We start from the raw sequence: 68,700 nt of genomic DNA on the forward strand, positions 1-68,700 counted from the left end.
CAAGGCCCTTCTCCAGTCTGGAGACCCAAAGCTGACATCTTCCTTCTACAACACAAGCCAAGCTGGGAAAAGTCAAAACCAAGGGCTATCACTTCCCAAAGGCTTTCATCCTGCAAGTTTTCTTGCTACTAATTATCAAAAGACAAAGGGAACAGAAAAGATTGGTCTAATATAGCAATGTTTATAACCTTTGGTTATTTCATGATCTGGTTCCCTAACAGACATAGATTACCTTTATGTCTTTCATAAGGGACACCTTTGACCAATAGCACAGGTCGTCTGCATCCACATTGGTTTTACATTTGATCAGTGTCCCACCCATCACAGACTGGCAGCATTTAACAGTGCTAATGAAATATTCAGTAGGCCTAAATAAGAGATTTATAGATCATTCTGCCTACATTTGAACTCTATATATTGTTGTTCAGTCCTTTCAATCATACTCTGCCCTTTGTGGCAGGTAGATTACAGTTTCTCTCTTCAATAAATCCATTTTGTTAGACAATCAAAAGTTAAGAGATAATGCCCAAAGTCATACAGCTAGGAAGAATCTAAGGCTGCATTTGAACATAGTACTTTATTATGAGCTATCAACTGCTGCTATACTCTGTATATAGTTCCAATTTGTGGATGGGATGCTTTTTAATTTTTTTAATAATAGCTTTTTTATTTTCAAAATACATGAAAAGATAGTTTTCAACATTCATCTTTGCAAAACCTTGTGTTTCAAATTTTTCTCTCTCCCTTCCTTCCACTCCATCTCTGAATAGCAAGTAATCCAATATATGTTAAACATATATAATTCTTCTATATAATTTCCACAATTATCATGCTGCACAAGAAAAAATCAGATCAAAAAGAAAAAAAATGAGAAAGAAAACAAAAAGCAAATAAACAACAACAAAAAAGGTGAAAATTCTATGTTGTGATCCACATTCAGTGCCCACAGTCCTTTCTCTGGGTGCAGATGGCTCTTTCCATCACAAGACCATTGGAACTGGCCTGAATCACCTCATTGTTGAAAAGAGCCACATCCATCACAGTTGATCATCATATAATCTTGAAGTTGTGTACAACATTCTCTTAGTTCTACTCACTTCGCTTAGCATCAGTTCATGTAAGTCTCTCCAGGCCTTTTTGAAATCATCCTGCTGATCATTTCTTATAATAATATTCCATGACATTCATATACCATAATTTATTCAGCCATTCTCCCACTGATAGGCATCCACTCAGTTTCCACTTTCTTGCTAATACAAAAAGGGCTGCTACAAACATTTTTGCACATGTGGGTCTTTTTCCCTTTTTTCTGATCTCTTTGGGTTACAGACTTAATAGAGACACTGATGAATCAAAGGGTATGGATAATTTAATAGTCCTTTGGACATAGTTCCAAATTGTTCTCAGTTCACAACTCCATCAATAATGTATTAGTGTCCCAATTTTCCCACATGGGACTCTCTTATGATTAATGATTCCTCTACCATCAAATAATCACTTTCTTAAAAATTGTTACTAATCACTCTAGGCAAGCATCAATGTAGCAGGAAGGGCTTGCTTAGATCTGCAAACACTAGGACATTTATAAAGAATGAGACAAAGTCCTGTTTTCATTTCTTAATCCAACAATTGACAAAGGGTACTAGAAAGGTTTGGAAAAAATTGTCTATTTTTGCCTTTGTGCTTTTGGTGCTTTTCAGCCCTATGCCCATGAAGCTTTAAAAGTCTTTGCAGTAAAGGCTTACCTCTCTACCAATCTTCAGTAAGAGTCATCAAATCTTACAAAATTCTTTAATTCTTGAAAATTCTTTAGATGTGGCCAGGTAATAAGGCCCACTATTTTCTCTCAAATCCACTATAAGGACTGGCCTATTGTTATGTCCTAACTGACAGAAGTGATTCCATGTTTGACCACTGATTGACCTACCTCTATAGGCAAATTTCTACATATCCTATAACAGGCTTAGTTAGCTTACTTTAGGCAACAAATGCATTGCTACCCTGATTATAATCAGTTGATCAGACTTCACCCAATTTTTAAATATGTAATTTTTAAGTAATTCCTAATTGCAATGCCTTTGACATCAATGAAAAGGCAGCTAGATGGCACAATGAATCAAGTAGAGAGCTTAGAGTCAGGAAGACTCATCTTCCTGAATTCAAATCTAGTCTCACTTACTTAACTCTGTTTGCCTGAATTCCTCATCTGCAAAATTACCTGGAGAAAGAAATGGCAAACTATTTTGCCAAGAAAATCCCAAATGGGATCAAGAAGAGCTGAACACAACTGAAATGACTGAACAATAACAACAATGTTATCAGTAAAGGGAGTCTCAGTGTAAAACTCCATGAATAACTGTCCCTAAGGCATCCCCTCCTCCTTCGTCCCTATGAATCTGTCTAGCAACAACAAGCAGATATGAAGACTCAAATTCAGAATGCCATGCTCTCTAGGCCTTTAGTGGAGGTACATATGCCAACATATGCCTATTCAACCAAACATAGTTGCCTAGAGGACTTATGGTCTGAGGAGCCACATGCTCACATGTAATAAACAGCCTGATTTGTGATACTTGGCAGTGTAGAAGAGAGCTCTGTATACACACTCCCTGAGATGACCCATAAAGATTAGTTCAGTCTCTACTACAGAAAGAAAAATTCATCAATGAATCACTTAAGACATACACAGAAGAAAGCAGAAGGTACTTTAGAAAAGTATTCAGAGAAAAAGGGCAGTGATAGAACTATTTTGTTAAATTTGAAATATACTTTAAAAATTCAAACTATGATTCCTCAATAGTCACAGTTTTATAAGCAGTCCTCTTTTTCTGTTCTTTGTATGGAAAAATGGAAAAAATTTAAACCTCTAGCCTAGAGTATTATAATAACTTTTTATCAGTATCCTTTATTCCTGTCTCTGCCTTCTCTTTCTCTCTCTCTATAACCTTCCTAAGTAATCTTTCTAATGCACAAATCTGATCTAACGAATTTCCTGTTCAGTATCTTCAATAGCTCCATCTTGCTGGCTAAGTAAAATATAAATTCTTCCAATGCAAAATAACTTTAAAATACAACATGTCTGGGAGATAACTAAATACAAGTAAGATTTATATGTAAAAGAACGTCTAAAAACTGTGAAACTTTGACTGGTATATCTGCATATGAAAAGCTTAGGAATGTGGAGTTTTTTTAATTTATTTATTTTTTAATACCCATTGCTTTATGAATCATGTTGAGAGAGAAAAATCAGAACAAAAGGGGAAAATCAGGAAGGAAAAAAAAAAAGAAAGAAAGAAGTGAACATAGCATATGTTGATTTACATTCAATTTCCATGGTTCTTTTTCTGAGTACAGATGTCATATTCTATCCAAAGTCTATTGGGCTTGCTTTGGATCACTGAACCACTGAGCAGAACTAAACCTTTTACAGCTGATCTTCACACACTCTTGTTGTTATTGTGTACAATGTATTCCTGAACGTTTGTTTCACTCAGCATCAGATCATGTAAATCTTCCCACGGCTTCCTAAAATCAGCTTGTTCATCATTTTTCATAGAACAACAACATTCCATTACCTTCATGTACCACAACTTATTCAGCCATTCCCCAGGAATGTGGTTTTTAAAAAATAAGATAATGACTTTGCCCCCTTATATTCAACTTGCTTTTCCCCACTCCATCATCTACAGGGGAGAATAAAAGAGTCTTAGGATTCAAAAACTGGGGAACCTAAAATCCCAGAGCTGTTTAGTATTTATGAGACAAATAGCCAATTGCTGATTTAAAATCTAACTTTTGCCAATTATAATTGGTAGATATATGTGAAGTGGGGGAAATGAAGGAATGCTTTAATCTACTAAACTAGGGTGATCCCATAGAACAAACTAAATGTTCTGGCTCCACTGAAATGCATACTAGATCCTTACTGACGTGTACTTCTCTGCTGAAGAGACACAATGATTACTGACTGGTCTTTATGTGTTCCTATGACTGAAGCTTATATCAAAAGAGGATATTCAGCACCAGAGGTGATGAACTCTTATGGAAAAAGATTAGAAAGGATGGAAGACAGAATGGGAAAGAGGTTTTTCTTTTCTTCCATAGAGGCTGAGGGGATCACTTTGTGGGAAATTGTGTTAATGTGGGTTTTGAAGAGATTGTGAAACATGTGTAAAGTATTCTAAAACTGGTTTTAGATCTACATTTAGTTAGGAGAAATTTTTTTGAGGTAGCCGGAACTAGGAGCAACTTCAAAACAGCTGGATCAAGCCTAGGGATAGGCTTTTGGTTATTCTCACTTTCAGTTTATTCTGCTGTTATGCCAGCAGCACTCCAGTGCTACTAAGAGATGATGCTATATACAAGGAGAGGTCTTGGGGACTCCTTCCTTCTGAGGTCATATGGCCCTTTGTTTCAAGTTCAGCGTTCTGGCCCATAACAGCACTTAATTTACCCAGGCACCCCTAAAACCTCTGGAGAATTCACTCCCCCATCTCAGCAAGTTGAAAAGCCCAGCTCAGGTGGCAAAGACTCAGGAACAGCTCAGACCTACTCAGGAGAGCCGATTGTTGCACCCTAGAAATCAGGGCTGGACTGTTTCGTTGTCTCAACTTGAGAAAGCACGGAAAAGCACACGGACCATTATGCAGCATTTACCAGCACACTGTGGCAAAAAGGAGGCGTTGCCGCCTATCCAAGCCGCTGCTCAGAAGTCAGGGATGCCACAAAAGGCCAAGGCCAAGGCCTGGTGGGCCAGGGGCTAAGAAGCCTTTGCTGGAGAGCTTTGGGGGCTCAACGTGGCCCATGACAGGGACAGCAAGACTGGAAGGTTGGGACAGCACTGAGCCTCCGGAGTGCTAAGGCCAGGTCTTGGGGAGTGGGCCCCGCCTCGGCCCAGGGCGCAGGCCTAAGCCGTCCTGGGGTGGGGGGTGCGATTACTGGCTGCCAGAGCAGGGCCCAGCATAGGGAGGGATTCCTGACTGGCACTCATGGGCTCCCCACCCCCACGGTCCAGCCTCCCCACCCCCACGGTCCAGGCTTCACCAGCCCTCCAAGCCTGCAGGAGGCGCTAGAGGAACGCCCAGAGCTGAGGGAAGGAGAGGGGAGCAGAGGCCCCAGGGCCAGGCCGAGACCATGGGCTGGGCCCGCCTGGCCTTCCTGCTGTCCCTGCTGTCCCTGCTGCTGCAGACTGACTACACCTGTGAGCCCCCCCCCCCAGGCCCCAAGGCCCCCAGAGCTAAGGGCAGCACTAACCACCCCAAGTGTAGGGGGGGCACCATGACCACCTCCAAGTGGAGGGCAACAGGAACCGCCCCACATATAGGGGGGCAGAGCTGAGGCAGCAGGAACCCCCCAAGTGTAGGGTTCAGAGCTAAGCCTAGCAGTGACCCCCCCAAAAAATTTGAGGAGGGGAGAACCTAATTCCCAGTGTAAATCTCACACACCCACACCCTTTGGCAGGAGATGAGTCTGCAGCCCATAATGACTTTCTCTTCTCTCCCTTGCTCCCTTCTGCCAGTTGATCGAGACAGAGATTTGTATGAAGGTAAGACCTGGGCCCAGAAGTCCAAGATTTGGGAAAACAGAGAAAGCGGGCGGGGAAGGAGAGTGGGGGCGTGTGGCCTGGCTCAGAAGTAGGTCAGACACCTTGGGCTGGGGCCTCAGGAGAAACAGAGGCCCGATCCTTGGGCCCGGCGTGTCCTGCCCACTACAAACGGGCGCAGACTAGCAAGCTCCTCAGGCTGGCCGGGCGGGCCTGGAGGCCCGTCCTGAGGAGGCCTTTCCTTACCCCTCAGAGTGTGGGCGCTCCAAGCTCAGGCCCCGGGATTTCGGCATGGAACCCAGGCGGGGACGGTGGCCATGGCAAGCCAGCCTGAGGTATAAGGGCAAGCATCGGTGCGGTGCCACGCTCATCCAGTCCGAATGGATAATAACAGCTGCCAGCTGCTTCCAGTTGTGAGTGCTTCCTTGGGGAGGGCCCTGGGTCAGCAATGAAAACCTCCACTAACCTGGAGGCCATCCAATATCTGCTCTCTCTCCGACTAGGTCCAATAATACTTGGGACTACAGTGTGATGCTTGGTTCCGTCTATGCCTACCCAACCACTCGGTTCCTAGCCACGTTTCTGCAGCACCAGGAATACTTCCCCAGGGTGACTAAAATCGTGATTAGGTCTGAGTATATTCCTTACCAGTTTGGGGACATTGCCTTAGTAAAGCTGAGCCAAAAAATCCCATACCGGAGAAATATTTCACCCGTCTGCATCCCACTAGGACCCTGGGAATTGAAAATAATCAGACAGTGCTGGATAACAGGATGGGGAAAACTTGGAGGAACTCAAGGTAAGTCTTATCTGAAGGTGCCAGGACTGTTTTACTGAGAAAGTCGGCCGAATCTCCCTCACGGGAAGGCCTTGGATTTCTGCTCGGCCATCCCTTCTTTAGATGCTCCCAACATTGCACGGGTGAGAGATCCCACTCATTTATTACTCTTTAGTGTAATTCCCCATGATGCTGTTAGTGGCAATGCAGAGAGTTGATGGAGGCTCAGGTCCAGTGCAAGAAGAATTCATGAACCTGAAAAGTTTGAATGGCAAAAGGGAAGTTTATTGGCACTGAGAAGTCAGCTTTGCTAGGAAGGCAGACTTCTGAGTGACAAGGTCCTGTTAGGGAAATAGAGGTTAGCTCTGAGAAGAGTGTCTTCACAGCAGGCAAGAGTCCTGGTAGGTAGCTGTGCCAAGAGGAGAGAGAGGTCCCTTGGCAGAAGCATAATTCCTACTTCAGACTTCTGCAAAGATTTGGAGTTTAGAATTGTCTTTTATAGAAGTCTGAGGCTAAAGCTTCCAACTGAAAAGAGAGCCAATGCCCCCAGGCCTACATACTTATCTTGGCGGTTCAGCCTCTCAATATCAGGCCTAGATCTCCAAATGAATGAAACTCCTGAAGATCTGGCTACCCAAAAGATCAATAGGAGGGAAAAGGGGGGGTTCACATGCCCAAGATCTCCAGTTGAATGAAGCCGCTTATCTTAGAACAAGTTTGTCTGGAAAGTATGCATCTTTCTAGACTTTTTGAAGTCAGAGACCCCGAATCTCCCTTCTTTTACAATTTCAGAGTGATTATTTTACAGATTAAAGGAGACACAGTTTCATCCCCATCACCTAGACCATCACAGAAGTTGCAAGAACAGAGTTTTTTTATTATTTTTTTTTTGGGGGGGGTAAGGCAATTGCGGTTAAGTGACTTGCCCAGGGTCACACAGCAAGTGTTAAGTGTCTGAGACCAGATTTGAACTCTGGTGCTCCTGAATTCAGGGCTGGTGCTCTATCCACTGCGCCATCTAGCTGCCCCAAGAACAAGAGTTCTTAAGTAGAATTTCAAAGCATCATCACCATCTCAGAAAACCTATCAGGGACTTCTGAGAGGAAATCAGTTCAAACTGGTGTTTTAGTGGGAAGAGAAGAAGTACATCAAAAAGAGTACTTCCTCATGGAAGGAAAACTTGAGTTTGATTGCCAGCTCTAGTATTTAAGTCACCGTGGACAAGTCATTTTACTCTTCTGTAAAATGGGGATAATTATTCCTGGAGTACCTACTTCATAGGGATATAATATTACTAATAGTAACTGTATGACATTCTGATGTTCACATGTGATGATAAGAGTTCATGTTCATTATAATGTTTTAAGGTCTGTAAAGAATGTAATATAAATTATTTCATTTGATTTCACAACAATTCTATGAGATAGGTACTATTAGAATCCCCATTTTTCAGATGAGGTAACTGAGGCTCAAAGATTAAGTGGTTCGCCAGAATCACACAGCAATAAATGGTAACATGATACAGTGGATAAAGTACTAGACTTGAAGTCAGGAAGACTGAATTTGAATCCTTTCTCAACCACTTACTAGCCATGTATTCCTAAGCAAATCACTTAAATTCTAAGGGTCTCAGTTTCCTCAATTTTGAAATATGATGGTTTTTACTCAGTTACCTCTAAGTTCCCTCTCAGCTCTAAATCTAGAATCAGAAATGTCAAAGGCAGGTTCTGAAATCTTTTCTTCTGGATTCAGTCAAGTTTTATGGCATTACACCAGGACAGATCTCTATAATGTATAGAAAGTCCTCTGCAAATTTGAAAACGATATCCATAATTCTTACCCAGAAGGGATGCTACCTTCCCAGCACTGTGCAGGGTACTTAGTACACAGAGGCATAGGAAACAAACCTTGCCACCATTGAGTTTACATTTTACTAGGAGCTAGATATGAAACATTCAGTAGCAATATTAGGTAGAATTCCACATACAAAAAATGGCTTAGAATGTAAGTGATATCAGCAGTAAATTCCAATGAGAGGGGTCACTCTATCCAGACTTATGGCAGGAGTTGGACTGAAGCTGTAATTCCCAAGACAGAGAGATGAGAGATGGAGAGGTGGCAAAGTGGGAGCAGCATGAGCAAAGATGAGTCAAAAAGCTGTGGGCAGTGAGCAGATGTATGGGGAAAGGAAAACGTCCATATTGAAACACCAGGATGGAAGGGGGAGCTGATTGAGAAGGGACTTGAATGCCAGGTTGTGGTATTTAGACTTTTATTCTGTGATTTCACTGTTTCATCTACCCAGAACCTCAGATAAGCCCACACAAATGACAGAAGCACTGCAGAGCTACAAAGGAACACATCTGTGTTTTATTTTGTTTTCCTGGATGTGGGGAAATTTGAGAAAGACAATATGAAAGAAAGTGAGAATCCCAAGCATTAAAAGATGGCAAGGTGGCTAATAGAGTGCCACAAAAACAGATGTAGGGAGGTCAGAAGACAAGGCTATCTCGACTACTCTTTACTCCTTAATTATGAGTACCAATCAAGATGGAACCATTAAGCTACACAAGAATTGACAATATCCTGTTTTTTACTTCGGAATGTTCTTATTTTAATGCTGATGTCTTTTTGTCATGCTTCTTTAGCCCTAGAAGGTTCCTTGGAACTTCGGGAGGGAAGAGCAAAAATCACTGACTTAGACAGATGTGAAAACATCTATGGATACATGGATGACTCTATTGACTCTCAAACCTATCGGAATGATGTACTTTGTATACTTATGCCTTTATATCCAGGTGAAAGATGTGTGGTAAGAGATAGCTTGATAAAACTTAGCCATCCCTATTTGCCTAAGGACTCCAAAGATGTCCAAACATCTCCAATATCCTATGCTGGACCCAGGTCTTTTCATCCCTAAGAATTCACATTAGAACTAAACTTCCCTATTTCATAGACCTAGGCCCAACTTACAAGTCTCACCACAACTAATTTCTTCCTTACTGGCCTTTCTTCTTTTCCCCAGGGTGATCAAGGTGGCCCCCTAATATGTCGGATTCAAGATATCTATTACCAGTTTGGGATCATGAACTGGGACTATGGCTGTAAGCCAGGAATCAAGACCAAGACTTTCACCAGTGTTGCCCTCTACAGTGCCTGGATTGAGAAAACAATCAACAGCCTCACCACTACCTTGAGTCCATTCAGATTCCTTCTCCTTGCCTTGCTTCTACTCCAGGCTCTTCTAGGACCCTTCTGAGCAGGGGTTTTTTTCCTCCTTAAAGCTTGGCTAAATGTGGTCATATTAAGGGCTCTTACCTCCTTTACTCATCTGAAAAGATATATAAGGGTCTCTAGTTCCTGGGATAGGGACACACATACCAGGTCCAGAGAAATAAGTAGTGAAAGTGGGAGTGGGGAGGGGAGATTATTGGGACTATTTGTCTATTTGCCAGGAGGTCCTTTTGGAGAACTTGCAATGGCAATAAAATGTTATTTCAGCATTGGTTATACTGTTGATAATTTCCTGAGAGGGACAGAAGTTAGCAGAATTCCCAAATCAAAGGAGAAAGCCAGGTGTAAGTGCTCAGAGTCTTGGGAGGGGAGTCTAAGAAAAAGCTGTATGATGGCCAAGCAAGAGTATTGAAACTTGAGTTTTTACAAGATGACCTGGGATTCACTTAGGAAAAAAGTTTCATTCAAAAATGCTTTCAAATGGACCTTGTTTTAGAAGTTAGAAAAATGACCTGACTACAAAGCTAGAACCCCCATCTGAACTTTTGGCACTGGATTTTGAAGATATACATGGGCAAAAATATCACCATTGTAGCTACAGAGGGTGGGAAGCAATCAGGGAGAAAGTGAGAGAGTAGAAGAGAGAGTAGAGAGAATAAAGGAAATTTGGTCCCACTTCTCTTTCCACTATGACAGGACCAAAGTAAGGATGAAGCTTCTTTTTCCTCCTGTACCTACTTCATTCTCACACTGCTCCAAACATAGCATGCCAGCCATGACCTAATTCTCCATTTTGAAAGCAAAGGTGGGGAGCCGCAGATAGCAAGGAAGATGACTATGGACAGGACTATAGGCACATGGAAGAAATTGGACATAAGCAGGGACTCCTAGGAAAAAAGAGCTGGAAAGGGGACAAAGTTGGCAGAGATGAAAAGTTGGGGAGGCCAGGATGTATGGCAGGTGCCAAGGATAGTGAGAAGACAGACTTCTAAGGAGGGAAGTATGGGGAGTACTGGAAAAAATTCTCCTGGGCCAATCACCTCCAGGGACTGCACACGGTGCTTTCCAAACTCACCCAGAAAGCCAACATCCTCACCAACAGATAACAAGCAGGAGATCAGCTTCGGCAACTGGGGCCACTGAGGCCAGGGGAGCGGCGGCTGGGGGCGGGCGGCCCCCTAACGCGGGCTTCTCTCACCTCCCTCCCTCCCTCTTTTCCTCTTTTCTCTCCTAAATATTTCTTCCTGCGCGGTGGGGCGTGTATGAATGAAGGGAAAGGCTGCAGGGAAGGGGGGACGAGCGAGTCACTTGGGGTGGGAGGATGGGCGGGATGCAGTGGTCTACAGTTCGCAGGTTGCAATGGAGGATCGACTTCAAAGCAGATCAACTACAGAAAACCCTGCCTGCTGTACAGGAGCCAAGGGTCTCCAGAGAACTGGTTCAATTCAGTCTGTGCCAACCTAAACAAATGCTTTTTCCATATGATGGCTTCCTACTTTACTATAATCTGATCACGAGATTTCTAGGCCAGCCAGGCATCTTGGATTCAGAGATCTGTTGTATTCCAGTCCCTAATTACTTGCTATATCAATCTTGTCTATGGGGACCGTGGTTCCAGATAAATTTCATTCCCAATAAATTATGCATCTATTATATATAAAATTCCTGGATTTTAATCAGGTACTTTGATTTCAAAGTCAGAGAGAGCTCTGTCCACTGTGCCTTGCAGAATGGGAGTGTGGGAAGAAAATTTGAGCCTAAAGGCTTCTCTTACTCCCCTCATAATGGTTCTCTGGTAAAAGATAGTCTATATTGTTGGGGACAGTTCTATCTCATTCTCCCAAAAGGCTGAGCAACAGTGGCAGCAAAGACTACTATAGAATGAATGGAAGCAATTGGGGACATTTGAAGTAGCAGTTGCCATCCAGGGCTAGGATTAACTGGACTGAGATTAGCAAAATAAAGAAATTAAAATTTACTGACATTTAATATATGGACTGACACTATTTCCCTCATTGGATCTATATGTCAGATGTTTGTTCACATGTGACCTATGATAGGTTTGCAAAATAAGTATCCTAAAGGAAGGGCTGGAATTCCACCACTCAGATGCATTTACAATAGTGCTCTCATTCATTCCTTCACTTTAAGCATTGCAAGATTAGACAAGAATTTTCAATTGTAATGAAGCAATCATATTGCTCTTACTAAAAATAGAATCAGGTAGGGACAGCTAGGTGGCATAGTGGATCAGCTCTGAAGACCGGAGGACCTAAGTTCAAATCTGGTTTCAAACACTTCCTAGCTGTGTGATCCTGAACAAGTCACTTAATCGCAATTCCCTCAGCAAAATAAAAAAATAATAAAAATTAAAATAGGATCAGGTAGCTGAAGGGGAAGGGCATCCCTGTCTGCCCAGACTTTACACTGAACGTAGATGCTCCTTAATATCTGCCTCATACCTAAGAATCAACTCAGGAATCCTTGCTGTGAGCTCTGACCCCCTAGATCTTCCATTCTCCTTTGGCCAAGTTGACCAACTTAGTCAAGTTGACCTTCCTCTCCTTCGGAGAAGGGAGAGATCTCTGTGTATAACAAGTATAACTGGCTCCATGATAAGATTATGAGTTTGGATTATGAAATGATTCCCAGTCAAGTCTCTATCTGACACTATTGGATTAATTGATCTGTTCGAAGAATACAAAAATACATTAAAGACAATATTCAAGCTCCCTGCCATGGGCTCCTTTAGGATCTTCTTCTCCTCTTTCCTGCTACCTCATTCTCTCCTTGGACTCCCAATGGGTATGCAATGAGTATAGCCACAGTCTGGCTAAAGGGCCAAGGCTTCCTCTATAGCTGTCAACTTTAGCAAAGTTAATATAGTCTACCTTCATGGGCTAGTACTGGAAAGTCAAATGTTCCTCTGCTTAGATCTCTCTCAACGACTTCTCTGCTCAAACCTTGGAAGACTAAAAGCCACAAAGTTTTGCCTTTGCCCTCCTTAAAGGTACCCAAATCACCAACTATCATCAGGGTCCCATCTCTCTTTACCATAGATTTGATGCTAGGGCCACAATCCAGAACTTCTGGATCTTCTTGGGCTCCTAAAGATTCAGCAAACCAAATGGGAATAAGCACCTGCTACTGAGTGAATGGTGCACTGCTGCATTAAGTACAACATTTATTAGGTAATCTATTAAAATTCTTGTTGGATTGCTTTGTTAAACTTTATTTGAGAACAGATTGGATGAGATTGGGGATGGGGCAAAAAACTAGGAGACTGGATACTGTCAAGGGAGGATAGTTGAAAGATAAAAGTCAAAAATATTCTGGAGAGCAATATAGAACTCTGCCCAAAGAGCTATCAAACTGTGCATACCCCTTGATCCAGCAGTGTCTCTACTGGGCCTATATCACAAAGAGATCATAAAAAGGGGGAAAGTCCCACATCGGCAAAAATGTTTGTGGCAGCCCTTATTGTGGTGGCAAGAAAATGGAAACTGAGTGGATGCCCATCAGTTGGGGAATAGCTGAATAAGTTATAATATGTGAATGTTATGGAATATTATTGTTCTCTAAGAAACAATGATTTCAGAAAGGCCTGGAGAGACTTACATGAACTAATGCTAAAAGAGATGAGTAGAACCAAGAAAGCATGCACAATCACAGAAAGATTATGTGATAATCAATTCCAATGGACATGGCTCTTTTCAACAGAGAGGTGATTCAAGTCAGTTCTAATGGAGAAAGCCATCTGCATCCAGAGAGAGAACTGTGGGAACTGAGTGTGGATCACATAGTATTTTCACTTTTTTATTGTGGTTTGCTTGCTTTTTGTTCTCTCATTTTTTTTCCTTTTTGTCTGATTTTTCTTATACAGCATGATAATTGTAGAAATATGTACAGAAGAATTATTGCATATGTTTAACATATATTGAATTACTTCTTGTCTAGGGGAGAAAGGGATGAGAAGGGAGGCAAAAAATTTTGGAACACAAGGTTTTGCAAAGATGAATGTTGAAAATTATATATGCATATGTTTTAAAAATAAAAAAATTTAAATGAGATTTTCATCAGGGAATATAATCATTGAAAGTTTTAAAAAAAAAAAAAACAAGTTAGGAGACTTAAGTGCCTTCACAGAGAAGCAATAGGGGGCCAGGAGGAACAGAAACATAGAACATATTGTTTGTAATAGAGACTAACTAGAGGACTTTCTAATAAAGTCATAGGGTGAAGCAAGGATGCCCTTATCACAAATACTATTTGGGATGCTGCTAAAAATGATAGTTATAACAATAACATGAAAAAGAATCGAGGAAAGAATATCATTTTTTTCAGATGTGTGAAACACTGCACATATTGTCCAATTTTTATGATTTATTGATCTATTTTCATGATTTTTATCCTCTTTTTCTTTATTCTTTTTTTAAAAATATATTATTTGTTATAGAGGTTGACTATCTGTGAGTGGAAAAGAGATAAACGGGGAAAAGATATGGACAAAATTTTTAAAGAAACTTTAGCCAGGAAAAATGAGTTCCAATACCATTATTCTTGTTATGAAGAATTATTCTTTGGGAGAGGAAGAATGCAAAAAACAAGTCACCGAAAAGAATTTAAATAAAAAAATAAAAGCCATAATTTCTCTTGAGAGTTAGTCACTCTGATGCAATACCTCAATTCTTTCCTTTCTCCTAAACTCAGAATCATGTAGTCAATCAATTACCTCTTCCCCAGGATTTGAATCTTCCCTTTGCTACTCACTCTCAGTGTGACGTTAGCCAAATCATTTAAATGCTTTGGGTCTCAGTTTCCTTATCTACGAAATGAAAGGATTGCATTAATGACCTCTGAAGTCTCTTTCAGTTGTGTCTAATGCCCATTTTACAGGGAGTTAGATTTAAGTTGACTCCGTGGGGCATGCTTAGTGGTAGGAGGAAAGGGGATGAACCTGGCACCTTTTGGGGACGCTTGTGGCTCAACACCGAAGGGATTGCCAATTCAGAATGAGGTTCCCAAGGTTCCCAATCCTGAGTGGTCCCAAGTTCCTTTCTCCTAGCCTGATGTGCTTGCCCCATCAGAGCAGTGATGGGGCGGGATATGCTTCTTTAATACAAAGCTTCAAACCTCCTGCTCCTCCTCCTCTTTTGATTCTTCTGGACCACAGCAGCAGTTTGGGGATGGACATGTAGCAGCTAAAGTTGTGGTTGTTTGTGGTTCCCCTGTGATACTTCTCTTATTCCTGTCCACCTTCTTATTTTTTAATTTTTTTTTTTTTTTAATACACACTGCTTTATGTTGGGAGAGAAAAATCAAAGCAAAAGGAAAAAACCATATGCGAGACAAGAAAATTAAAAAAAAAAAAAAAAAAAAACAGAAAAAAGAAGTGAACATAGCATGGGTTGATTTACATTCAGCCTCCGTAGTTCTTTGCATGCAGAGGGCATTTCTGTCCCAAATCTATGGGATCTGCTCTGGATCGCTGAACCACTGAGAAGACCAAGGCTGTCCTAGTTGATCATCGCACAATCGCGCTGTTACTGCGGACAACGTATTCCTGGTTCTGCCTGTTTCCCTCAGCATCAGAGTGTGCAACTCTTCCAGGCCTTTCTAAAATCAGCTTGCTGGTCGTTCCTGCCCCCTTCATTACACTCATGGCTGTCTGTCCAGTTCAGGAGCTTATCTCCACCTGCCTGGGACAGTCTCCTAACGGTACTTGCAGCTTCCAGTCCCTCTTCACTCCAAACCATCCTGCGCTTAAGTTGCCAAAGTGGAGCTTCCAAAACAATAAAACTATATAAATCTGTATAGAAGAACTGCACATGCTTAACATAGGTTGGATTACTTGCTGTGTAGGGGAAGGGGAGGGAAGGAAAGGGGAAAAATGTGGAACACAAGGCTTTGCAAGGGTGAAGATTGAAAACTATTATATAAAATTGAAAACAAAAACAAAATAGACATTTTATGTTGTCACCTGCCTCAGATTAAGAAGCCTTAACATGTGCTTATGTATGTCCTTTCTGGGGACTTCTGCCACTTGTGCTCCCAGACCCTGTGGCCTCTGGTTCATGAAAACCCAGCCACCACACCGGACAGGCAAAGGCCATGGGGCGGGGGAGGGGAGGGCACTGCTTTCCCACAATCTCCCTCCCCAGCACCAGGGGGGCGCCAGTCTCCTCCACGCTGCTCCCTGGGCCCCATCCTGGGGAAAAGAGAAGAGCAGTGGGGAAAAGGAGCCCAGGCCCAGGCTTCCACAACAGCTTCTCAGCTTGGGCGGAGAGCCCCAAAGCTCCAGGAGCATGGGCTGGGTCAGCCTCCTGCTGCTGCTGCCGCCCCTCCTTCTGAGGACCCAGACTCATCGTGAGGCACAGCCAGAGTTCTGGAGCACGGATGGAGGGGGGGGGGTTAGAGCATGGAGGAAGACAGGGGTATGAATGTCACATAGGTGGGAGAGGGGTGGGGAAGGGGAGAAACAGAGGGGAAGGGGAGAAGCAATCCATAGAAGTGCTAAAATGCAGAGTCCCCCTACCCAAGAGCTCAATCCTCCCTATACTTTCCTTGCAGGTGCTGAATGGTTTGAACTGAATAAAGGTAAGAAATCCAGACTAGGGACTAAAAGTCCAAGTTCTCAAGGGCAAAAGAAAAGGTGATCCTAAGGGAGGAATGGAAGCATAAAAGACCAGGGCAGCTTGGTACTCAAAATGGGGGGGGAGGGGGAGTCAGGAACCTGAAAAGATGAAGAGATGGGGTTCCTTTGCACAATCTCTTTTCCTTTTATCCAAGTCTGTGGGCAAACTGTGAAAGAAGGACGAATCCTTGGCGGCCAGAAGACTACCTTCAAACAGTGGCCGTGGCAGGCAAGCCTGCAGTATAAGTCTCATCACTGGTGCGGGGCTACCCTCATCCATTCTAGTTGGGTGATGACAGCTGCTCATTGCTTCCAAAAGTGAGTGCCTCTTCTGAGCAAGGTCTGCAGAGTGTGAAAGGGTCCAAAGTGGAGATACCAGGGAATCCTGGACCCCTATTTCTTAAGGGTACAGTGGAGTAAGGAGGGAGGGTCAGCATAAGAGCCCCATCCGGAGCCATTTACCTCCTCCTCTCTGGACTTAACTTCTACCCCTGGCCTAGCCCCCATGTTCCCCAGTTTTTTTTCTCAGTCCTTAGAAAGAATCTAAGGGATTTTTTGGACATCTGCAAACACTTTCCAACTGAGTAATAAAAGGACTCTGTCACAGAAACAAGGCTATCTTCACAAATGGGGAAGGAGCTGCCTCAGGAATCTGAGCCCCTCTAATTTCCTTTCTGTACCCCTCTCACCTTCATGGACCCAGTCCATTTACAGGACTAGCTGTTCCCAACCTCTAGGAAGATTAAGTCATTCCCCCTAAGACACACACTTTTGTATTACCACTTAGAACTACTGAGTAGTAAAAAAAAAAAAAAAACAAACAAAAAAACTTTTAGATACAAAGGAATGAACCCTTAATGGTGGAAATTTTAGGCATCATGGCATACAAATAAGGGAACATTTTGGTATAAGAGCCTTCCAAGTACCTCAAATGGCAATGGGTCATTTCCTAAACATAAGATCCCACATTAAGAAAATCCCCAGGAGGTATAGTCTTTGGTTGTCCCCAACCTTGCTGACAAGAAGTAACTCTAAGACACCAGAAATATTCATCCCCACTACCCCAAAACTCAGCTGCCTCTGAGACAAGTACAATATCTGTTCCTCTTCTTCTCTCCAGCCAGGCACACGATCCCAGTGTTTGGAGGGTTCAACTGGGCTCACGCACAATTAGGCCACACAAATTAAGTGTTGGCCAGCTTTATTTCCGACGAGTGTCGAAAATCATTGTGCACCCCTTGTACTTTGGGTGGCCCCCCAAGGACATTGCCCTGGCCAAGATGGAGATACCAATCCGCTTCCAGAAGAACATCCTTCCTATCTGTCTCCCAACTTCCATGGAAAATTTTGAAAATGGATCCCTGTGCTGGGTGACAGGTTGGGGAAGAATAAAAGAATATGAATGTAAGAATGGGTGAGGGGATGATGGATATTTGATAAAACAATTCCCCAGCCCCAGCCATGGGGGGAAGGGAGAGGGAAGGTTAGGAGAGACCTGCATCTGCCTCCCCAAGCAGATCAACCACTCTTAACCAAAACTGGAGACCTCAATTGTATTTGCTTATTTGTTTCCTTCCACTCTTTGCTCATGTGCTCAATTTATCCTTTCTTTTTATCACTAATAATGATGTCACCTTATGTTTCTATAGCATTTTTACAAAGTTTACAAAATGCCCATATAGCCTTCAGCTCATTTGAACCTGCAATAAGTAAGAGAGACAGGCATGACCATCCCTAATTTACAGATAAGCAAACTAAGGCTCAAGACCCAATGCTTATAAACACAAGAATCATGAATGAGGCTTCTAATTCTTTGCTTAGTCCAGTACTCTTATTACTGCTACATGATGTGGCCTACCTATCACTACAGTCCAGCAGGAACTGGAGGAGATTGCAATAATCAAAACACATAATTATGTTTTGCTGTGACTCAGCATTAGGAAGGTATGAGACAGTGGAAAAAGGAAGACAAAGAAGTTCTGCCTTGCTGCTGTAACCAAACAGTTTTGAGAGAAGATAGCATACCTCCCCAGCATTCAGGATGAAGTCTGAGTAAACTGGACTATAAAAGTCTGGAAGGAGAACAGGGACCCTGAATCACAAATAATCTACATTCTTTTGTTATTCGATTAATATTTGTTAAAGTGTCCAAAAGTTTGTAAGTAACTGAGAGACATAAAAACATAAAACAAACTTTTCCTCAAGAGTCCCACAATATCATTAGGGAGACAAGTCATAATCATGTGAACATTTAAATAACAATGCCAGAAAGTATATGGTAAGTACCCAAGGAGAGGATTTAGTCAGGAATGGCTATGGGAAGAAAATATTGTAGATTGGAGAAGTCAAGAAAATCTCTTGGAAGAAATGAGATCTGAGCTAGCCCCCTGAGGAGAGGTAGAATTTCAGGCAGGGACTGAGGTAAGGGAATGTGCTTAGCTAGGAAGAAGGAAGGAAACAAATTTGCCTGAAATACTGACTCTGTGATGAATTGCAGTAGGCTGAGATAAGGGATGGAAAGGTGATAAGAGGCCACATTGGGAAGAGCCTTAAATGGTACACTAAAAGTTTGGCCTTTATTCTATAACCTCAATGAGTAGCTTCACTTTTTAGTCCAAAATGCCATGAATTCTTAGACTTTCTGAAAAACCCATGTTGTAATGGGAACACTGGGACGCATTCTAGATCTACTTCTAAATGAAGGTTGGTTTTTCTAGTGTTTTGAGTCATTTGGTCCTCTAAAATGTTTTGTTATTCCCAATCAAGGTTTTACTATCCAGATGCTGGGTGCCCCAACCAGAGAGTCTTGCAGCCTTGATATTGCCTAACTATGACCTCTCCTGTTCCCACATCTCCAGACCTAAGGAAACCCTGGCAACTCCAAGAGATGGAATTGCCTCTCATCGATCAACAGACCTGTGACCGGTACTATCACATAGGAACAAATCTATCCTTTTTTATAACCAGGATATATGATGATATGCTGTGTGCTGGCTTTGAGCAGGGCCAGAAGAACTCCTGCCAGGTGAGATCAGACATTGCTTGTCCGTCACTTTGCATTTCTTCTGGGGTCCCTGAATTGATCCAGGAATCCCCAACTCCCAAGCCTCCTGCTGTGCCTCCCTTGACCTCTGGCTCCACTCTCAGAAATCTCTTTTAGTGACTACTTTCTCTTCCTCAGGGAGACTCCGGAGGTCCCTTGGCATGTATGATCAATGGTATTTGGCATCAAGCAGGTATTGTGAGCTGGGGAGATGGCTGCGGACAACCCTACCGGCCTAGTGTCTTCACCAATGTCAGTATGCACACTGGCTGGATCTTAAAAACAATTAACTCAAGCACTGTTAGCTTAATATCCTCTAAGTTTTTCCTCCTCTTCTCTCTACAACTGTCCCAGTCCTCCCTGAGCCCATTTCCCTTGTGGCCTGCTTAAGACCTGAGTTGGGGAGGATGGCTTCTCCCAGGACCAGGCACTTTGGTAATGACTAATTCAGATTTCTCGTTTATTCCATTGAAAGGACATTTGAAGCCCCCCTACGTCCTGGGTTGAGAATGATTTCATGCAAGGGACAAAGTACTGACTAGCAAGAAATGGGGTTGCAGCTAGTTGACACATATGCTTGCCTTTCTATCTGATGTTGGTTGACTATTTTAATAAAAGAAAATTCATGATAATACCAATTCTTACTGTGATGTCCTTTTTGTCCTATCCCTGGGTCTATCCTCACTGGTCATGACCAAGATGTCATCCTTGGCAGGAGAGGAGGAAATTTAATGTGGAATGTAAAGGTTAAAATTGGATTATCCAGTAGCTCAAGCCTCCACATAACTTTGTTCTCTCCTGGGAACTTCTGACTCAGTGTGTCTCCATTCCCCAGCCTTTCCTGGCATTCATGCTTAGCTTCCACTTGCCTTCTGGAGCAAGGAACCAACTCAAGCACAGTAAGATCATGTAGAGCTCTGAATCTAAACTCCCTATGGCATTAGGTTTGTATGCCCAAAAGCCTTGTGTGGTAACCTGACTAGAGAAGGGAACGTGGAGTCCACAAATTAGGAAAAATGTGTATCACTACATTAAAAAAAAAAAAAAAAAAAAAAAAAAAGATTCAATTGCATGATAAATGGAGGCTGCATGATTGCACTGAAAAGTTCGCTAACTCTGAAACCATCTATCATAGCCCTGAGGGACTTGGATTCAAATCTTGCCTCTGAAATTACCTGTATGAATAGGCAACTAATTTAACTTCCTGGGCCTTAGTTTTCTTACCTGTAAAATAAGGGGATTGAACTAAAAGGTCTCTGGGACATTTCCAGCTTTATTTATGTGATTCACAAATGCTAAAGAACATAAACAGATAGTTTTCAGAAAAGGCAACACATATTGCTAATAATCACTTAGAAAAAATTACTATTGTCACTAATAAATAAAAATTAAAATAACTTTGATGGACCACATCAATTAAATTGCCAAAAAATTACTAAAGGTAATGGAATTCAACAATAGTAGCGTTGTGGAGAAATAGGTACACTTGTTCATTATTCATATATTTGCTATTTTTTGTCTTTTTTTTCCTGAGACAATTGGGGTTACGTGACTTGTGACTTGCCCAGGGTCTCATAGTAAGTATCAAGTGTCCAAGGCCAGATTTGAACTAGGTCCTCCTGACTTCAGGGCTGGTGCTCTGTCCACTGCGCCACCTAGCTGCCCCTATTTGCTATTTTTTTGAAGAGAAAGCACTTTATAGTAAAAGTAACACAGATAATCATTACCTTCAACCTAATTCCATTTTGGAGATGAAACCTTGGAAGTGTTACCAAAAACAAAAAACAACAAAAATTAACTGTTAAAAGATTAGACGAATTAATTTAGCTAATATAGATTCTAAGATCTGGAAGCAACTTTAGTGTCCAAAAACAAATTGTGGTTTATCAATGAAATGGAATATTGTAATTCATATAACTTGACCAAGAGAATAATAGGATTATAGATTTAAAGGGAAGGCACCTTAGATGTATCTCATTTAATCTCACTGAGTCCCAAAGATAATAACTGGCTTGATATCACACAGATATAATCCATCCATCCGAGGCAGTTCGCCGTTTCCCAACAAGTATGTGCAAAGGGTAAAAGTTGGAGAGCAGCAAATTTTGATATGAGATGAGGCAAGGGGAGAGGACGAGAGATTTCTTACATCAGCGACATTCAAACTTGCAACGGCTATTGCCCAGGTAGGTGAAGGGTGTAACTTCCCCTTACTGCTGATTGTAAGAGAGAATAATGAGCACTGGTATAATACACAGAGCATTGGTTCTGGAGGCAAACCGTCCCAATTTAGGGAAAGTTCACCTTTGATGTGATCATGAGATGAACTCAAAGCATCATCTTTGGGCTTCCAACATTCAGGACTTGAAGTCTGAGCATCTGGGCTCAAATTTGAACCTGTATAATACGAGTGTATTAAATGTTAAATGATTTGGGCGAGTCACTTAACCAATCTGAGTCTCTGTTCCCCATCATTAGAATAAAGGCCTTGAACATGACCTCTGAGGTCCTTTTTAGTGCTAAATCTATGATCCTTTGATTACTGTTTCTTTCTACAATCCCAAATTCACTTTATTTAAAACGCTGTTTATGATTTTCCCTTTATATAACTACCTCTTTACTATATAATTTATGTCCCTTTTGATCATAAAAAACAGGAGAGCTCAAAAAAAAAAAAAAAAAAAAAAAAAGCCCAGAATGGCCATGACTTCCAGAACAGATGACCCTCAGAAGTACAAAAAGACTGATTTGCTGGGTCCTGTCTTGTGAAAGGCTAAGCGTTGGGAGAAGAGTTCGCCTCTTGTTTAATACATTATTTGATTGGTTCTTTTGTTGCTGCTAATAAGTGTATAATTTTTAATTACAACCAGCCTTTTTCTACACCCTATTCCAGCGCTTCCAGGACGATATGTCCCTTGTCTCCCGCTTCAGAGGAAGTTCCCCAGACTTAGGGGCCCATTTTCAGGGCGGGAAGACGGATGCCTCGCTGACGGCCCGGAATGAGAGAAGCTTCTGCCCCAGGGTCAGGCCGCCTCTGGATGCATTTTACCCGTCCTACAGCGTCAGAGGTCTCAGAACAGACACCAGGTCCGCTTTTCGCTGGGACTCCTAAAGACCCGGGGCTGCCCGAGCGCCAGAGCCCGGGGTCTCCCACGGGCACAACCGCACGGGTCGGAGAGAAGCGAGGGCCCGGCTGTGGGGGAGGGGTGTCGCCGGCATCCTCTCCCGAGCTTCCATGCCTGGCCCGCGTCCTGAAGAAGGCCTGTGTGGGGCCAGCAACACTACCTCCGGGTCTTGGAGCTCTCCCAGTACAAGAACTTCTCGGTCCGCTCTGCGAGAGAGACTCCAAAGGCCGCTTCTAGGGGGCGCCAGGCCTGGGGGGGGCCCACCAGCCAGCGGCGGGAGGGAGGGGAGGCCTCCGCGTGAGCGCGGCGCGGCGCGGACGCAGGCAAGGCGGCCATGGGCTGGGTCAGCCCCACGCTCCTGCTGCCCCTGCTGCTGGGGGCGCAGGAGTACCCAGGTGAGGACGGGGCCCAGGCCGCGGCGGAGCGGGGCACCCCTAGGCCCTCCTCCCCGTCTCCTGAGCCTCCCTCCTCCCCCCAGGGCTCCGGGAATTGAAATTAAAGAAAGATAAGATGGAAGTCCTGGACCCCCAAATGAGATGGGGGGGGGCCGGCGGCTCCAGCACAAGAGTTGTGGGGGGGGGCACAGGTGCGAGAGCGGGCGCTGGGGGGGGGGGGGACGAGGGAGGCGGTGGGGGAGGGGGCTGGTCGGGATGTCTGAATCCCCCATCTCCCTTACCGCTCTTCCAAGGCTGCGGGCAGCCCCGGGAGCCGGCGCGAATCACCGGAGGCCAGACAGGCAGCATAACCCGGTGGCCATGGCAGGTCAGCCTACAGTACAAGTACCTCCACTTGTGTGGGGGCAGCCTCATCCATTCAAAGTGGGTGATAACCGCTGCTCATTGCTTCGAAAAGTGAGTCCCCCTCCCCCCCAGGGGCCAGGGATGGGCAGGGGCTGGAGAGGGACAATGGAGAGAGCGCCAGGTGACAGGGAGGGCCGGGCGAGGGGCCGGGGCGGGCTCCACACGGACCGCTCGCTTTCCCTGCCCCCAACCCCTCAGCCCCCAGTCTGCACCCCATAGGTAACAGGGTCTGGAAGATTTGAAAAATAGTCAACTGAGGAATAAGGAATATACCTTTAAGAAAAACGTTTTAAATGCTGTGGTGGCAAAAGGACTGTCCTTAAAAAAGAGAAAAAGAAGTGTCTTTGGAGTCCTCGAACCTTCCCACACGTGTCCCATTCCAAATTCCCATAATCCCCCGCGCTCAGGTAGCTGCCCACTAATCCCTCAGAGAGCTACGGTCCCTGAACCTCCCTCCATCTTTCCATACTCCCCCACCCCCCAAAGGGAGCAGCGAGTGCATCTGGTAAGTAAGTATTCAGTTAAGGCTCCGTGACAGGATCCGAAGACACAAAGTCTTTCAGGCCCCCAAAACGGACCATAAGATCACAAATACAGATCCTGAGCTGGGACCTCACAGGTTACCTTAATCCGAGCCCCTCGTGTCACTAAGGAGGAAACTGAGGGCCTGAAAGTTAAATCACACGCCCAAGCTGCTCAGCTAGTGAATGCAGCATGGAACCCTTATTCTGCATGTGTGCCTGTGTACTGGGGGCAGTTTTAGGTACCATGGCAGTGTGTGGGTAAGAAATTCGGACTGAGGACCTACTAAAGAGCCCTCAAATAACTGCAGCTCTGCCAAAGCCAGGAGCAGCCCTCTTACACTAAAAGGGCCCTGCCCCCAGAATTTACCATAACTCATAGCTATGGCAATCCCCAGTGCATCAGTGATTAGAGGTACCTCCAAGACCCATGATCAGAGACGCAGATAAATTATCTCTAAATCCCTTTCTAGTTGCTAATTCTCAGAGTTTATGTACCCAAGATCCAGTGGCCCTGGGGCCATCATGATATCTATTCTCTCTCCTTTTCCCCCTTTAGGAAAAGAAAAATTAGACATTGGACAGTTTTTGCAGGCTCAACTACTCTCCTACCATCACTATTTACCTTCCATCATCACAGACGTTATTCTGTGGAAAAAGTAATCCTTCACCCCAAATACTTTGGTAGCCCACCCAAGGACATCGCCTTGGCAAAGCTGAATTCACCAGTTCATTTCAAGGAGACCATCCAGCCCATCTGCATCCCACCTTCCATGATGTTCTTTGAGAATGTGACCATGTGCTGGGCAACAGGCTGGGGAGAAATAAGAGAAGATAGACGTGAGGATGGTTGCAAAGATAATTTTACTGGGTGACAATTGCATCTAGCCCCCATCTACAATAGAGGCAACGTATCTCTTTCCCGAGACAGACCATCCACTTTGTACCCTCTATGAAGGAAATCCTGATTTTAATTTATTATTCAACCAACTTTTTGTTTTGCTTTCTTTGGCCCTTTGGTGATATGCTTAATTTATTCCATTTCCTCCCATTCCTAACATAATGATACCCCACGCTTGTACAACGTTACAGTTTTGCAGCCTCATCTCTTTAGAAGCTGCAGTAGGTAGATAAGACAAGTAAGATCATCCTAATTTTACAGATGAGCAAACTGAGTTAGGAAGACCTAAATTGAAAACCAATTTCAAATATTTATTAGCTGTGTGACTGTGGTCAAGTCACTTAACCCTGTTTGCCTCAGTTTCCTCAACTGTAGAATGATCTGGAGAAGGAAACAATAAACCACTGCAGAATCTCTGCCAAAAAAATCCCCAAAAGGGATCATGAACAACCAGACATGACTGAAAACAACTAAACACCCAGGCTTCCAAAACTAGCAAATGTCAAAAGCTGAAGATAGAATGGACTTCTTAACCCTAATCCCAGTCTTCTTCTCAATGCCCCAAACTCCATCAGTAAACGGAAGAACAGATTTTCATAGTTAAACTACTTCCAGCCCAGAGAATTTTTGAGTTACCAGCAAACTCAAGAGAAAGCTCAGTTCTTTTTCTACGGGTTGTTATTTGTCCTTCGTTCTCAGAGAGGACCATGACGTGAGGGAGGTGACATGAAGTAATGATTTCAGTGAGGGAGGCTGTGCAAGGTCACCTGCCTCAGTTTCTCCTCCAGAGCCATTTGGGTCCAGTGACCAGGACAACTGGACATGGCCCTGGATGCAGTGGGAGACCTTGGCCTTTTTAAGGTCTTCAACAAATCTCAATTTGACTGAAGCAACACCCATTTAGTAATTAAGGCTAGGTAGCAGTTGAAACTAAGGTTACAAATAAAGAATCTGGAAGGGAATTGGGAGGCTTTTGATGAATGGATAAAAAGGGGAATGGGATACATTTCCAGTGCCCTTTAAGTACAAATGGAACATGTTATTTTGTTATTCCACTAATTGTATTAAATCTCCAATAGTTTGCAAGGTTCTAGGGTAGAACTGCAGGGGTTTAAAGGGGAACCATAAAAATATGGAAGAGATAGTTTCTGACCTCGGGAAAATCACAGTCTGGCTGGGGGAGCCAAGACTCAAGCAAGTGAAAATTTTAAATAGCAATAGCAAGCAATATATGGTAATTGCCCAGGGTGTTGTCCTGAGGGAGAACTATAAGAAGAAATCTTGTGAGCAAAGGCAGGCAGGACAGACTCCTAGGGAGGAGTGGATGGATGGATCTGGCCAAAGGACAGACAGAATTTCAGTGGGGGGAAGAACATTTCAGATGGGAGAAAAACTGCATTGAACAGCATTTCAGAAGAGAACTTGAATGGGAATGTAAGAAAATGGATTTGTTAGAAGAATGATTTCATGCCTTAGAAGTAGCCTAAAAGACCAAGTGAAAGCCCTAAGAGTTTTAACCTCTATCTTCACTCTTTGATTGGAAGTGCTGTGAATACCCAGCAATTCTGAAGAAACAACACAGTTCAAAGGAGGGAAATATACATTATATATATTTTTTTTTTCTTAGCCCTACATCTAAATGAAGGTTAGTTTGTTTAGTATTTTGAATTAGTCACATTACCCTCCAATGAACATCCAAATCTCAAGGTTTTTTTCTAATTTTTTTCCCAGTTTTCCCAGAACAGGCCATCTTTATACCTACTATATTCAACTGTTCTTTGTTGTTAACTCCAGATATAACCTTTTTTTCTTTCCTGAATCCCTAGCATTGCGGATACCATGGCCCTTACAAGAGGTACAAATACCCCTCATTGATCAAAGGACCTGTGACAAATACTACCATATGGGAAAGCCTCTTTTACAAGCACCTATAATATTTGATGACATGTTTTGTGCTGGATCTCTATTCGAAAATAAGGATTCTTGTCGGGTAAAGTAGCCAGCTGGGACCCATAATGGAGATTGATATTCTTTGCTTCCTCTTCAGTTCTCTCATTTGGATTCAAGAATCCCCTATCACCCTTTACCTCTGAGCCCTAACCCATAAGGTTCTAGCCACTCTCTTACCAAACTGACTGCATGTGTATTTTTTCAGGGTGACTCCGGGGGACCTTTAGTATGTGAAGTCAATGAGACCTGGTACCAAGCAGGAATTGTGAGCTGGGGGATAGGTTGTGGTGATCCCAGATTTCCTGGTGTCTATACCAATGTCAGTTTCCACACTGACTGGATCAAAAGTATAATTATGTCCAAAAGTTCCACTCAGTTTCCAACTGATGTCCTCCCTGTCTTCCTCCTTCTCCATCTCCTACTGCACTAATCTGATCTTCCTGAGACCACTCCTCATGAATACTGTTTAAGAATACTCCATGATCCGATTTAAGAGCTGGAATGGGCATGTTCCCCAGAGCTGGGCACTTGAGCAAAGACCTTGCTTGCTCCATTGAAAAGATCTTTAAAAGGTATTTGAAGATTTTCAGCCCCGTGGCCAAGGAGAAAGAATTCTAAATACTGGGAGTTGAGATGTTATCAGGAAGATTGTCCGTTCTTGTGTAGTTCTATTTGTTTCCCGATCTGTTTAATAAGGATTGACTGTTACAATAAAGGTTGTTGGATTTTTTTCTTGCTAATAATGTTTCCAATAATTCATCTCTTTGGATTTAAGCCTCGGAAATCATAATCAAGAGTTCACCCTTTAAAGAGTACAGTTGACAAATGAAAACTTCATTTCCAGAAACCAAACTAGTTTCCTAGGCCTTGCCCCAATTTAAGAACTGAGTGCCCCATCCTGTCCCTCACTCTACCCTCTGGAATAAAAAACCCATTCAAGTCTGAAGCAGGAAGGAATGGTCCAGATAGGCCACTTCATCCATCCCCAGCTGATCAAGGCTTGCACTCCCTGCCCTTGTGACCTTGTTTCTCATCCCTTTCCCCTCATTTCCAAATAGCTGTCCCCAGGGTTGTTCCCCCCCCCCTGCTCTCCTAAGAACAACTGGTTTCCCAAGCATGCCTAGGTAAGGAAAAGATCCCACAAGATAGATCAAAAAGAGGGCCTTTTGAATGAAAATGCTGAAAAACTCCTGGAAGATGAAGGCAGGGGTATACAAGAAGATGATGGAAGTTGAAGGATATATGGGTATTTGTAGGTAAAGGAAATACATGGTTTGTGAGAAGGAAAATGTGTGGGAAGAGAAAATAGATGAGGTAGATAAAACAGAAAAAAAAATATGAAATTTGAACATTATTGTGTGGTGTCTGGAGTCAGGGTTAGGAATCTGTAGCTCATTCAGGATGTTGCCTATTTCACGGATGAATAGTGAGTATATAAATAAGGTTGGATGTTGAGTCTGTAACAAAGAGTAGATATTTCTCTGTATTGGGGTTGAGTCAATTTGAAAGAGGAGGTCAAACTAGGTTTAGGACCAGTTAGTCACTGTGGGATTGTGGTCAAAGCTCAATATGTGGTCACCTCATTATAACTCTGAAGGCTTAATAGATTAATATGGGTCTATAGTGGGGATTAAGGATTCAATCCAGGAACCAGATGAAGTGGATAAACTTGGACCTAAGAAGATTCATCTGTGGCCAAGACAAATGGGTCAGTGTTAACCTGGGATTAGGAGATTCATCTGTGGCCAATTTAGGGAGTCAATTGAAGGCCAGGAGTAGAGGTTAGAAATTAGATTATTAGTTTAATATATTAGGAAGATTAAATCTGCTTGTGATCAAAACAAAGAAATTATTTTGAGTTAAAAGGTCACTCTTTGGCCAAAATTAAGAATCAGTCTGGGGTTAAGATTTGTCCTTATTCTGAACAGGGGGAAGAAATTCAAGATGCTCAGAATTCAAAATTAAATCTTATCCCAGAATTAGGTATTATACCAAAAATGGGGGTTTAGTTTGAAATTAAGTTTTGGAATCAGTCTGAAATTGAAATTAACTCATTTTGAAGGCCAAGCCTTAGGAGTTCTGCCAGAAGAGTCAGTTTGTGGTTAGAGTAAGGATACTGCCCAATACAAGAGGACTTAAACTCAAAAGTCCTCTTACATGAAAGAGAAACCCTGAAATTTTCTCAGATCAAATTTGGCAGCATGTTGATTCCGTAAAATAGCTATAAAATCTAGGCCTGATTCACAAGGAGACATTCTCCCAACCAAAGAAAAGATAGATATATTCCCCTACTCCCCATTTTTCTGCTTTATTCATACCTAATTTAACTCTCAAGTATCAAATCTTAATAATGCCATCTCACTACATCATCCCATGTGGAAAAAATTTCAAAATGTAATTTAATAGGAAATTCTTAGTAGAGCCATTAATGCACAATTACCCTAAAGCTATGAGCTGGCAAATATTTTCTCTCAAGTCATTTGCCTTAAAGTCATCCTAGATTCTTCAAGAACTCCCTGACACCCCAGCAGGGAATCTGTCTCCTGAAAGATGCAGAACCTTTATAAGGCTTATCACATATCTCTGACTCATACTTCTCTCATACCTAGGCAAAACTCGGTCACCCAAGAGACTTTTCTGAATGCCCTCTTCCTCTCCGAGTTTTCATGACATTGCTTTCTTCTTAGATTACTCCTCAGCCTCCTGTGTTAGATCATCATTTATGTCCTGTCCCTTAATCTATCCTCTGGATAGTCTCTCATTTTCTTTCTTTTCTCTCCCTCTCTCCCTCTCTTCCTTTCCTCCCTTCCCTTTCTCTTTTCTCTCTCTCTCTCTCTCTCTCTCTCTCTCTCTCTCTCTCTCTCTCTCTCTCTCTCTCTCTCTCTCTCTCTCTCTCTCTCTCTTCCTTTCCTCCCTTCCCTTTCTCTTTTCCCTCTCTCTCCCCTATACCCTCTTTCTCTTCCTTTTTATCTCTCTCCCTCTCTCTCTCTTGTTAGCCCTTTCCCTCTCTCCCTTCCTCCTTCCCCTTCTCTCTTTCTTTCTGTCTCTCCTTTTTTTATTCTCCCTCTTTTTTTCCTTTCTCTTCCTCCTTCCTTCTTTCTCCATGTTTCTTTTCCTCTCTATTTTTATTTATGTGTATCTCTCTGCTCTCTCTTCCTCCCCCTCTCCCCCTCCTTCTTGGGAATGTCCAAACTTAAGAGATCCATCAAAGTTTTCACTGACTATTAGAATCAGTCACAGACTTCCTTGAATATCTGACAAGAGAGTAAGTCCTTGCAGACAGAGGGGAAGACCCATCCCCTGAGGCTGGCAGGAGTTTCAGAGATTGTGACATGGCACAAAAAGAAAACCAAAAATGTTTGTCTAAAAAGGCACTGATCCTTAGAGTCTCCCAAACAAGTACAGCTAAAGACAATCTTAGCTGAGAATTTCATCAAGGAAATAAAGCAATTCTGGGGTCAGAAACTGGGAGTGTATATCTTATACATTAGTGCCCTTTCAATTCTTTATTGGTGTTTGGGTACCCTTTGGATTATTTACCAGCGCAGCAGGTTGAACTAGGTAATAAAAAAAACAACAACTGAATTGTAATCAGAATTTTTTAGGTAGATACAATCTAAAATGACCTATTCCAGATTTATTTTCTTTGTGGAAAGTAGGATGATAATAGGTAGACAATACCTCTTTCACTCTCCTATCTTCAAGAGGGGTATTGGGCTAAAATTATATTTTTCTTTTACACATCAGATATTCACATAAAGGATTATGAAGCTTTTAGAAGCTTCAGAACAAAAGCTTCTTTTCTTAGTTACTCCAGATTGGAAATAGTAACAATTTAATCTTAGCTAGTTTAGTTCTACTCCCACCAAATGTTTGGTACACAAAGACAATCACAGATCGCACGCAAATATATTTAAAACAAGAAATAAAAAAAAAAAAATTTAACCTGGATTTCTCTTGGCATCCAGTTCCAACATCCCCAGTTTGCCTAAGATGAAGCTCTCTTTGTCCCCTACCACGTGGGTAGGGGTAACTCCCTTCAATTAGTTGTCTACATCTTTATATTGGTGAGAGTGAGCCTTTCCCCCTCTTTCCCCCCAATTTTTAGGCAGTATTTTTTTATCTCCTATATTCAGTGTAGTTGCCATAAACCAAAACAGGGAAAGAACAAAAGCATCCTTTCTTTGCTCCTCCTCTTTTGCCTAACTCAAAGTAAGATATTTGGTGATGTTTATTTCTGTCCTAGGTAGTTTGTCCTTAGTTTTAGGTATTGAAGATGATCTCCAGAGGCCCAAGAGTTTGAGCCTTAGTGACCCTGGAACCAGGATTTGCAGATGAGGTGGTGCAGCCAACTGTCTAATATGTTAACCCTGAGAAATCAGGGTACCTGAGACTCACATCTGAAGGGGAACTGGAGATGAATCCACTGGACTTGGATCTGCTCCAAATGAACTAAACTATGAACCTAATCCTCTTCCCCTCCCCAGACACTGAGGTGATGAAGGAGAGGAGGAGAATCGCCTCCCCAAAATTGGGGAAATTTGTAATTTGTGACTATATTTTTGAAAGTAAATATTCCTTTGTAAGAAAAAAAAAGTTATTGTGTTACATAATAATTGGAGAAGTCACACTGATGAGTTTAAATCATAAAATAATATACAAGGATAAAGGGTCTCTACAAGTGTGCAGTTAAAATAAGGAGAGAATAATCCCAGCCTGAGAAGTCCTATCTTGAAATCAAGGGACATTTTGGAGTATCAGCTTTGTCCCCACGCCTCCGGCTCTGGGAAGGTCTTCTGCTCATGCTTCTCTCCCTCTGCATTTTTCTCTTTTTCCCAATCTTAAATACACATCACAACATTATCTTTCAAGGAACTTCCCCAAGTTCACCTAGACTGCCCTACAGCCAAGGACGCTAGCAGGCCCTAGCAAAAAAGGGAATAGAGTAGGCCTTGAGGGTTAAATTTAGAGATTGCCTGGGGAACCACCCATGCATGCCCTTAGGGATAGTCTTGTAAGGTAAATGATCCACTTCACAGATAAGAAAACTGAGCCTCTGGATTAACCCAGATAACAGGTTTCGGAGCTAGAGTTCAAAGCAAGGTCTTTTGTCTTTTTCCTTTAATCTGAGCTGTTAGATCATAAAACTGTAAATTGTCGAAGATATTTCTCGTCTACTCCAGTTCACATCCTTTCCAAGTATAGCCCTGAAAGCCTGAGTTCTCCACGACATCCCCGGCCTCCTGGGGAGTGAGGGTATCCAGAGGACTGGCCCTTCTGCTGTGAGGGCTTGTTGAGCCCTTTTCAGGGCTGCTCATGTACCTCTGGTGTCTACCTGGCACTCAAAGCTTACCTGTGACTCCAAGGTGTAGCATGAGCAGCGGCCACATCCCAAAAACAGTCTGCCGGGTTGAAGCCCCAAACTCAAATTTAAGATGCAAAGTTATTTCCCAACAGAATGGGCAAATAGGAGCACTTGTTTTAATAACCATTGATGTGATCTTCAGTGTGGGGTTTGTGGCCAAATGACAGCAGGCCCAGAAGTTGGGCTTCGGTCGAGGGAACAGTTCATATTCTCCTTGACAAAAGGCAGGTTTCTTTGGGAAACAGGTTACAGACAAAATGCAGGGGTACAATAGACATCAATATATGAAACAGAGTGGGAGACCATTTGGACTGACGCATTCCCTCAGCTGGCAGGCTAACACCTGAAAGAGATTAACACCCCAAAAGAGTAAGGAGGAGAAGTGGTGGTGGGGAGCTTGTGGGCTCCTTCCCAGAATTATGTTCTTAAATCCACAGAGTAAAATACGGAGGATTACAAAGGAGAAGGAAGAGGAACAAGCCTTCCCAGAACAATGTTTATAATAGTGTAACTATAACGAAGGAGTTATTTTTTATTAAGTGCCTACTATATGCCCGGCAGGGTGCTAAGCATTTTACAAATATTGTCTCATATGATCCTCACAGCAACCCTGGGAAACAGGTGCTATTATTACTCTCATTTTGCAGATGAGGAAACTTGAGGCAAGCAGAGGTGAAATGACAAGTCTAGCATCCTACAGCTAGTAAGTGATCTCAGGTCTTCCTGATTTCAGGCTGTCACTCTATCCATGTCAGCCCCTAAAAACTCCTGATCTAATCCAATTGTTGTTGTTCAATTGTTTCTCTCAGGCCCAACTTTCGTGACCTCACTGGGGGTTTTCTTGGCAAAGATCCTAGAGTAGTTTGCCATTTCCTTCCCCAGGTCATTTTGCAGATGAGGAAACTAACATTTATATAGCACTCGTGCTCAAGCATTGTCCTAAGTACTTTACAATTATTATCTCACAACCCAGGAGGGTGGGAGCTATTATTATCCCTATCCTACAGGTAAAGAAACTGAGGCAAGCAGAGAAGGGGCTTGCTCCAAGAAGAAGAGAGGTCAGTGCTTTGAGCCAAAGCCCAAACCCTGGTCCCCCTCAGAGGTTTTCCTTCCTCTCAAACAGGCGCGCACCCAGAAGTGTCTCCCCAGACATAGATTAGATAAGGACAGCCTTCAGTTATCCCTTCTCCAGATTACCATATTCTTAAATTCAGAGCAGCCCAGACTTAGGCCTTCCCCTTTCCCCTGGGGACAGTCCCAAAGTCTAAGCACATTTCTCATCCCTCCCAGTCCGGTTAGCCAGCTGCACTCACTTTCCCCAGGTTCAAGGTCAGATTGTTTTATTGTACCCTGGGAGATGGTTCCTATGCATGTGACCTCAGGGGTTTTACACTTATAGTTAATGTAACACATCATTTCCACAAAATATATGGGTAGGTGGAAGAGGAAGAAAAAGAAACCAATCAAAACACTTTTTTTTTTTAAACAAGCTCTTTTTTTTTGTTTTGTTTTGCTTTGATGAAACAAAGGGTCACACAGCTTAGAAATATTAAGTGTTCAAGGGCAGATTTGAACTCAGGTCCCATGTTCTATCCACTGTGCCATCAAACTGCCCCCAATCAAACATTTTTAAAAGTACACAGAAGAAAAAAAAAGATGTCCAAAAGAGGAAACAGGGTAATTTTTAACCACCATGTAAAATTTATACATAACTGTTTATAATGACATGCTATAATAGATATATGTTTATAATTTATAATTATAGGTATAATAATTATATCTAATTATAATATATTGTTATCCAATACATAGATAATAACATTTTATTGTGTATATATGTAAAAGTGGGTATATTGCATTAATAAGTTATATGTTTATTTTTAAATATATATTGTATATGTGCATAGTGGATAAAACATAAGCTTTTCAGTTCACATACAGTCCTCCCTTTTGTCCGTTCTTGAACGTTGAAATGTTTGTGTTTATTGATAATTAAGTTCCTAATGAAACTAAGATCTGGAGAGAATGCGCAGGGACGGGCTGGTTCCCACACCCAGCGGTGTCGGAAGTTTAGAGTCGGGGAAGGGAGGGAGGGAGGCCGGTCGGGCCCCCACCACCTCCTCCTTGGCTCCGGAGCCCGGGGACACGGACCTCCTGGGAGTCTCTCAGGAACCAGAGGGAGAGGAAACCGTTGGGGAGCTCCCAGGAAGCTGCCCCCAGCAGGTTGAGCAAGGATTGCGGCTGCCACCCTCCCCTCCCCCTCCCGGCTGGAAGACCATGTGCTGGGCCAGGCTAGGCCTCCTGCTACCCCTGCTAATGGGGGCCCAGGACTACAGTGAGGCGGGGTGGGGAGGTCTACTCCATGAATTGCAGGGGGGAGGGGAGCCCCATGGCTGAAGGGGGGGAGGGCAGGGAAGGGAGGACTGTTGGATGCCAGTGTGTAGACATGCTCTGTGTGCGAGTGTATGTGACTCCCAGGTAAGTCTCCCCAGATCCATTCTCTCCGTTTCCTCCCTCAGACATTAAAGGGTTAGATATGAAGGAAGGTAAGTCACTCTTTTATTTGGGGGAGGTACGGGGGCGGTGTACAGCCTAAGGAAAGAGGTGGGTCTGTGGGACCGAATCACTGTGGACAGGAAACTTGGAGTGGAGACGATACTGTACACGGACAAAAAGCCTAAACCCCACCCATCCCCTTTGCCTCCCCTCTAAGTCTGTGGACGACACCAGGCCCCTGAGCCCGCCGTTAAGGGCCTGGACGCGTCCCTCCTCAGGTGGCCCTGGCAAGCCAAGCTGGTCTATAGGGCCAAGTACTGGTGTGGGGCCACCCTCATCTCCCCGAGCTGGCTGCTAACAGCGGCCCACTGCTTCCACAAGTGAGTGCTTCTGCTGGGCGGGGGGGAGGGGGGCGCCGGGACAAGGGCCTTGTGGAGAGGAGAGTCCCTGTTAATTTCCTTAACCCTGTATCGGATGCAAGCATCCTCTATTCCCTAGACCCTGTCTCCAGCACTTCTCATATAAACTGTCACCCCCTCAGCATAACCCTGGAGATTGCTGAGCCTCATATGGTCTAAAAAGTCCATCAAGCCACTTCTTCGGACTTGATTACCCTAAGAATACTTTCCTAACCTCAGGGATGACCACTGCTCCCCGACTCCTCCCTGGCGCCTCCCCTCCAACCACAAGCCCCCCAGGTCAGCAGCTTCTGAGGCTGCTACAAGCTCTCTTGCCATTCTTCTCTCCAGTCAAACACAAAAGCCCCAGTTCTGGAAGGTTCATCTGGGATCCAGGAAAATCAGGCCCCGGGGTCTGGAGGCTAACCAGTTTTATGAGCGACCAATTTCAAAAATCATCCTATACCCTTACTACAGAAGAAACCCATCCAAGGATATTGCCCTGATAAAGATGTGCGCCCCAATATCCTTCAAGAAGACTGTCCAGCCCATCTGCCTTCCAACCTCCTTGAAGGATTTTCAGAATGTGACCTCGTGTTGGCTGGCCGGTTGGGGGAAACTCTGGACAAACAATGTGAGAATGAGTAAGAGGAACTGTTGTTATTAAAAATAAAAACCTTGCATTTCTACTTAGTTCATTTGAATCTGCAGTAAATAAGCTAAGAAACTGAGACCAAGAGGAGATCCGACAGCTTTTATCCAGAGTTCTAGGGCTAGTAAGGGAGGATCAGAAATAACAAAAGTTGGCATGAGAACAAAGTCTCGCTTTAAGAGGAAGAACAGGCGGGGTAAAATAGAAAGTTAGGAGATTGTGATTAGAGAGAAATGTGAGAGTTCAAAATGATGAAGATGGTATATGGATGAATGATGGATGGATGATGTGTATGGATGTAAGGATATGGATGATGGTAAAGTCTAAGGTGTGGACATACTAGGAGATGAAATATATAACTATATTGGGAGGGGGTGATAGTGATGAGAGGAACCTTAGTTTGCTGGATTGGGGTATCTCCCACAGAACTGAACATAATGCCCCCAAATGTGAAACTGTTAGAACTGACTTGTACGACTCTGGGGGAGATTTGCTTTTTAGGTATTAATAATGCTGTAAAAGAATGTTGATATATTGTTTTATACATTTAAAAATCTGATTTTAGGCTTGTGCTTTTGACACACTCAAAAAAACTTGGACTTTTTTACTCTAAGAATATTTTCCTAACCTCAGGGATATTCACTGCTCCCCAGCTCCTCCCTGGTGCCATCTCCCCACTCCAACCATTTCAGAATCTGAAAAAGAAAAGGACTTTTCCAGACAAACTATAAAACTTGATTTGTATGGTGTTTTATGTTATTTAGACCACTCTTATTTAGAGCTAGAGATTGAGGGTTTTGTCATTTAATTTTTTGACTACTCTCCATAGAGTCAGGGATATCTGCCTCTTATTTTCTGAATTTGTTTCTCTCTGTCTCTAATTCCAACAATGACTTTCCCTCCCTTTCCCACATCATTAGGCTTGAACAGACAAAGAGGCCTGAAAGAAACAAAAGTGTCCCTCATTGATCAAAAGACCTGCAACATCTATCTCAAGAGATTAAGCACTCCCAGTCGGGTGGACTTGGTGTTTGATGATATATTCTGTGCTAACTTTTCAAGTGGCAAGAAAGATAGTTGCCAGGTGAGGTGTCTTTATTTTGTTTAAATAGAAATTTTTCAGTTTTATGTAACCGAAATCATTCATTTTGTCTTCCATGTTCCTCTCTAGTTTGGTCAAGAGCTCTTTCCTTATCCATGACTGTTAAAGTTTTGTTTTTTCCCTTCCTTTTTTCTCATATTTGCTTATGGTATTTTATATATGTATATATATATATATAATACCTAGATTTTATATCCATTTGTAGCTTATTGTGGTATATGATGTGCAATGAGGTCTAAACCTAATTTCTACCAGACTATATACCAATTTTCCCAGATTTTTTTTTTTTTAGTCAAATAATAAGTCCTTAGCCCAATTTTTAGAGTTCTTGGATTTATCAAAACTTGTGTTTCAATATTAGTTTTCTTCTTGTTCTTCTATTTTTTTTTTTAAATTAAAGCTTTGGGTGAGGTGTCATAATTAGATTAACAACTTGATTCAACCTTTCCAAATTCCCACTGGGATTCCTAAAGTGAAGGGGCTCCCCTGTGGCCTTCCCTACCACCACCAGATATTCTAGGTCCCTTTCCCTTTCTGTTCAATCCAATGAATGCTTTTTTGAAAAATACTATACCCATATCCCTTATGTCTCACTCCCTCTTTCTTCTTCCAGGGTGATTCTGGAGGGGCCTTGTCCTGTCAGGTCAATGGTACCTGGCATCTAGCTGGCATTGTGATCTGGGAACTGGGCTGTGATTACACTAACCTGCCTGGCGTCTACACCAATGTCAGCATATACACTCCTTGGATCCTACAAACCATCAACTCAAGCACCCCTAACCTCCAATCCTCAGGGATCTTTTGCACCTTACCAATACTGCTAGCTTGGATTTTCTTAGGTCCCTTTACTTCATCTCTCATGCATCTTAGTCAAGGCTTGGCAAATATGGTGAAGCAAAGAAAGACTGAATGTTGTGGCAAATAGTAAGTCCTTACTTTTCAATTAAAATGATATTTGAAGATACTCCCTAACCTAATACCATCTCCTCCATCCCATACCTGAGGAGGGTGGCAGCTTAGAAACAAACAATTAAATTGTAGGAAAAGTTGGGAAAAAGAGTCAGAAAAACTTTGAGTTTTTTGATGCACTCAACAAGCTTCTTTCTTTGACTATTTATCATAGATTGACTGTTACAATAAAGATTTCTTTTTCAAGGCAATATGGATTCTTTTAAAATGGCTTCTCTATTGCACTATCCCTAATCATGACTTGTCAAAGGAGAGAAGTAAAGATAAAAGTTTTACTTTTCCCGGGAACTCTGGCCCCCAGTCACCCCACAGCTTCCCTTCTTTGTTCTCACTGTCGGGATAGCGAGAGGGGCTTGTTCTCCCCGTGTTCTCTCGTTCTCCCCGTGTTCTCTATGTTTCTCATATACATTGCAATCCCTCTCACTACCTTTGGAACCAGAATCTAAATAGTCCCAAGCATAACAGAAAATCAGAAGACTCCAATTCACGGAATCACAGGCTTTCCATTTTGGAAAGACAGTCTCCATTCTATGTTATGACTCTGTTTACTTGCCCAAGTAATTTCATTTATTTCATTATCCCTTTCTTGTCCCCATTCTGAATACTATCAAAAAGATCATTTTTAAATAATGCTCTTCCCCACTCTTTTTAAAGTGCATTTGGCTACTAGTTTATGTCTAGGAGTGGGTTGGGACAGGCTAAAAAATGGGCTTGTTGGCTAGAAAAAAAAAAGCATAAAAGGGAAGTAAGATTTAAAGTGGGATGCCTGGAATTCAAAGGGTAGGGGGCTAGAGGGATTTAAGTAAGTACATAACTAGAAGTTCCAATTGAGTTAGTCAAAGTCCTCATTTCTGGGACTTTGACCCATTGCAATGTAGCATAGAATATATACAGTCATACGGTGGAGCTGTTGGTGATATGGAACTGGATTAGCCTGGGTCAAGGTCATGATAAAGGCAAAGATTTAGTTAAAGTATGAGTAAATGTGAAAGACAGAAAACTAGATTTTTTTCAGAGGATGGAATTTCAGTTTCATATCTTACAATTCAACTCCTTTAGAGGATTTTAAAAACAGTTGAGATATCAGACATCATCTAGTTCAATCCCCTTATTTTTCAGATGAGGAAACTAAATCTGAGGATGATAATTAGGTGGGGGTTTGAATCTGATTCTGGTTAGATAAATCCACAGTAACCATATCTTCCAACCTCACCACCCTGGCCATGCAAGGGATTCTTTTTTTTTATTTAACAGTGCAATAAGCCTTTATTGCCTTTTTATAAAACAGGTTGTGGTACTATAAGTACAGAAAATGTGAAGATTAATAATAAAAAGATAGCTATTTCCTTTCAGAAGCTTACAATTCAGTTATTTTAAAAAACTTTTTATTAAAAAAATCTGGGGGCAGCTAGGTGGCGCAGTGGATAGAGCACCAGCCTTGAATTCAGGAGTTCAAATCTGGTCTCAGACACTTAACACTTCCTGGCTGTGTGACCCTGGGCAAGTCACTTAACCCCAGCCCCAGAAAAAGAAAAAAAAAAAGTTTTTAATTTTAAAAATCTGGCTTTGCAATAAACTGGGAAAACATTTTTTTACAGTTAAAGGTTCTGATAAAGGCCTCATTTCTGAAATATATAGAGAACTGACTCAAATTTATAAAAATTCAAGCCATTCTCCAATTGATAAATAGTCAAAGGACATGAACAGACAATTTTCAGATAATGAAATTGAAACTATTTCTATTCATATGAAAGGGTATTCCAAATCACTATTAATCAGAGAAATGCAAATTAAGACAACTCAGATACCACTACACACCTGTCAGATTGGCTAAGATAACAGGAAAAGATAGTGAGGAATGAGGGGATGCAGGAAACCTGGGACACTGATGCATTGTTGGTAGGACTGTGAACGAATCCAGCCATTCTGGAGAACAATCTGGAATTATGTCCAAAAAGTTATCAAACTGTGCATACCCTTTGATCCAGCAGTGCTACTACTGGGCTTATATCCCAATGAAATACTGAGGAGGGGAAAGGGACCTGTATGTGCCAAAATGTTTGTGGCAGCTCTTTTCATAGTGGCTAGAAACTGGAAGATGAATGGATGTCCATCAGTTGGAGAATGGTTGGGTAAATTATGGTATATGAAGGTTATGGAATATTATTGTTCTATAAGAAATGACTAACAGGATGAATTCAGAAAGGCTTGGAGAGACTTACATGAAATGTAAATGAAATGAGCAGAACCAGGAGATCATTATACACTTCAACAACAATACTGTATGAGGATGGATTCTGATGGAAGTGGATATCTTCAACAATGAGAGGATCTAATTCAGTTCCAATTGATCAATGATGGACAGAAGCAGCTACACCCTGAGAAGGGACACTGGGAAATGAGTGTAAACTGTTTGCATTTTTGTTTTTCTTCCCAGGTTATTTTTACCTTCTGAATCCAGTTCTCCCTGTGCAACAAGAGAACTGTACGGTTCTGCACACCTATATTGTATCTAGAATATACTATAACATGTTTAATATGTATAAGACTGCCTGCCATCTAGGAGAGGGGATGGAAGGAGGGAAGGGAAAAATCGAAACAGAAGTGACTGCAAGGGATAATGTTGTAAAAAAATTACCCATGTATATATTCGGTCAATAAAAAGTTATAATTAATAAAAAAAAAAAAAAAAAATCTAGCTTTGTAACTACAGTGTTACACGGTATGGAAAACTCCCTCTACTGATGAAGGTCAGCAACTGCACTGTAACATAGGGTTTTTGTTTGTTTTAATAGTTTTATTTAAAGTTTTAAGTTCCAAATTCTATTCCTCCTTTCCTTTCTTCCCTCCATTCTCCTGAGATGGTAAGAAATCAGATCTGGTTAAACATGTATAGTTATGTAAAACATTCCATATTAGTTATTTTGTGCAAGAAGGCTCAAATAAAAGGAAAAAAATAAAAGTGAAAAAGGCAGGCTTCAGTCTATATTCAAATAGTATCAGTTCATTCTATAGAGGCAGGTGGTGTGCTTCATCATTAGTATTTTGGGATGTTTTGGATCATTATATTGCTAACAGCTAAGTCATTCAGAGTTCTTCATGGAACAATATTGCCATTAGTGTACAACATTCTTCTGGTTCTGTTCACTTTACTCAGCATCAGTTTATGTATTCTTTCTGGGTTTTTCTGTAATCATCCTGATTGTCATTTCTTATAGCACAATAATATTTCATTACAATCATATACCACAATTTGTTTTGCCAATCCCTACTTGATAGGCATCCCTTCAAATTCTGATTTCTTAGTCACCACTTGAGGAGCTGCTATAAATATATTTATACACCTAGATACTTTCCTTTTTTTTTTTTTTTTTTTTTTTTTTTGATGTTTTTGGGACATAGATCTAGCAATGGTATTGCTGTTGTTTTTACTATTTTTACTATATTTCAATGTATTGGTTTCCCTTGTAACAGTATATTGTATGCATTTAAACATGTTATTTTTTTCTCAACAGTATTTTATTTTTCCAAATATATATATAAATATGGTTTTCAACATTCATTTCTGTAAGATTTTATATTCCAAATTTTTCTCCCTCCCCTGAGACAGCAAGCAATCCAATATATCTTAAACACATATAATCCTTCTAAACATATTTCCATATTTGTCAGACCAAAAGGGAAAAAACCATGAAAGATAAAACAAACAAACAAAAAAGATGAAAATGCCATGCTTCGATTCATTTTCAGTCTCCATAATTCTCTCTCTAGATAAAGATGGCATTTCCCTTCCCAAGTTTATTAGAATTGTCCTGGATCATGGTTTTACTGTGAAGGGTTTAGTCTGTCATAGTCAGTCATCACATAATCTTGTTGTTAATGTATAAAAAAAAATGTTATTCTGAGAAAAGATCTATTCATTTCATTGAATTGCCAAAGATGTCCATGAGAACAAAAGTTAAGAATTTCAGATCTAGTCTAAATCAACAAAGTTACCCAGAGAGATGCAGAGCTAGGGAATGTGTCCCGGAAGTTTGTAAATCACAGAGAACATGGCACTTACCTAGCATGCCCCTCAGAAGGTAAGGCACCACGGCAAACACACTGAACACAAGAGTGTCCTTTCTATTAAAAGAGTTCTAGGTGAAAAGCCAGCCATGCTACCTGTGGTTAAAGTGGTACAAAGTAAAAAGTTATTTAGATTTTTTAAATAGAAAAATTAAAATGAAAACAACTTTTAGATAACAATACATAAACCTGTCAAATGAATGAAAATAGCTCAAAGTGGTCAAATTCAATGATGGTTGAGTTATGGGGAATACTCATGTATTGTAGGTATAGAATTTAAAAATCATAAAGTGTGCCTTTTGGCCTTCTGTTTCTACCACTGGGATTATATCTTAAATTAATTCAAAGGAGAAAAAAGCTCTACATATATGTCTCCCAAGAGAAAGGCCCCATTCATACCAATATATTATAACAGCATTTTCATTGCAAGCAAAGAACTGGGAACAAAGTTGATGCCCATTGACTAGGAAATGACTAAACAAATTCTGGTGCTTAAATGTAAATGATATATTATTGTGCTATAAGAAACAACAAATGTAATGAATAAAAAAAAAAAAAAAAAGCTGGAAAGACTGGAAAGACTTAAATAAACTGATACAGAGTGAAGTTACTAAAACCAAGAAAATATTATGCACGACAACAACATAATTAGAAAGAATAACCACAAAATAATAAAAAATGCATTCTTCAAAATTATAAAGACCAAGGATGACCCCAAAGAAGAGATTTGAGAAAATTACCTTCTCCTCAATTCCTTTGCAGAAATGGGAAGTCCACAGGTATGTGGTGAATTTCTCCAAGCAGACACTTTTCAAAGTCTTTACCAAGTGGCAAATATCACAATATTTATAAAATATTATAAATGTTGACAGTCACAATATCCTGTCTGTTCTCATACAAATTAGGCTAGTTTTTCCTTAAAAAGTTACTGGCAAACTAATGAGTCTATATCCCTAAGAGATCATAAAAGAAGGAAAAATATTTGTAGCAGCTCTTTTTTGTGGCAGCAAGGAATTGGAAATTGAGTGCATGCCCATCAGGGAATAGCTGAATAAGTTATGATATATGAATGTAATGGAAAACGATATAGTTCTATAAGACGTGAGAAGTAGGCTAGTTTCAGAGAAGCATGAAAAGACTTACATTAACTAATGCTGAGTGAAGTGAGCAGAGCCAGGAGAACATTGTACACAACAACAGTAAAATTGCGTGATGATCAACATGTGCAATTCTTCTAAACATTATTCCATATTTATCATGCTAAACAAGAAAATTCAGATCAAAAGGGAGGGAAATGAGAAAAAAAACAAGTAAACAACAACAAAAAAGATGAAAATATATGTTTAGTACCCACAGTCCTCTTTCTGGATGGCACTTTCCTTCCCAAACCTATTGGAATTGACCTGAATCACCTCATTGCTGAAAAAAGCCACGTCCATCACAGTTGATCATCACATAATCTTGTTGCTGTGTACAATGTCCTTTTCATTCTACTCACTTCACTTAGCATCAGTTCATCCAAGTCTCTACAGACTGTTGATCTCAACATTTCTTTTTACCTTATTAGATTGTAAGAAATTAATTTTCAAAAACTGGAGAGAAAACTGATTTCTCTTAATTATATCCCACCATTTAGTAGCAAAAGTTTTCTAATGGATGATTATGTGGTATATCTATCTGTTAGCACAGCAGAGAAATAAAAGGTAGTACATACAAAAACTTAGGTATCCCAATAAAATTTATTGAGGAGTGTTATATAGCTAACCAAGGCTTCTGAAAAAGGGGCAGAGGCCAAAGTTTATCCAAGAATTTCTAGGAAGTATGTATCTCGTTTCTGTTTATAGATCGTCTCACACCAATCATTTGTTCCATGAAGGACTAGCATCTCCAGATCAGTTCTTGAGAAACAGCAGCACAAAAACGGCTCTCTACCTTGTTCTTTATATAGTAATAGCTAATATAACGTTTTGAGATTTGCAAAGTGACATTTATAATATATACAAAGTCTCATTAGAGATTTGTATTAATTATATCATCTATATAGACATGTAGGTTTATATGTATATGTGTGTGTGTATAGATTTGTTGTAGTGGTTCAGTCATTTCAGTAACGCCCAACTCTTCATGACTCCATGGGAGATTTTCTTGGCAAAGATACTGGAGTAGTTTGCCATTCCCTTCTCAAGCTCATTTTGCAGATGAGGAAACTGAAGCAAATAGGGTTAAGTGACTTACCCAGGGTCACACAACTAGTAAATATCTGAGGTCAGATTTGAACTCTAGTCCTTCTAACTCCAAGCCCAATGCTTTATCCAGGGTACCATCTAGCTGCTTATATAGATATAGATATATACACATATATATACTCTGTATGTATGTGTGTATACAGTCCCATGTCTGACATTTTGGTGACACTTCACTTTCCAAGAGTATTTAATTATAGGAGCTCTTAACCTTGTTAGTGTTATAGAACAAAAAACTTTTGTCAGTTCAGTTTAGACTCCTCAGAATAAGATTTTTAAAGGCATAAAAAAAATACATAGTATGACAACGGAAACCAATTATATTGAATAGTTATCAAAATAATTTTTAATACAAGGTCATAGACATCTGCCTAAGGAATCCTGTTCTAAAGCAAATGGTTGGTCAGGAAGCACAGGTATCATCTGTTATTTGGTTCCCAATTTCCTAAGAACTTTGAGCAGGGGGCAGCTAGGTGGTGCAGTAGATAAAGCACCAGCCCTGAATTCAGGAGGACCCGAGTTCAAATCTGCCCTCAGACACTTAACACTTCCTAGCTGTGTGACCCTAGCCAAGTCACTTAACCCCAGCCTCAGGGAAAAGGGGAAAAAAAAAAAAAAAAAAAAAAAAGAACTTTGAGCATAATAATTGGTTGGGGGTGAAAAGGGAGAAAATTAAGAGGGAGAAATGACAGGCTCATCCTGTAACTGACTTTATACTTTTAGTATTCACTACATGGAAAAAGAGATCTGTTCTCATGGCCTTGAGTTAGGGAAAACATTCTTATCTGTGTTTTCTCAGATCTAAGAGCGGCAAATAGCAACAAAGAAAAGAATAAAGATACCACTATGCTTGTGCAAGACTTGAATTTCCAACTTAACTCTTAATATTCCCAAGCCAATATCCAGACTCCAAAGCATGTTATCTCTATTGGTATAGTAACATTCACTCAAGAATACTGTTCAGTATTGAAACTAAATCAGATGACTTGCTATCTTGAGGAGGGAGAAAGAGAGGAAGAGAGAAAAAATTTGGAACATAAAATCTTACAAAAATGAATGTTGAAAATTATTTTTACATGTATTTGGAAAACTGAGAACACTGAGAACAAAATATAGTCCAATAGCCATATACTGAGATCTTGCACTTAGAGACAGATCTACAGGCAAGGACGGACCAGACTTCTTGCTCTCATCCTTCTTTCTCAGGCTTTAAAGACCTAGATCAGGTAGCTCCTCTTCAAATGAAGACTTCTCTCATTCCTTCCCACTAAGAGTGACTGATTTCCTTCAGTCACATGGAATTTCTGAGACCAAAGGACTTGAACTTTTTTCTGTTTCCCTCAATATTTAACCTACTAAGGTAGCACATAATAACTGAGTTTTTTTTTAAGTTGTCAACTCTTTCTCTACTTAAAATGTTCTAGAATACTTTGTCTAACTGTTCTTTTCCCCCCAGTTATATTCCTCTCTGTGTCAAAGGATTTGATGTACAACTGTGATGGGCTTGGCTCTTTTCAACAAAGTGATTCTGGCCAGTTCCAATAGACTTGTGATGGAGAGAGCCATCTGCATCCAGAGAGGGGACTGTGGGAACTGAGTGTGGATTACAACATAGCATTTTCACATTTGTTATTGTTGTTGATTATTTGTTTTGAGCTGGCCACAAAATAGGTCCCCAACCTCTGCTAGTTCACTATTTCAGCCTTTCCCCTATTGGGGAAATAAAGGGCTAAAACTCCTCTGCCTGTGAAGGAGCTTACCACAGTCCTTGTATCCTCACTTGAACATAGCCAGAGAGGAAAGAAGCAGAGCCTTGATTTGCTTGGTTAATACCTTTGGTTATCCCCCAATTCTAACTCAGTAGCTAATCAATAATCTTTCTCTTTAATGTATGATTAGCAGACCAGAACCAGTCATAAAATAGAATATCTGTATATGCTTCAGTTGGGAGAACAGTACTCTTCTCTTACAGGTCTCACACCTCTCCAGATCAGGTTTCTCACCCTTTTCCACTGGGAGATTATATCAGCACGGTAAATATGTGTACTGACAACCCTCTCACCTCCTTTACTAAAGGAATGTCCTTGTCAAAACTCCACCAATTTTAGTTTGCAATTTTGCTAAGAGGAATTTCCAGAATTATTTTCAGAGATAGAGACTTGAAGCCAACAGAGTGAAAGAAGTTAAAAGAAATTGTTGGTTTTACTCCAATCAATCAACAATAATTTATTAAATACTTACTCTATGCCAAGGATTGGGCAAGGCACTAGAGATGCAAATAAAAAACAAAAACAGTCCCTGTCCTAAAGAAACTTACATTCTAATAGAGGAAACAATATGTATATAAAGAGGGACCTCCTTATACATAGAAGAGGAAAGGTAACCTTAGAATAAAAGACACTAGCAGCTAAGTGGACTGGGAAAAATCTCTGACAAAGGATACTATATAGGGAAGGACTGCTGAGATCCATTATCACAAAGAGTCAAAATGAACCCTTTGGATTATTATTTTAAAGAGAAAATATACTGGCTTCTACTCGCATGGAAGAAAAGGATGCATAATAACTTGAAAAGCAGAGAATAAACTGATCAGAAGTATCAATAGAGGCTCCCAGTTTAAATAAGATAATGACAAAGTCCCCCCCTACACACACACACACACACACACACACACACACACACACACACACACACACACTATTCCAGACTTGGACAGGCATCTCTTGTTTGTGTAGAAAGTGCTGTGTTGCTCTGACCTTGCCATCTTTGTGGCTATATGGTTGTTCTCCTGGGACTAGATGGTTCCCTGAAAAGGCCACAAGTCCCTGTCTCAAGTAGGAATGTTCCCATATGGTTGCAATTTGAACTACATGATCTCTGGCTATTCTGCTCCTCCAGAAAGTTTTCAAATTCTTTATAGTAAAATGGAGAGTATCTTTCTGGGTTCCTAAAGATTATGTGAATGAAACATAGAGACTCTGACAGGTTCTGCCAAGTTGGAAATGTTTCAAGGACAAGCTAACAATAGACTTTATGTCAGAGAGCCAATCAACCTCAGTGTGGGAAGATTCATCTCCAGATTGGCTCAAAGGGTAACTTTTTAAAAACCATAGCATACCATGTAACTACCTACTAAAAGTGCCAAGACAGCTGTTGTCGGCATCAGTGAAAGGAGCATAAATGTTGCTACATAATCAGTAATTACCTTCTTGAGTTCCTTAAGAGACTTAAACAAGTGTCCTATTAAATAATGATCCTAATTGTTTTCAGGCACACAAATAAAACTAACTTTTCCAATTCTCTTTTTTGCCTCTCTAAAGAGAACCTGTAAAAGGAGAGGTTCTTGACCTGTTTTTAATCTGAGATGAGTTTTTTTAAAATTTGTTTTGATAACTATCATTCAACATAATAGAAGAATACTATTGGTAGTGATAGTAATATTAATAATTATGAGAATTCACATTTGCATACAGTGAATGAAAAAGAACTAAGGATCTGGCTTCTAAAACTATGGATAACAGTAAGAATTATGTACTAATCCCAATAGGAAACACAATGTTTATCTTTCTGATATAATCAAGTATAAATTATCTTCGCTCCAAGTGAAGGTTAGTCTCCTCCTCAACGATGTAATCCTTGTTCTATAATTGCAGGTCTAAGCATAAATCATGAGATTCAGTGTTGGAAATTTCTCAATAAAGAATCCCATGGCTTATATACTCCCTCCCCACAGAGTTCCCCTAGAAATACCTGAATTTGGATCCCGTTTGCCCCCAGCCTAGAGTAGTCCCCAGGAACATCAGAAGTTCAACTAGTTTCTCAAATGGAAAAAGGATCTTCAACTTTTGTATAAACATCCAAGTTAACAGAATATTAAATATAGGTCAGACTTAATTGGTCCCAACAGAAAACACAAATGATTCATATCTGAGAATATAAACACCCAAAACAAGTCATCTTCAAAGGCACAGGAGTCGAACTCATAGTCCACAAGTGCCTGTTAGAATTTTGAAAAATGTGACAGAGGAGAAAGGAAAGGAAGGACCTAAGGAACAATTGGAACTAAGGAATTGAGATAGAAGATCCTTTAGGAAGAGGAGAAATTGACTGCTTCTGTTCAAAGGAATACTTATATGGACCCACAGATATTATCAAGTGAAAGCTCATCCAGCAAACACCAGTAATGGTTGCTGGCTCCCTGATAAAGATCATTGAAGTAGCTATTTGCCAACTTGGCATGTAACACTAGGGAGGTTTGCAGGTAATACAAAGCAAAGAGGACAAGCTAGCTCAAACACAAGGTGACAGTCAGGATCCAGTAATATCTTGGCTAGAACATCACCAAATCTAAGAAAATAAAATTTAATAGGGATAAGTGGAAAGTATTATATTTAGGTTTAAAAATTGGCTTTACAAATACAATGGTGGGGAGTGGGGGAGGCAGGAGGAGCATGATTAGACGTTAGTTATCCTAAAAAGATCTGTGGTATTTGGTGGATTACAAACTCTATATTACATCAATATTGAAAAGTGCCAAAAAAAAAATTAACATGATCTTTTAGGCTGCACTGAGAGGGCAGAGTTTCCAGGAATAAGGAATAAATGCTGCCACCATCTGCCTTGATCAGAGCATCTGAAGTTCTGTTCAATTCAGTTCTATACACCACATTTTCAAAAGGACACTGAAAAAGTGGACAGCATCCAGAAGGGAAAGCAACCAGGACAATGCAGAGCACTGAGTCCATGCTATATGAGAAGCAGCCAAAGGATGGGGAACTATTTAACCTAGAGAAGAGTTAAAGTAGCAAGCACTTGGGCAGGTGGGGGGGGGCAGTGGTAATAATGGAGATAGAGTGTTGGATGTAGAGACAAAACTTCCCTCTTTCCTCAGACACTTACCCAGACAGAAATGGAAGCAGTACAGAGGTTACAAAGATGAAGGTTTTATAGGAGGAACAATTACTAACACTTAGAACTAGTAGAGAATGGACTGAACTGTCTCAAGCAGGAGTGGTTTCTCCTCAAAGAAAGGAGGCCTTCAGCAAAAAGTTGGATGGTCACTTGGTTACAAAGAGCTTTCTCATGCATGACAGCACTTTTCTTATATAAATAATAAGAGTTATTATTCCAATTTTAATGTTGGGGAAATTCAGACTCATGATCACACAGCCACAAACAGCAGAACTGAGCCTCCAACATAATTTACCAGGGTTAAAAGAATTACACTTGTTTTGGAGGGGAGCAGAAGTAGGATATAAGAGCTGAAAGAAACTATCCAGTACTGCCAATCCATGTTACAGATGAGGAAACTGAGACCCAGAAAGGGAAAATGTTTTGCCTTAGGCCATATACTTCAATATTTTTGAAAATGGCATTTTTTCTGAAATAAGGCAGCCCTAAAAATTTAATAAGATGTGCCCTACCATCCAACTATTCTCCCTTGGCCCTTTCCCTTCCCACTTCTGTCCAACAATTAACCTCTTCTTCTGTGGCTAACCTTCTTGAGCTTCATTTCCTTTTACTTTCTTCTCTGCCATCTGGATTTTGATTTCATCACTCTATACTTTTCTCTCCAAAGATCCCTTAATTGCCAAATATAACAGGCCCTTTCTTAGTTCTAATCCTTCTTGACTTCTCTGTAGCCTTTGACACAGTTAATCACCCTGTTCTTCTGAATGTTCTCTCCCATCTAGGTTTTTCTGATACTCATTCTTAGGTATTATCCCACTTGCCCAATTGCTCCTTCCTGATCTCCTTTGCTGAACTGACCTTCTAGAAGTTCAGTAATTGTTGGTGACCTCCAAGGGTCTATCTTTGGCTCTCTTCTTTTCGCTTTCTACACTACTTCCCTTAATAGTTTCATCAATTTCTATGGGTTCGATTATCACCTCTAAGCCAATGATTTCCTCTGAACTCTATCCAGCTCTCATTTCTCTCTTAAATTCCAGTCTTCAAATGCCTCTTGACCTGGATCTCCTATAGATTCTGAAATTCAGCATATCCAACAACTCATTTTCTTCCCCCCCCCCTACTCTTCTCTTTCAAACTTCTATATTATTGTCAAGGGCATCACCATCCTCCCCGTCACCTAGATTCATAAACTCCATGTTATGTTTTTTATGTTCACTCTACACAGCAAATCTCTGGCAAAGTCTTGTCATGTCTGCTTTACATCTCCCTTCTCATGTATTCTTACAGCCAACATTCTGGTGCAAGTCTCACACATGACCTATTTAAATAACCTGCTGGTAGATCTTCTTGCCTTAAGTTTTTCCCCACTTCACTCTCCATTCCAGTCAACTACCTAAACTGTAGATCTAACCATGCTGTCTTCCTCTTCAATAAACTTCTGTTTATTAAGCATCTAGAATGCTTCCTTCCCCCACTTGTCATTTATATTGTATATATTCATTTATTTTGTCATATTTTGTATCATTGTTTCCCTTGTTAAAAATATGAGCTCCTTGAGAACAAGGACTGGTTGAGAATAAGTATCTTTTTTTGGCTCTCCAGTGAGTAATAAAACGCTTGGTATATAGAGTCACAAATAAATGTTTGGTGGCCATTGACTGATAGCATGCAAAAGCAGACCACATTTCAGAATGGTAGCTAATGAATGGGTTTGTAGGGAAGAGAAACATTCTAGGGGAAAATTTCCCATAATGGCCATCAGAATCAAAAATAAAATGAAGAATGTGGAAGTTATATAGTTTGTATGGTCATTAAAAAAAAATTGCTCAGCAGGAGGGGGAAGTAGCAAGAAGCTACTCTAAGAAGGAGAAATAATAAATACTTGTAAAAATTAGTTTTAAACTGGAATAGTTTTAAACTGCAAGGAAGAGTGGGAATAAGCTGTATGAGGCCAGGTTGTGAAGTTTTAAATGCCAGAGTATTTTATATTTCATTCTAATGACAATTGGGAGCTAGAGAAGTTTCTTAGGGGGAGATGAATTGGAAAGGGAGAATAATATGGTCAAAGTTTCACTTTAGGAAGAACATCTTGGCAGCTGAATGGAGGAGATTTGGATTTGGAAGAGATTTGAAACAAGACCAACCAGCTGGCAGATGGAGAATATGAGGGTGCAAAGTAGAAGAACTGGGTTTGACTCTCAGATCAGCAATTTGTGTAACTTAAGAAGGTAAGTCTCTTTATCTGTCTGAAGCTCACTTTTCTCTTCTGAAAAATGAAGGGATAAATGATTTCTAAAATCCTTTCCACATTCTGTAATCAATCCTAGGTCAGTCTGGAGTTGAGAGTTAAGCATCCCACTGGAGCTAAAGGTAGTGGGCAGTCCAGAGGGGCCTCAGGTTGAGAGATGCACATTGGTCTGGAGAGGGGGAGAAGGGGAAGGTCTGTCTGGACGGATCAGGGTGAGGTGGTTAGAGATCAGTGTGGGGTGGTGGAACAGAGTTTTTCTATGTGTGGTGCTAACCGTCCAGAACAAAACAATGGTGTCTTAGAAGGTGAAATCTGAAGCTGAATGGAGACAGGATTCAGAATGGAGACAGGCTCCTGGGGATGAGCTGCTAATTATCCTCCTAGAGGCTTCCGGAAGTCTAGCAAAGATTGCAACCTACTTGGCACCTTTTTGCCAGATTCTCACATATTTTCCCAGGCCTGCTGCCCTCTCAGAGCACGGGACATCTGATTCTCCAGCCCTCACCCCATACCTTTCTAGACCAACCCCCCTCCCCAAACAGGTGTCCTGAGCTGGAGAAGCTGCTCCTTTCCGGAAACCCGGGTGTCTTATTCCCTAGCTCGCCGCACACAAATAAGCTTCTGAAAGCATCTTTGTTTCTTTAGTCTCAGAGGGTACCACCCCAGGCCTGCCCCCTGCCTCTTTAATTATTCCCCTCTCCCCCAGCCTCCTCCCCTCTGGAGCACTTTAAACTCTTCCCCAACCAGCACCACCCCCTTCAGTGTTTTCCATAAAGTCACTGAGAAGAGTCCCGGCCAATGAGTGAGAAGGGAGAGAAACTGCCTTCCTGGGTCCCAGAAAAGCTGTAAGGATTGAAGAATCCAGACCCCTGGGTTCTAGGAGATCAAAGCAGATAGGGTGCAGAGCTGGGACCCTCAAAGATATAAGGTGAAAAGGAATGGGGGTTACTTCCCAAGGTATGGGGACTGAGGCTTCTGAATTCACTCAACCTTTTCCTCCAGACCTGTTAAGGGTTGTCCTTCCTATCTCCTAAGCTCTGTCCCTTTCCCTCAGGACTCTGTGAGAAAGAATGAGGGAGTTTTCATGCCGACAGGGCCCTCTGCTGCTACTGCTTTTGCTGGGTAAGTGAGGAGAGGGGTAAGACACGAGTGGCAGTGACAGGTGGGAAAAGTAAACAGATATCGAACACTAATTCTTAGCCCACAGCTATTTCTCTCTCCTCCCAGAATTCTTGCTCTGCCTTTCCACATCCAGCTTTTTTTCTCTCTGGCTCATTCATCCCCACTGTTCTAAAATCTCCACATCTCTAAAATTTAAAGGAACTTTCCCTTCTGAGACCCTCTACTCTGGAGGTTCCCCTGCAACACGGACATATTCCTGGCTCCCCGATCTAGATTCCAGGCATTTTCCTTCCTACCTTTCCATTTCAACCTGATTACTGAAACCCAGACCCCAAGCACCTGCAGATACACATTATATCCCATGTTTTCTTACTCATTTTTCTATTATTCATATTGTCACTCCCCTCCCCATTCTAGATTTATATTCCCCTTTTCAGTTCCAACTCTACAAAATACAAAAGAATTAACATAAGTGTAAACCTTAAGCCCTTCCAGTTGGGTTGTCAGATTCCTATGGTCTCTTAAGCCCTCTTCAGTATTATTTCCCCTCGGAAAGCAGATTACCTAGTCCTCTCTCTTTTTTTCTGTGGGGCTTCTGTGAAGTGATAGAAACCTAGATGTGAACCCTAGCTCTGACACTTAAAAGCTGTGTAAACTTAAACAAATCCTTTTTAATCGTTTATAGGATTTAGGGCTAGAAAGAACCTTCTAGATCATGGTCCAATATTCGTATTTATAAAGGTGGAAGCGGAGGTGCAGAGGATGAAAACAATTTGCCCGAGGTTACACAAAGTACGTAGCTAAGCTAGGATTCCTAACTGGGTCTGCTGATTCCATATCCGGTGGTCATTCCATTACAGAGTTGTCTCAGTGGCCACTTTCTCATCTATAAAAAGGAAAGGATCACGCCTCCTTCACACAGTTTTATGAGGATCAACTACAGAGCTATATAAAGGTCGGCTTTATTATTCTTTCTCCAGGAGCCGCAGAAACACAGCTGTTTCCAGGTACCAAGCCCCCAGGACTGGCTCCTCTACCCACCGAGCCCGGTCCCGACCTATCTCCGCTCTGACTGCTCTGCCCTTCGCAGAATTCAGGCATCTCGCCCCAGGCCCAGAACCAGAAATGTCCCGTCTCCCAGGTCCTCCCTCTCCCTTTCACAAGATTCCGGCGCCCTTTTTCACCAGACCCGCCCCTGTGTCTCCCCAGGCTGTGGGCAGCCCCGGATGTCTGGCCGCATCGTGGGCGGGAGGGATGCCCGGGAGGGGGAGTGGCCATGGCAAGCCAGCCTGCAGTACCGCTGGGCCCACGTGTGCGGGGCCTCGCTCATCGCTCGCCAGTGGGTGCTAACCGCAGCTCACTGCTTCTCAAGGTTCGAAGCCGACGTCATCCTCAGGGCCCTGGGTTCTGGGAGGGAACACAAGAAAAGGATCTAGGTGGGACAGAGACGGGAAGCGGATGCCTGGGTTTCAGGGGAGAAAGAGCCTGATGTCTGGGAGAGGGGATGGGGAGAAGTGGATGTCTGAGTGGTCAGAAAGAAATGGGAGCTCTAGGTAGGCATCCTAAAGCCTGGACCCTAGGAGTGGAAAGGGCGAAAGGGAAGAGGACGCCTCCGTTACTGATGCCCTCCCAGGGGATGGGACTTGGGGATGGGAAGAACAGGACACCTGGGTTTGGAAAGGCAAGAGCTAGGAGGACTGGGGGAAAAAAAAAAAAAAAAGAAAAAAAAAGGAAGCCGGAAGAGAAGCAGAGGACACCTGAGTTTGTGGAGGAGGGAAAGAGATGGGAAGGGGAGGACACTTGGGTCCCAGTAAGAAAGAAGTTCCAGTCAGACCAATTGTTCTGGGTGCAGGATGTTTAGAACACCGATTTTGGAGCAAGAGCGCCCAAGTTAAAACCCAGCTTTTCTGTTTAGTGCCTGGATGACCGTCGGTAACTCGATTGACTACACTGAACCCCACCTCGTAACAGGGGAGGGGTGGGCCACATGACCTCTGAGATCCTTCCAGGAGTAAACCCTAGGAAGATTAAAAAAAAAAAAAAAAAAAAAAAAAAAAAAAAAACTTTGGCTCGGATCTTTCCAACAGTGGGATGCCTGACTTCTCTGCAAGGCTGAGGCGTGAAGACCACCGGGCAGGGAGCCGCCAGCAGAAAGAGGCCAGGGGCTCGTGCCTGGCACCGCGTGGAACTTGGGGCGGGGGGCGCCAGGAGAGGGCGGGTATGCGGACAGGTTTGTGGAGTGCTCCAGCTAGGGCCAATCTCGGGATCCGGGAAGAATCAGAGCCAGTGGGTTGTTGGAGAAAGAGGCGACTGGGCATCCCCGAGGAACGTGTCTCCCCCTTTCCAGGGCCTGGTTTGCAGTTCTAATTCGCCCCCACCCCTCTCTCTCGCCCCCAGACCCGTGAGGCTGTCCGAGTACACTATACGCCTCGGGGAGTTGCGCCTGGCTCGGCCCTCGCCTCAAGCCCTCTCTCTGCATCTGTTACGAGTCGTGCTCAATGCCAACTTCACGGAAGATGGGGCCCAGGGAGACATCGCACTTATTCAACTCCTCCGACCAGTCCCATTCAGTGCCCGTGTCCTGCCGGTCTGCCTACCTGGACCTGGAAGCCCGCCACCCCCAGGCACCCCGTGCTGGGTCACTGGCTGGGGCAGCCTCCGACCAGGAGGTGAGCCTAGAAAAGACTTAGAAGTCTCCTTGCAGAGAACAATGTATCCTGCCCCAAGGGGGAGGTGTCTGAGAGGGGAGGGATTGCATGCCTTACTACAGAACCTCATTCTTCATGGAACCCACAGTCGTGCTTTTCCCACCAATGGAGTATCCCGGTGTGCCCTTATCCCCTCTGGCAAATTTGTTGCTCTCCTTCCCTCACCCCACTAAACAGTATTTCTGAGAACCCGATATTCCTCTCCATGCCCCAGGGCTGCCCCATGCCTGTCCTGTCTTGTCCCTGCAGTGTCACTGCCTGGCTCCAGGCCCCTGCAGGGAGTCCAGGTCCCACTGATAGACAGACGTACCTGTGACCGGCTTTACCACGTGGATTCGGACATCTCCCTCACCGAGTCTGTAGTCTTGCCTGGCACCCTATGTGCAGGCTATGCCAGAGGCAGCAAGGATGCCTGCCAGGTGAGGCCCCCACCCCCTCAGACCTAGGATTACCCCTGGCAGCTGTGCCAACCCACAGAAGTGGGCCTCCTCCCTTTTCCCACCTCTAAATGTGGGGTGTGGTCCATCAGAAATTGTGAGGGTCCCTGCCAGTGTGTCTTCACTGCCTATAGCACTGTTAAAGAGATGATCCTGCCACCATAGCCAGAGGCTAAATGATGGTAGATTAGGAGATCCACCAGACCTGGATCAAAAAATTGGGGGGGGGGGAATTGGGGGAACCATCTGAAGATCTCATATCTGAGCCTTCATCAGGACTGACTGGTTCTAACAGTCTCATGTTACAGGGCAGGAACAATGGTGGCTCTAGTAGTCAAACCCTTTCCCATATATCAGTGGACAAGACACAGTGAGGACCTCAGCTGTCACAGCCCTAAGACATGACACTTAGGTTCCAAGGTGGAAGAAGGGGATGACAAGCTAGGAAGGGAAGAGGGATACTGAGATTTGGGAGGTGGAATCTGGGACAGCAACAGCCTGGGTTCTGAGAAGAGCATGGGGGGGGGGGGAGAACACCAGAAAGCTGAACTATTCTCTTCCCTCAGGGAGATTCTGGGGGACCCCTGGTATGTATCCAGTCTGGTCGATGGGTCCTTGAAGGTGTGGTGAGTTGGGGCAAGGGATGTGCTTTACCCAACCGCCCAGGTGTCTACACCAGTGTAGCCTACTACTGGCCCTGGATCCAGGCCCACTTAGGCACTTCAGCCCTGCAGGCCCACCACCATGTGCCCAGTCATCCCCAATCCCACCAGTTCTTGCACTTTTTCCTTCCTAATATCTAAAAATGGTCAACTCAGCTCAGTATGTCGGGAAAGTGAAATAGGGAGGGAAGAGAGACTATCTGCCACAGAAAATGGGAATGATGGCTCTTTCAGGGAGTAACAGTGATGAATGTCTGGATCTCTCCCTCACTTTCCTGACCACCTCAAGGGGCCAACTGATCTCAGGATCCCCCTCCCACTTCTAGAATTGCTCCTTTTACCTAGTTCTGTCCCTGGAAAACTCAAAGCTATTAAGTAATTTTAACCTAAGGTGCCTAATAAAGTTGAATAGACTCCTAAATTGTGATTTTGAGCGTCATGAACTCTTCTGCTATTCATTTTCCCTTTCTTCACATTAACCTCCTCTCTCTCCCTTCCCCTTGCCCCTCAAAAAAAAAAAAAAAAAAAAAAGCAGCTAAAAGTCAAAGTAAGCCAAGAGCAAAAACTAATATGTCTCCATCAGAGCCAAGAAAAAGGATGTTATGGCAAGGAGTAAAATATAAAAATGCCCTTTGCTCCATGAACTTAGCCAGAGCCTATACATAAGGGATAAAATTGGAGTAAAATTTAGACAAGGATTTGGCAGATCTGTTCTGGTCCCAAGTTTGCCACTGCATACCCTTAGGCAAGTCCCTTTTCTCTGGACCTCATTTTCTCCAGCTGTTTAAAGTTGCTCTCAAGAGATGCCCATCAGGTGGGGAATGGTTAAACAAATTGTGGTATATGGGGTTTTTAATTTTCTTTTTTAATAGTATATTATTTTTTAATTATATGAAAAGATTGTTTTCCACTTTCAATTTTGTAAGATTTCAAATTCTAAAAATTTTTTTCTCCCTCTCTTACCTCCCTCCTTCCCATGCTATTAAGCAATCTGATATAGGTTATACATGTACATTCATTTTTAACACATTTCCATAAGCCATGTTCCATGTGAGTCATGTTAGGAAAGAAAAATCTGAACAAAAAAGGAAAATGAAGGGGGAAAAAGGAAAAAAATTAAAATATGCTTCAATCTATATTCAGTTTTCATATTTCTCTGGATGCAGATAGCATTTTTAATGCAAAATTTATTGGAATTGCCTTGCATCATTAAATTGCTGTGAAGAGCTAAATCTATCTTAGTTGATCATCACACAATTTTGATGTTACTGTGTACAATGTTCCAATATCATCTCTCCTGTTAGACTGTGAACTCCTTGAAAGCAGGGATTGTTTTTGCCTTTCTTTGTATTCCCTCCCTCCCTCTTGCTTAGTTTGGCACATAAATAGGTGCTTTAATAAATATACCACCACAAAGAAATGGAAAATGAGTGAATGCCCATCAGTTGAAGAATGGCTGAATGTCTTACGGTATATGAATGTAATGGAGTACTATTGTTCTCTAAGAAATGATGAATAGGATGATTTCAGAAAAGCCTGGAAAGACTTACATGAACTGATGCTGAGTGAAGTGAGCAGAACCAGGAGAACATTGTACAGTAACAGCAAAATTGTCACTTTCTTGGTATTCAGTGTTTTGTAGATGTTTTATGTTTCTACTTTGCATTTTCACTGACTGTCACTTCTTTTTTCTGACCTCTCTGGCTTCCTTCAAGCCCCAGCTAAAATTCCACCTTGTATAAAAAGTCTGACCTCTTTTTAATATATCTTCCCTCTGACATTTTCTCTTTATCCTGCCCATATCTTGTACAGCAAAAAATCAGTGACTGAATCAAAGAGAATGGAAGGGAATATGGTATAAGAAATCTGGAAAGGTAGGAGAGAGACAAGGTATGAAAGGTTTTAAAAGTCAAAAAAGATTTTATATTTGATCCATCCTGTAGGCAATAAGAACCAATGGAATTTATTGAACAGGTATATGAAACAATTAGGAAATTGTTCTTCTTGGTTTCGTTCAACCATGTAGGAGCTTTGTGGCCTGCTTCTAGTCATATGTTGACCCAGCACTGAAAGGACTTGGTTTTTTGTTATAATCTGGTAAACCCCAAGTAGTCGATTCCACCAATCACATTGACTCGGCAGGTAAGTTTCCACCCAAACCTTTTAACTGCCTTTTCTGCTTTGTGCTCAATTCCCTGGTGTGGACATGCAATCTCAGTAGTCTGAAAAGTCCATACATCTTGGGTCCAAGAATTGGAGTTGGTTGACAGGTGAAATATCTCCAACAAGAGTATTGGCCAAGGCTACATATTCTACTATCAGATGTCTTACTTGGAGTGATTTAGATAGTACAGTCTCCTGAGAAAACATAATTAAGTTTGTATGTATCAAATGAATATTTATAAGTGCTTTGTGTATAGAGGAAATAAGTGCCTGTCTCATATCTGATTTGGATTATACATTGAATACCTTCCTACATCCATTTGAAGAAATCCTAGATATAACCCATAATCTAAGATTCTTTTTTTTTTTTCCCCCTGAGGCTGGGGTTAAGTGACTTGCCCAAGGTCACACAGCTAGGAAGTGTTAAGTGTCTGAAATCATATTTGAACTCGGGTCCTCCTGAATTCAGGGTTGGTGCTCCATCACTGCCCCACCTAGCTGCCCCCATAATCTAAGATTCTAATAAAATTTCCCCAGAGTTCCAAGGTGGAGGTTTTAGGAACCAAAAGAGGTTGAAAACAGGGAAGTTAGACCTATTTTACTCCTTAGAGGACAGATATCTCCAGGAGCAAACAGTCCAAATCACATGCTTGGGTCCCTTGATGGAAAAGGGAGACAGACAGTAACAGGAAACCCGCGTACCCAGAAACAGTTTTTCAATGTTAAAGCACAATCAAAAATGTTAAGCTTGAAGGGACCTTAGAAATCATCTAGAGATTCTATTTCTTTCATTTTGGAAATGAGGAAACGGAAGGGAAATTTGTACAAGATCAATGGTCAGTCTATGGCAGTCAAATTAAAAACTGGTTTTCTGACTCCCAGGTCAGCAGCATTTTTGTGGCCTCAACCTTCACTATAACTCATCCTCAAGCCAAGGATCTCCAAGGTCACAAAAGGAAAATGTGCCCTGGTCGGAGAATTTACTCTAACAACACAACCCAAAAAGTCCCTGCTTGGTTCCCGAGTCCTCTTCTTAATCCCCATCCTCATCTAGTTTCATTTTCTGGTCTTTCCCTGTCCTTTCTTCCAACTTGCTCTCTGCTCACACTTGGACTCTGATGCAGACTCCTTCGTTCTCTCTCTCCCCCCCACCCTTCCTTTCTACTCCTCATCCATTTCTCCCTTCCTTTCTCTTTCCCTCCTTCATCCATTCCTTCTCTTTTCCTTCCTCCCTCAGGCTTTTTAATGGTTGTTTCTTGGAATCCAGGGTCTCCGGCTCTTCTGAAATTAACTTTCCATATCATCTGCTCAGTCCTCAGGTTATGAGGCCATCTTTAGGTGCTGGGGTAGGGCAGAACTGACTAGAGTCCATCCTGACCCAGATCTTGTACTGGTTCTTTTCTCTTTCTTCTTGTACTGGTTCTTTTCTGGAATTACAGATTCCATCCATGGAATCAACAGAGGACAGATCACTTGAATGGTTCATAGTGTCATGTCACTAATTAAAATGTAAATTCCTTAGTAGTCAGGGACTGTTTAATTTTTTTTTTGTTTCTTTTTCTGTCTTCTTATCCCCAGTGCCTGGCACCTATCAGATATATAATAAATGCCTATTTACTGACTGTTGTCCCTAATCACATAATTTGTCCCTCCCTTTCTCCTTAGATCTTTGTTACAACTTCCTTGTGTATCAGCATTTTCCTTCTTTTTCCAAGTCATAGACTTCTGTGGGTATTTCTGAGTACATGTATCTGAACATACATCTATATATCTTCAATGTGTGTGTGTGTCCATATATGTCATGATAAGTTTTCCTTAATTTTGCTGAAATTTTTTTGTTTTTATTTACTAACAAATAGACCAATTGAAGAGCAATATATACAGAAATATGTAAAAATAAACCATTTTTAAAACTTTTTAATAAAATGTCTGTTCTTATACAAATCTGTATGTGTGTATATATATACACACACATACACACACACACACACACACACACACACACACACATACACTTCAACAAGCCATCCCTGTACCAGATACAGACTTAGATCCACCAGAATCTTAGTTCTGAGAAAACAAAAACAAAAATAATAGTCCCTACTGTCGAGGATCTTATTTCTACTGGGGGAAAATAGCATAGACACAGATAGGAGACATACAAAATAGAAGCAAAATAATTTTCTATGAGAGAAGATCTAGTGACCTCAGGGAATAGGAAGAGGTTCTTGTAAGGAGGATGACACTTGGGAGAGCTGGGCATTCTAAAAGACAAAAATGAGAAGGAAGAGTATTCCAGGCATAGTCAATGCAAAGGGAAAGTGACAAGAAATAAAATATCCTAAATGAGGAACAAGAAGCCAGCCAGTTTATATGAAACACAAAGTTCATGAGGGGGAGTAATATGAAATAAGTCCATCTGGAAGATAGGTTGGAGCCAGATTGTGAGGGTCTTTGATTCCCTAACAGAGGAATTTATATTTTATATCTTTAAGTAACAGGGAGCCAATGATGCTTCTTGAACAAGGGAGTAGCATAGTTAGACCTAAGCTTTTGAAACATCGTTTTGGCAGCTGTGCAGCAAATTAATGGAGGAAAGACAGGAAAGACATTGCCTTCAATATAATGAGGTTAAAATAGGAGGTATAGGTTTAAAGGGGAAAATAAGGAGGCTGCAACCCCATATCCCCACCTCAGGACCTAGGATTCTGACTTCCCTACCATATTTTGGATGTACATAGTGAAAATGAATTGAATCCAGAACATCCAGGTGGAGATTCCCAGCAAGCAGTTCGTGACTGAATGCAATGCTCTCTTTGAGGAAAGAGCCTTTTTTTCCCCCTATTTTTATCTTGGTCTCTGGCAGGCACTTGGCACTTAATAAATGCTTGTTAATTAGGGACTGAGATTACAATTTGGGAGAGAGATGAAGGTTGGATTTGGGATTCATTAATAGAACCACAGTTGAAACTATAGGAGCTGATGAGCTCACCAACAGAATACAGCCAAGAAAACAGGGCATGGGACACTCATTACAGGGATCAGGACACAGACACTGACCCCACAAAGGATACTGAGAAGGAGCAGCCAGATAGAGAAGATGAAAAACAATTTCAAAGAAAAAAGTCTGGCAAGAAAGCCTTGTAGAAAGCAGCAATTTCAGTCCATCAATGGAATCAGAAGCCATATTGCAAAGAACTGAAAAGTAAGAGGTGAATAAGCAGTGGCAAGCGATGTGGAAAGCTCATTCTGCTTGGCTGTGAAAGGGAAAAATAAGAATGATCAAATAAAGGAATTTCCTACTCCAATACCCTTGATATATGTTTACATTTGAATATGCTTGTCCCTGTGTCTCCCTGTCCTCAAAATGTGAGTCACAGGTCAAAAGTTCCTAGCATTAGACAATCTATTTCCCTACAGCTATAAACCTCTATCTCTTGAGACTTTAACCCTGGCAATCCGTCTAGATAAAGTCTAAAATGGACTATGGATAGCCATGCCTGGATCAAAATGCGCTGGCTAGGCTGAGTAGCCGGCAAACAGGCTATAAGTGGGTTGGCTGGCGTCTTCCACTTCAGTCCTATCAAAAATTGAAACCACAACTTGTTGACTTGGCTGGTGCTTTACTGGCCTGCAGAGCAGGAAGTTCTTGGTACCCCCTGGGCAAGGAGGGGAACAGGCCATCTGAGGGAAACACGCCCACACACACACAGACACACACACACACCAGATGGGAGTTCAAGGAAGCACCCAGGCTGGGGTGCTACTGCAGGGGAACCCCGAGGAGGTGGAGTCAATAATTCTCAGACCTGCCTATCTCTGCCTTCCCAGGCCCTGAGGACAAAAGGGCAGGAGCTGGGGAACCCTGGCATTCTGCCCATTGCCCAAGGCCCAGTAAGGGAAATGGCACTGGGGACTGCCTGGCTCTTGCAGTTGCTGCTTCTGCTGCCGTCCACGACAAATGGTGAGTCCTTAAAATTTATATCCTGGCCCCAAAGTACCCATGTCCGTGAGACGCAAAACCATTCCTCCCTGTCACTCTTTTCCCTCACTCTTTATTACCCTTTGTTCTAGCCTATCCCAGGGTGCTTCCTATCACCCTGGCCTCACTGCTCCTCCTCCTCTGGTACCTTTTCCCCCCCAGGATTCAATGGTAATAACCCAAGTCTCTGCTCTCACAGGACTTAAGTGTTCCATCCTCTAGTCTTGGTTCTTCCTAAGACACAGATATCTATCCTCAGTACTCATTCGCCGAGGGCTCAGATGTAACGTACCCCAGTCCTAGTTGTCCACAGTACAACCCTAAGATCACTCCAGTATCCAGATGTCCTGCCTCTTTTCCTATATACAGTTTTCGACCCAACCTGCTCCAGAAAATTCCCTTCCGTCCTGGGTCCTGGAGTCCTATATTTCTTTCTATCTGTTCAGAGATCAATTCCCATAGCATAAGGATCTCTGAGAAGTTAGTAACTAAAAATTAAACCTTCTGTGTGACTGAAAAATCAGTCCAAGAAAAAGCATGGGGTAATCTATCAGGCTGAGAAAGAAAGGGAAAAGAAAGAGAAAACTGAGGTCCAGAGAGTAACAAGAGAGGATCTAAAGAGAATCCTGAAGCATCTAAATGGGGGCAGAGGGTAAAGGAATAAAAAGGGAGTAGAAACTGAGGACAAAAAAAAGAACCAGGGTACCAAGGAATAGTTAAAGGAGAAGTCTCCAACAGCCCAGCTAGAGCCCCTAATAGGAAGTCAAGTGAATTAAAAATGACACTAGCTCAAGAGCCTTTTCCATACCACTTGCCATCCTGTCCTTTTCTTTCCCAGGTGAAAAAGATCTTTGGATAAGTTCAGGTAGGTCACTGGAGGGAAGAAGGGAGAACATTAGTTACTGGAGAGGAATTAAGGGGAAGGTGTAGAGGCTGGGGGGGGGGGGTTAGGAATTGGAGGGTACTGCGCAAATTGGGGCAAGGCAGAGCCCCAAGTCCTTAGTCCTAAATATGCCTTCTCTGTTCAGGCTGTGGTCAGCCAATTCTGAAGAATAAGGTGAATGAACGCATCGTTGGAGGCAGAAATGCCCGTGAAGGGGCTTGGCCATGGCAGGCCAGTCTAAGGCATAACAGGGCCCACATCTGCGGAGCCACTCTGATTTCCCATAGCTGGGTTCTGACAGCTGCCCATTGTTTTTCCCCGTGAGTGACCAGGCCCCTTCCCATTCAACCAATCACTTCTTCCCCCATAGGCCTGTAACCCTATCTAAGAGTCAGCTGCACCACCTGCTTGATCTCCCAAAGTCCTGTGATCCAGTCCACAGACACAACAGTGCCCTAAACTGAGGCCCAGGAAGGGTCCTGCTTATAGTCTCAATGGTGATTTCTGAAATAGCTAGAACTAGAACTCAGGTTTCCTGACTTCCAGATCACTGCTTTTTTCACTATCATTCTCCCTCCTCTGAGATGTCTACATCTCCTCAGTAGTAGCTACATAACCAAGTTGGTCAGACCCGGGGCTAGGAGCAAGATCTTAGATTAAATTCTCTGACCTGGTCCCCACTGATTGTGATGGTGAAGAACATTATAACATCTTCAGGCAATCTAGAGAGGATGATCCAAATTGCTTTAAATGTTTCTACAGAAATAGGAAATACTATCTTTATGGCTATTTAGTTATATTTTGGTGAAAATCTGCCATCCTTCCAGTAATTTGGGGATTGGAAGGGAAAGAGAGGCAAAACCAATAATTTTGGCACCTAGGAAAAAACACAAAACTGTTCCCGGAACAAGCAACACTAAATGCACCTTCAAATAAACCACGGGTGTAAATCTGGATGAGGCTGCTGCTGAAAAAGCTACAACCCAGGAAGGATTAGGGTTGGGCTAGAAGGTTAAATCCAATTTAAATTTCTGTTACCTGTAGTCATATTGGCTGGGGCAAAAGCCTGGGCATTCTGCTCCAGTTATGGCTCTGGATACAATAATAGCTAGAACTGTCCAAAATATTAGTCCCCAGTAGCTGGCATAACTTCCTTGTCACCAGGTTGGTCTCAGCAGTAAGTACTCCACCTGCATTTTCAGAGCAGTGAGCTAGTCACCTCATGCTGAAACCTTATTTCATTGTCACCATTTCCTCCTACCAGATCAGGTTATAAAGTCAGTCATCAAGTCCAGCCTGGAAAGACAGTGTGCTCCCTGCCCCTAGGGAGCTCACATACACTTTGGATAACTTTGAGACAATATTAGACAAAAAGATTATGTTATAAGATTTCCTGCAAAGCTTACTCACCATGGTGTGGGGCCTGGGTTCCCCTCCTCCCAATACAGTTCCAGCCCTCTCCCAACAATTTTCCCCCTGCCCCCATCCCCAACCCTTTACAGGCCTTTCAAGGTGTCCCAGTTCCAGGTAGTCCTCGGAGAACTCCAGCTCTTTTCCACCCCAGGCCAGTCCATCTCAAGCCCACTGAGCGAAGTGATCCTGCACCCAGACTACTCGGGGGTAGATGGCTCATTGGGGGATATCGCCCTCTTGAAGCTGGCCCGGCCTCTCTACTTCTCCCCCTGGATTCTGCCCGCCTGTCTTCCTGAGGCGGACAACCCCTTTCACACTAATCTGACCTGCTTTGTGACAGGATGGGGGAACGTGAAGGAGGGAGGTAAGCCTTGGGGAGTGAGGGGGAGAGTGGGAGGTTCTCATGGGGAAAGAGGGAGTTTGATGAAGCTTCTCCCCAGACTAAGGTGAAGTTCTCCACTCCAGCTTCTGCTGGGAAGTACAGGATCGCAGCCAATAGCTCTCTATGGAATACACAGAGGTAGTCTTGGATAATCCCACAAAGAAGGCAATCCCTAAGTGATTTCCCAGCTCTAGACTGTATATAGTTAATAATGTTACTTCAGATATCCAAAATATTTTATGCTTTCTTTTTTAACAACCTTGTTAGTGAAACAATGCAAGTGATATTATTCCAGTTAAAGTGAGGAAACTGAGGCTCAAAGAGGTAAATGACTTGCCCTTATCTACTAAGGTTAGGAGCTGAGATTTGCACTATAGCCACGGTTGATGTCCTCAAACTTAACCAACAGAAAAAAATCCAATCCTCCTGTTTCCCTCTCTTCCTCTCTCCCAGGTGGAGAGCAACTTACAGCATTATCTCTCAGATTGGCACAGAATAGGAAGCTAAGGAAAAACATCACCGCTGTATTCCCTTTTTGTTGAAGCATTATCTTCCCAATAGTTTCCCTTCTGAAAAGAAGATATTTGAATTAATGCTAAAGTGAATGATTCTGAATCTTAAGTACTAGCTATAGATGTTCAAAGAAAATAGAGCTTGCTCTAATGGAAAAACCAGGACTGGAAAGCAAAGTCCTTTTGTCCCCCCCCAAAATGAAAGTCCAAGTTAAAGAATGGAATGGGGAGGGGGAAACCAAGAACATACTCATATAACAGTGGAGTAGTACTGGGAAACAATAACAGCTGGGCAGCTAGATGTCCCAGTGCACAGAGCATTGGCCCTGGAGTCAGGAGGACCAGAGTTCAAATGTGACCTCAGACACTTAACACTTCCTAGTTATGTGACCCTGGGCAAGTCACCAATTGCCTCAGAAAAAAAAAAAAAAAAAAAAAAAAAAAAAAAAAGAAGAAGAAAAAAGAAGAAAGAAGAAAGATGAAAGAAGAAAGAAGGAGGAAGAGGAGGAGGAGGAAGAGGAGGAGGAGGAGAATCTGGAATAACAGTTACACCTAGTATTAGTAACTTCTAATTTATGTTCTAACTTAGAATAGAACTCTAATCACTAGATATGACTGTAAAGATTCCATCCTGTCATTTTGCAAACAGGGCAACTAAAGTTGAAAGAGAGTAACTTGCCCTAAGTTAAAAAAAACAAAAAAAAATGTAAGCAGCAGAACTAGAACTAGAATCCTGCTTCACAGAGACATGCAGTACTATACCCAGTACAGAGAATTTGTAACAAATTCAACTTTGCTTACTCATCCTAGAGCTCACTGAACATCAGAAAAGCAGTTTGCACAGGAATATTTATACCTGTCTTTCCACCTCCTCCTCAGCACTAGTTGAGTTCAGAAACTTCTTCCCACCCTCATAAAGAGAAGGATTAGGGTTCAGCTCTTCCTATGAGTAAATTTCTCTGCTCTCTCTCCCATCCCCCAGTCCAGCTGTCCTCACCATACACTCTGCAGGAAGCAAAGCTGCCACTGATCGATGCCAAGGAGTGCAACAAGATCCTGAATTGGCATGAGGTCACCAATAAAATGATCTGTGCTGGCTACATCAAAGGGGGTGTAGATGCCTGTCAGGTGAGGGCATAGATGACCGCTGAGTTAAATACTTATGGAGTTCTATAACTACTGCCTCATGGGGGAAGAGAAGGACTGAGGAAGAGATCCTGGGAGGAAATAATTTTAAAATCATACTGTGTCAGAGCTGGAAGGGACATTGGAAATCATCTCTAGTGCAGGATCATCAGCCTTTTTTGTGTCATCTATAGTTTCCTTTTTAAATACAAAAACACAAGATTATCCCAAAACCAATCATACTGAACTACTTTAAAGTTTATGGATCCGAGGTTAAAAAGCCCTAATCTAGTCCACCTTCTATGTTTTACAAAGAGAACCTGAGACACAAAATCAGATTTGCCTAATTAAGGTTATAAGTGGGTTACTGGCAAAACCAGACTTAAACAAGGTTTTCAGACTTCAAGTTCACAGCTTCTTCTGCTATGTTGGGCTAAGTCCTATTCATATAATTTTAAATTAGAAAAACCCTGAGTCAGGAAACCAAATGTTGGGCCTGGCTTTTCCAGTTAATATGAGACCTTCAGGAAGTCATTTGAAGTAGAGTTTCATCTTTTCAGGTGAAAGGACTCAGCGGGTTCTAAGGGCTCTTCCAGTTTCTATAATCTCTATTTTGGGTGGGTGGACTGGGGAACTGAGACTTTCTTCATCTGCCATGGATGGGGGAGGGTGTCCTGGAGAAGGTGGGCTTGGAATCCAGGGAGGAAAATAGCTTCTTATTCAAGCCTAAACTAATAAGCCTTTCTTCCTGACCTCAGGGTGATTCTGGGGGTCCCCTGGTATGTCCCTATCTGGGTTCCTGGTTCCTGGTGGGAATTGTAAGCTGGGGCATTGGCTGTGCCCAACCTCAAAAACCAGGCGTCTACACTCTTGTCTCTGCCTATGGGGACTGGATCCAAAGTCACGGATCAGAAGTGCAGCTGGGCTCCTATAACATCACAGTCCTAAGTGCTGCTGACAGACAGACTCGTGGCCCTCATCTCATCAGCCTCCTCCTAGTCCTGTGGAGCCTAGTCAATCACTGCTGAATTCCGTCTCAACAGCAGCGGCGGCGGCTGCTGCATCCCTTCTATTTAAATGTCGGACCTCCACACCATCCCCAACCCCCCCACCCCCTTACATGCAAATCTTTTCCAAACCCATCTCTAATACCTTCCATTTCTAAAGGGCCTTTCCTCTCTCAGCCGGCTGGTGCGCCCAACCCGGGGACAGTGTACTCCCCACCCCTCCCCAGCCTGGGCTGGGATCGAGACGGCACTTCAGTATCTAACTCCTCCATCCCTCTCATAAAGATGCCAGGACAAAGTTTGGCCGTAATCCTCCTGGGCCCCAGCCGGGAACACGTCCCCCCAGTTGCCTCTCCCCAAAAGGGCGCTGCAGAAGAGGAGGGGAGCAGCTGACAAAAGCATGCAAAGCAAGGAGCGGGGGAGCACTGAGTAAGGGAGGAGGCAGGAATGCAGCAACTAGCCCCTGAGCGGCAGCCCCAAAGCCCCGGCGCGCACTCTCCCTTTGCCACGGACTTGATTCCCCTTCCTGGGCTTTATTTTCTCCTCTGTCAAACGGAGACCCGCTAAATTCAAAGGCGCGCCCCAATCCGTTATCTTGAGTCTACAAGGGGTCACGCTAGGGCCTCCTTCGGAAAACTGAGTAAGAGTAAACAGTGAATGCGTCAAGTCTCGGTGTCGGTTTTCATGCGCTACCGCCCGCTTCCTGGCTACATGCGCGGGGCTTCCCGGAATAGGCAGCCTGGGCTGGCTGGGGAGGGGGGCTTAGGAGGAGGAGAAGTTCAGAGAAAGGAGCCGCTGGGAGAATGACCGCCCCAGAACGGACTCGGAAGAAGTGGGTGCCTTATTGAGGGACACTGAGGAAAAGAAGCCCGATCCAACGCCCAAGGCGGGGGGAGGGGCACAGAGACCGGATGGGAACGAGAGACTGAGACAGACCAGAGACAGAAATCGTTGGAAGTGAGAAGAGACACTGAAAGAGAACGGGGGAGGTTACATTCCTAAGTCGTAATTCATTCCCAGTCTCAGATTTCTAGTTATATCATATCCCACTACAAATAGTACTTCTGCCTGACTTCAGTCCCTTCGGGTTAAAATAAATCGTTTCTCTTTCCGTCAAGCAGTACTGGATTTGATGGTTTCTTCCTCCCTCCTCTTCTCTCCCCCACTCTCCCGCCTTCTCTGACTCAGGAAGAGGAGAGTTAACCAAGCGGGACCTAACCCAAGATGGAACCCCGAGAAGGGCCCAGATTGACCTTCCTATCATGGTGGCCGGAAGCACCTTTGACTGTAACCGAGAGTGCAAGTTCCCTCGAATGACAGACCT

The 68,700-nt window shown here is 42.4% G+C and overlaps 6 protein-coding genes across 6 annotated transcripts; all 6 read left to right on the forward strand.

Moving 5' to 3' along the window:
* Window positions 1-4,947: 4,947 nt before the first annotated feature.
* Window positions 4,948-9,823, forward strand: LOC141549870 (testisin-like). The gene is made up of 6 exons (XM_074279871.1): window positions 4,948-5,200; window positions 5,519-5,545; window positions 5,796-5,955; window positions 6,046-6,341; window positions 8,969-9,132; window positions 9,346-9,823. The coding sequence occupies exons 1-6, from the start codon at window positions 5,134-5,136 to the stop codon at window positions 9,577-9,579; spliced, it is 948 nt and encodes a 315-aa protein (XP_074135972.1). The 5' UTR covers window positions 4,948-5,133; the 3' UTR covers window positions 9,580-9,823.
* Window positions 9,824-15,769: 5,946 nt separating this feature from the next.
* On the forward strand, window positions 15,770-19,860 carry LOC141549871 (serine protease 27-like). Its single transcript, XM_074279872.1, has 6 exons — window positions 15,770-15,920; window positions 16,125-16,151; window positions 16,344-16,506; window positions 17,309-17,592; window positions 19,047-19,213; window positions 19,370-19,860. Exons 1-6 carry the CDS (start codon window positions 15,860-15,862, stop codon window positions 19,619-19,621), a joined length of 954 nt encoding a protein of 317 aa, XP_074135973.1. The 5' UTR covers window positions 15,770-15,859; the 3' UTR covers window positions 19,622-19,860.
* Window positions 19,861-22,086: 2,226 nt separating this feature from the next.
* LOC141549872 (testisin-like) lies at window positions 22,087-27,457 on the forward strand. The gene is made up of 5 exons (XM_074279873.1): window positions 22,087-22,751; window positions 23,045-23,207; window positions 24,237-24,517; window positions 26,405-26,568; window positions 26,734-27,457. The coding sequence occupies exons 1-5, from the start codon at window positions 22,691-22,693 to the stop codon at window positions 26,956-26,958; spliced, it is 894 nt and encodes a 297-aa protein (XP_074135974.1). The 5' UTR covers window positions 22,087-22,690; the 3' UTR covers window positions 26,959-27,457.
* Window positions 27,458-33,918: 6,461 nt separating this feature from the next.
* LOC141550086 (tryptase-2-like) lies at window positions 33,919-37,698 on the forward strand. Its single transcript, XM_074280331.1, has 6 exons — window positions 33,919-34,228; window positions 34,413-34,439; window positions 34,607-34,769; window positions 35,139-35,431; window positions 36,360-36,523; window positions 37,155-37,698. The coding sequence occupies exons 1-6, from the start codon at window positions 33,919-33,921 to the stop codon at window positions 37,464-37,466; spliced, it is 1,269 nt and encodes a 422-aa protein (XP_074136432.1). The 3' UTR covers window positions 37,467-37,698.
* Window positions 37,699-52,050: 14,352 nt separating this feature from the next.
* LOC141554593 (serine protease 33-like) lies at window positions 52,051-56,330 on the forward strand. Its single transcript, XM_074286631.1, has 6 exons — window positions 52,051-52,102; window positions 53,083-53,109; window positions 53,312-53,474; window positions 54,500-54,771; window positions 55,060-55,229; window positions 55,814-56,330. The coding sequence occupies exons 1-6, from the start codon at window positions 52,051-52,053 to the stop codon at window positions 56,048-56,050; spliced, it is 921 nt and encodes a 306-aa protein (XP_074142732.1). The 3' UTR covers window positions 56,051-56,330.
* A 5,429-nt stretch (window positions 56,331-61,759) lies between these two features.
* On the forward strand, window positions 61,760-68,042 carry LOC141549875 (serine protease 33-like). Its single transcript, XM_074279880.1, has 6 exons — window positions 61,760-62,036; window positions 62,893-62,919; window positions 63,083-63,257; window positions 64,440-64,714; window positions 66,227-66,372; window positions 67,128-68,042. Exons 1-6 carry the CDS (start codon window positions 61,976-61,978, stop codon window positions 67,395-67,397), a joined length of 954 nt encoding a protein of 317 aa, XP_074135981.1. The 5' UTR covers window positions 61,760-61,975; the 3' UTR covers window positions 67,398-68,042.
* The last annotated feature ends 658 nt before the right edge of the window (window positions 68,043-68,700 follow it).

The sequence above is a fragment of the Sminthopsis crassicaudata genome, chromosome 1 (genome assembly GCF_048593235.1).
Source record: "Sminthopsis crassicaudata isolate SCR6 chromosome 1, ASM4859323v1, whole genome shotgun sequence".
In the NCBI taxonomy this organism is placed as follows: Eukaryota; Metazoa; Chordata; class Mammalia; order Dasyuromorphia; family Dasyuridae; genus Sminthopsis; species Sminthopsis crassicaudata.

Excerpts from the sequence above, each read along its gene's own strand:
- LOC141549872 (XM_074279873.1), top strand. The coding sequence starts at position 22,691 with ATGGGCTGGGTCAGCCCCACGCTCCTGCTGCCCCTGCTGCTGGGGGCG. Across the intron at positions 23,208-24,236 it reads GCTGCTCATTGCTTCGAAAA|GAAAAGAAAAATTAGACATT; the intron begins GTGAGTCCCCCT and ends TTCCCCCTTTAG. Across the intron at positions 24,518-26,404 it reads AGAAATAAGAGAAGATAGAC|CATTGCGGATACCATGGCCC; the intron begins GTGAGGATGGTT and ends CTGAATCCCTAG.
- LOC141549875 (XM_074279880.1), top strand. The coding sequence starts at position 61,976 with ATGGCACTGGGGACTGCCTGGCTCTTGCAGTTGCTGCTTCTGCTGCCG. Across the intron at positions 62,920-63,082 it reads AGATCTTTGGATAAGTTCAG|GCTGTGGTCAGCCAATTCTG; the intron begins GTAGGTCACTGG and ends TTCTCTGTTCAG. Across the intron at positions 66,373-67,127 it reads GGGGTGTAGATGCCTGTCAG|GGTGATTCTGGGGGTCCCCT; the intron begins GTGAGGGCATAG and ends TCCTGACCTCAG.
- LOC141554593 (XM_074286631.1), top strand. The coding sequence starts at position 52,051 with ATGAGGGAGTTTTCATGCCGACAGGGCCCTCTGCTGCTACTGCTTTTG. Across the intron at positions 53,110-53,311 it reads AGAAACACAGCTGTTTCCAG|GCTGTGGGCAGCCCCGGATG; the intron begins GTACCAAGCCCC and ends GTGTCTCCCCAG. Across the intron at positions 54,772-55,059 it reads GGGCAGCCTCCGACCAGGAG|TGTCACTGCCTGGCTCCAGG; the intron begins GTGAGCCTAGAA and ends TTGTCCCTGCAG.
- LOC141549870 (XM_074279871.1), top strand. The coding sequence starts at position 5,134 with ATGGGCTGGGCCCGCCTGGCCTTCCTGCTGTCCCTGCTGTCCCTGCTG. Across the intron at positions 6,342-8,968 it reads AAAACTTGGAGGAACTCAAG|CCCTAGAAGGTTCCTTGGAA; the intron begins GTAAGTCTTATC and ends ATGCTTCTTTAG. Across the intron at positions 9,133-9,345 it reads ATCCAGGTGAAAGATGTGTG|GGTGATCAAGGTGGCCCCCT; the intron begins GTAAGAGATAGC and ends TCTTTTCCCCAG.
- LOC141549871 (XM_074279872.1), top strand. The coding sequence starts at position 15,860 with ATGGGCTGGGTCAGCCTCCTGCTGCTGCTGCCGCCCCTCCTTCTGAGG. Across the intron at positions 16,507-17,308 it reads GCTGCTCATTGCTTCCAAAA|CCAGGCACACGATCCCAGTG; the intron begins GTGAGTGCCTCT and ends TCTTCTCTCCAG. Across the intron at positions 19,214-19,369 it reads GCCAGAAGAACTCCTGCCAG|GGAGACTCCGGAGGTCCCTT; the intron begins GTGAGATCAGAC and ends TCTCTTCCTCAG.
- LOC141550086 (XM_074280331.1), top strand. The coding sequence starts at position 33,919 with ATGCGCAGGGACGGGCTGGTTCCCACACCCAGCGGTGTCGGAAGTTTA. Across the intron at positions 35,432-36,359 it reads GACAAACAATGTGAGAATGA|GCTTGAACAGACAAAGAGGC; the intron begins GTAAGAGGAACT and ends CCACATCATTAG. Across the intron at positions 36,524-37,154 it reads GCAAGAAAGATAGTTGCCAG|GGTGATTCTGGAGGGGCCTT; the intron begins GTGAGGTGTCTT and ends TTCTTCTTCCAG.